Below are 60,948 nucleotides of genomic sequence, written 5' to 3'. Positions count from 1 at the left end.
GAGGTTAAAAACGGTTACACTGACTTTTTAAAACCGTTCCATTCATCCATCGATCCATCTTCTATCTATACAAAAACACACACTAAAATCTCATTGAGGTCTATTTAGTCCTAACAGTCCATGCAGTAAGAATTGTATATCATAAAAAAATGATTCCTTTACTTGGGGCTTTCCAATCAACCTCTTGGCAGATAATAATAGTTGTAATGTATTATTAAAACCTCAAGAGATGATGTCCTCTGGTTGCAACGAACTACGTTTCGCACAATTTTCACTAAAGCATTATGGGGAAAGGTGGTTAGAGTTTTGTCCTTGTGTGGTTTGAATAGACACTAATGGTCATAATAAGCATTTGTGCAAGTTGGTTGACTTGCCACTCATGGACCATTTTTCACAAACACTCTCAAATGAGAGGGCGAACCATACAAACAACAGAAATATTGTTCTGAAAATTGTGTCCGCTGTTAAAATAAACAACCGGACTGCCTATTTCAGAAGAATAACTTAATTAGTCCGGTTTGGGAGGACAATAGATAGAAACTCTCTATAGGCACTCGTGTTGGACTGATTGACAGAAGAGGGAAAATTGTAAGAATTCACAGAATACTTTTTCAGGGAATTATTGATGCTTACCGATCGATTCCTTATTTCGATCTTATGTTCAGGAAGAGGGCAACAAAAGATATTATATTATCAAGTACATCATTTTGTGATTTCTTTTATTTATTAAGTGGGTTGTTTATGTAGCTGTGGATTGATTTTTTGTCAAATCTTCATCCTCAGAGCAGATCTTGAATAAATTAAGTTAAAAACGAAACAATGGAAACAATTCTGTAAAGAAATAAGAAGAACTTTGTGCTTATACTGTAATGGTGTTTACTTAAAAGTCATGCAATATTCTCTGCGTCTACTGTAATTGGATTACAACGCTTCATCAGCCAACCTTGTTACTTACAGAGATGTGAGAAAGCAAGGTCTAACATGGTTTTTATTATATCCATTTCATTAATTTCTTCCTCCCCACTAAATTGAAATGCCTGGCAAAATAAAACATTTTACATTTTACTGTCGACCTATTCGTGAGACACAATGTATATATACACAAAAACACTTGTCTGTTTGTTTAACAGAAGCCTGTCAGAGGTTGAGCAGATAATAAAAGCATCTTTCTTACAATTAGCGTGTAACAATGTGGCCAAGAAGGGTGTGTACTTGTTTGTTCCTATTACTCATTGTTACACGGGTGACGTGTTATCGTAAACAAGTTTAATAATATAAATGTTGTCAATCTTTTAGTCCCATTGTTATGCAAACAATACAGAAATGATCAACAGAAGAACTGCATGTTCACGTTGTTTTACATGCATAGCGATATTGTATTCTGAGGTTGAATTCTGTAAACAACATATTAATGAAACCATATTTTACAAGATTGCATGTGTAGTTAGGCGAAAACTAATTTAAAGTGGCAGTACTAATTCGCTAGTACATCAGATGTCTTTGAAGCTCATTGGAGTCAGTGATTTTGGCTAAATCACAGCTGGTTGTTTTCCTTAAAAATGCAGTTGTTAATTACCAATACCTGAATAACTCCAGTGAATGCTCAAAAAGGAGAAAAATTTATGTCGAAAGCTCAAAAATATTGTCTTTTGTCTAAAATTTGAAATGCAGTTATCTTTCTCAAAACCATCAGATATAAAGTCCAAGCAAACACAGGTTGCTATCTTTTTAATATAAATTCTTTAAAACATGCCTTTATTTGCTTTTATTTTAACTTATACCATTTCAATAGTTAATATTTTATTCATGGTGTCTTTACTTCAAGGTTAAAAAAATGTCAGACATATATTTTTGCTTTAATTTGGATGATATCATATATATCAAAATTTTCTGTTAAAAAGAGAAAAACATATTTAAAACGTTTCTTTTGGGGGTCTTCCATTTAATGGCAATAAAGTAACTGGCTTGAATTACACATCAGTGATACAACATTGTCTGTTTTAACCATATGCTTCCATCTTTTTAGACTGGAGCAGATATATGATTTTATCATTTACTCTCCCTTTCTGTCTTTTCAAACTGGTATGACTTTCTTTCTTCTGCAGAACACAAAATAATAATAGATATTTAGCATAATGTCTGAAGACCCAAACACCATTGGACCTCATTGACTTTCATTTCATAGACAGAAAACCACTGAGACATATCTCAAAATATCAAATTTTGTGTTCTACATAAAAGTTTTAACCACAATGAGGGTAAATAAATGATGTTTTATATTCGTTTTTATTTTGGTTGAACTATCACTTCAAGTCTGTTGCATGAGCAGTGTTTACCTTCTTCTGCTGATATCCTTCAAGCGAAGACTTCTCCTTATTAGGGAATCCTTCCGTGTAACACGGCAGACGTGACCCTGAAATAAACCCTGTGAGACCGGCATGATCACATTATAAGATAATTTTGTAAGTTAATGTTATTTAGTGTCCTAACCACAGTATGTAGCCAACTATCCATCGCTTAGTTTGTCATTTCCCTTAAACATAGAAATGAAACCCAGAAAACCCAGTAACAGACGTGACAGTAAATTTATCGTCAAATTAAATAATATATATTTTAATGAAGATTTATCTGGACTGGTTAAAATCGCAAATGATTTATATAATGCTATAAAGCTTTTATACCTTTCCTAGTTGCAAACAATTCACACATAATTACAGATTGTAGCACAAAGCAACCAGATACTTAATAACTCCTTTTAAACATGTTCTTTATAATAAGAGCTTATTTCTGAATCCAGCTATTGCATTCTTTTAAAAGCACCTGGGTCTATGCAAAGCGTATAAAACCTGTCCCTGCACCCCTGTGCCCTTAGAGACCATAGGGCAAGATTGGGTCCTCCTCCAAGCCTGATTGTAATGCCACATCAAATGTGTCCCCTCTTTGTGCACATTCTATCAAGTTTTGATCTTCTTTTTTTCTAAGGCCATGTTGGGCTTCAAACGGCCTGCTTCTTCAAAAGCACGTGTCTTCAAAGTTGGGTGTACATTCATGACCATGCCATATGTGAACCCACCTATTTCTGTTGGTGTCATGCTGACTAAACAGCAAGAAAGATATATCCAGCGCTGAAATTAGGTGACAGAAGTGGGTGATTGAAAACGTGCATGTACTGCTATTCAGGGATTATGAAAGATGCCAGGTATTCTCACAGCCTTAATATCTTTAACACCAATCTGTAATTAGAAATATTTAGCATCATTTGTACAATGGATAATAACACTAATGGGTTGAAATGGTGCATTTGCATAATTAGGTTATGAAGTGTATTTTTGGACGGAAGACCACAAGCTACAAAACACTAATAAAACTTGCTTTGACTATTAACAGAACGTGACCAGAACTGAAAAATTTAAATTGAAAGCCAATCCGGGCCTTCCTCATACAAACAAAAGTGTATTGTCAGTGACCTAGAAAAAAGCAAATTCTGTTTGTAGAGATGACGTTCCCTCAAAAAGAGAAAAATACTTTCTAACTTCTGCATATGCACATAACCAGAAATAAAAAAACAACAACACAAGATATCGTCATTACAACAGAGGTTTTCAACACTACAGAACAGCCAAAATGTAAATGAACCAAATGGACATAATCATTCAATCTGTGCACTGGGAATGACAGGCGTTGATCCAAAGACAACGACAATCATTCAAATCCTACAAGATCCCAAACACTTGTTTGCATTTCAACAGGTCTAAATGACTCAAATCGTCGCGAGGAACACAAACACTAAAAAGCCCTAAAATAAAAGAAACGGAGGAAAAACAACATTGATATAAAGCTCGCGATTTGTTCCTTTCTGCTATAAAACACAACACACAGTTGTCCTTTAAAGAAATCAACAACGCAATAAAAATCTAAATAAATGGTATTCAAATGAATAAAAACTACCTGTTGCTTCGTCCAGTGATGTCTTTTGCACTCACTCCCACGCCAAACACACAGATGACATCGCGTCAACATGCTTAAAAAACGGAGAAAACGTGAACGCTATGCGCTAAGAGCGATGTCTTTTCTCCGCCGGTTTCATTTCAACGCGTTTTCTCCGCCGTAAGCAGCGCGTCTTCGGCGTTTTCTGAACGTCTCGGCGCGTTTCAGCACCATGTGCCGCGGACAGCTCCGCTTCTCATCCTGCACGAGCTTCTTAAAGGCGACGCTCACTCCGCCGACAGGTGGCCCGGCTGTTTCACGAGCGCGCCGATGACGTCACCACGACAGGGGAGTGGTGTGTAGATGACGTCAACGAAAAAGTAATATTAATTAAGAATGAGCTTCATAATGTGAAGTATATAAATCTGTAATTCATTTACAGTTGCACTCCCAATTTCGTTCACAATTTACGACTTCTGTCCATCTGTCCATAGGAAACTATTTAAATAAATAATACAATTCTATAACAAAAACTGAAGGATTTTTGGCCTTGATTTTTTGTGAAGGGAAGATCAGATAAAATGTCATATCATCCACTTACAATAGTCGACATGGGTGAGATTCCCTGCAGGGTCTCTACTCGGGGACTCTTTTAATATTTGTAATATATGCAGAAAATCTCGCTCTATTTGTCTATGAAATGTACATAGCATTTCCATGGATTAAAGATGAATTTCCACTACATTTTGAACTGAATCTCCATCCCCCTTGAAATTCACTCACTGGACTCCCTGGGTTTCCTGGATATATATCATATATAATGTCCACCTACACGTTATTTCCCTAAAATTGGCTGTTCGGTTGTATTCCAAGTTGTGTACAAAAGCCCTTACTTACAAACTCCTTCCTAGAGCACAAATTATACAATCAAGCGTTCATTATTTCCTGATCATTTTAATACTATTCATTTTAAAAGATGTGTTCAGTAAACTGGCTCAAGCCTTCTCGCTCTTTTAGCAGGGCCACTTTAATCTATCACTATAATCCACTAATTACATTCTTGCCCCCAATGGGTTTTCATTTATGTCCTCAATATTTTAATCAGAGTGTGGAGTATTTTTTACCCCTTCTTACAATTTAACAATCTGTAAACAGAAATAGATTGACGCACTGTTTTCTTTAATGCAATTCTAAGAAAACGTTATATTTAAGCAACTGAAGTAGAAAGAAGACCAGAACAGGAATGCCTGTTTTGAATGGTGCCTGGATGCGAAGTAAAACACTTCTGTAGCTTACGTCCTTTACTTCATTACATATATCCCAAACCCACTATGCCCTTTGTCCTGTTAACAGAATTTAACAAAACACAGGAAGCAGGGCCAGTCACCCACTTTCATTGGGTTTCCCCTCCTCCTCCTTATTCCCCCTTTTGTTTGGTGCCTGGAGGTAACCATGGCAACCAGCATCACAAAGCCACCAGTACTCGAGAAAGAAATGTTTGCGAGTATCAGGACAGTCCACGTATATGGATGCGACTTATGCCACACTCACAGAAATGAATCTGAAAACTGACCTCATAGGTTGTTGGAATGATATGCGGTGCCGTGTTTGCATTGAAAAGCACGGCGGTGAGCATCAAACCAATGGCGTGCAATAAACGTACGTAAACATACATGTTGGAGGATGGAACTAACAAGTGCTGTCACCACGAGTCTGCTTGGAGGAGATCAAGCGATGCAACAATTCGTGCAGTCTAGTCATGTTCCTAAGCAACAGAGATCTGTCATTTTGATGGCTAATCATCCAAGCAATCCCTCGTTGGACCTTTTGGAAAACCAAATGCTTCATGCAGAGAGTTTGTTTTGCTGCTGCCAATTCACACCGATTGCGCTGTTGTTTTCGGTCACATGGGGGAACTTAACACTCGGCAGACATTTTATTTGAGCATTAATTTAAACTTGTTCACCTTTAAAATTTAAGTTTTTGTCACAGTAAATTGATTTATATATTTTATCCAAAGAAAAATAAAAGCGTTTCCGCTCCTATGCCCCTAACTTCTCCAGAAAGTCATTAAACTAGTAAATTAGATTACATTCAGCCAAAGACGGTGTCCTGTAAAAGGCCAATAATAGGTGGACAAAAGACTAGCCATTAATATAATGTTTCAACAATTAAGTGCCTGTCCCCGGCTTGCATGGTATTCATAATATCTTTTAGGAAATGTATTTTGTCTCATAATGCTTTGTGTTACTATATGTTCTCTAAACCCCAGCGGCTCTACAATCTTGCCGGGCTCTTGGTCTGTAGAACAAAGATGCTATTCAGTGCAGCAGGACAGGTAAGAGCGCCCAAATGGAGCTCAAGTGGGCACTAGGCTTCTTGACTAAATAGCCAATGAGCATTCTAATCTTCCATTCTCTGCCTCCTATTCCATTTTGATAATGTACCATCGCCAGCAGCTGCTAAAAGCCTGAGCGGGGAGAGGGAGGGGTAATACGGGACATTTTTGGATGAAAACAAAAAGGCGGACAGCGGTCGTCTTGAAGATGTTTCTGCCGAGCCGGCTTCAACATTTTCTAAAGGCCAACACATTAAGACCGACTCCTGTGGTCCAAAAATGCCACAAAATCGACAAAAATTCAGTGGCGCGCATATCACAGTTCCTCTTAACATCTTTTTCTACTTTTATCCTTTTTCCCCCAATGTCCACATCCTGCCATTACAGAAAATTACAACTTATTTGTCTACATTCTTGGAAGCGGATAATTGGAAGCCCATTATCAAGCACTCAAGTTTTACATGGAGCTGGATTTCCTGCTTTTAATACCCTCACACGTACCTACTCGAATTTTTGCCTTTAAAAAGAAGGACTAGTGTAAAAAAGAAAATGTCAATTACGTCTCCATCAGCGGGAGTTCGTGGGTCATTTGACCCTTTTCATTTAGTTATTTCTTTGGAACTTATTGCATTACTCCCATTTTCACTTTCTAAAGAAAAATCCCCCGGATGTTTTACTGTTAGTTTAACGTCAGGAAAACAATGTCACAATGTCAACGATGTTAGTCGCATTGATTCTGTAATTAAAATAGAATTTCCATTTGACATACGGGACGTTTGATAAACGCATTAAAAGAAGTCGCAGGGGCCGCTGAGCCTATTTGCTAGAAACAATAAAAGCAAAGGTACAACATGCAGTACAGTGCGATATAAAAATGTATAATAGGGACAAATGCTGAATGGCTGTAGGTCCATTGTGGTCTGTAAAGCGCATAATGCTTTTGAAAGGACTGTAGAGCAGTAAAGTTTGTCCTGAGGTATTTGAGGAACAGAATTAGGGGTTTGGTCGGGGTGCATAGGAGGAGGTCCGCTTGAAAGGTTAGTTGGGTAGGTTGTCACACGGAGCTGTTGAGTGCTCTGACAGCTTGCGAGAAGTCTGGCAGTTAAATGAGGTATGAGACGTAATGGACTACTTGTGCCGAACTTCACGACATACTTCTGTTTTATAATAGTATGTCTCCTTATGTTTCTGGTTCTATGTGTTTATAATGTGGTTAGATTCCAGACATGAGAATTTGAATGCAAAGTCTATACAGATATCCTGCAGGGTCTCTCACAGCAGTGTAGGAAAGTGTGTGCTACTAATATGTGCAAATGGATGCCTGAGTAGCTCTCATTATATGGTTCCTAGGGTTACATGGGTGTAGGTCATGCATGCTTCCAAATGGTTCTTTAATATTTACAGCCGGTATAACCCTCGGCTCTGAAGAAATCGTAAGGCGGAGGCAAAATAGCATGGATCCGTTTCAAGAGAATGTCACATTGTAACAAACTGTTTTATTGCACATAAACATCATACCACCTTCTAATGGAATGTTTTGTAAAGATGTAAAATTTAAATATAAAGAAATTACAACATGCGTACAGCTGAATTTAAGATTTCCATGCAATCATTGCCACAGCAGGAAAACATTATGTCGTACTTCAATTAGGAGCAAAATGTATCTTGAAGACTAGTTGTGTAATAATGACATATTAAGAACTTTCACCTCTCTATGCTGTTTTCAAGAGCAATCGGTTGTACGCTTGAATCTGAAAATAAAGGTTGCTTTGAGAAAAAAGTTGTTTAAATGCAACACATGGTTAAAAGAACTAAATGCGATATTTATTGAACAACTTCAGCAAGTCCTCATCCCACAACACTTGTGCCACATACATGAATGATAAATTAAACGGTAAGGATTTCCAAGCAATCCCACTTGCGATTTTCACCATTATATAGCACGATATAAAATGTCATATCTAGAAAATAGGCATAGACATTTGGCGGCCCCACGGTTGCATATAAGCCACACAACAAAAAAACACGCACAGGATTTCAATCTATAGCCAAGCTGAAAAGGGGTATAATACCTTCAAGGCCAGGAATACTTTCTGATGCACGACTCACACGCATATAGTGAGCAAACCTTTTTACTCTTCATTCAATCAACTGTGTTGGCTCTAGTTTCTAATCACTGCCCACAAAAGCTCAGCAGGGAAACTATGGTTTCATGTCAGAGCCTCTATCGCATACACAGGCTATCTGAAATGCTTGGCCATCTGGGTTAAACGCTGGTAGGAGTCACGCTTTGCCGCTGATGAGACGTGTTTTCTGGTGTGAAAGGAGAGCAGGGAAAGGACAGATGATGAAGGATCATATGTGAGGGTTTTTTTGCGAGAAATGTACGGTTATTTGAATGTAACTGTAACTGTAGGAATAAAAAGCAATAGTGCAGGAAGCACTAATTATTTTACCTTTGGGTTAATAACTGAAATGCAAGCAATTTTTGATAAACCGTCTTTTTCATTTCCAGTCCTCAAGCTATAGCGTGCACTAAAGCTGGGCTAATATGAAAGCAGATGTGCGTTGCAGGCCTGACCTTGGTTGCTATGGGTACTAGGGACAGACTTATATTCAACCGCCTGCCTGAGTTCCTGCTAATTGCCGTTGTCATGGCAACGAAGCACCTGATGTAATGGTAGGAAAGGGCAATAATCTTACAAGGGTCCATTTATTTATAGGGAGCTATTCCACCCTGAAACTGACTCGGATTAAGTGCTTGCACATTAAACAATAATGTTTATTTTTAAAAGAAAATACATATATGTATATAACATAACATACCTTTCAGAGCACACGTTGAGGAATAATTTTGCTGCAATTTCCCGAAACAATCGCACAGCTTGTCACATTTTTCCCCAATGCCTGATTCATTAGAAAGTACTTAAAATGTATGCAGTCAGAGCTGAAATGCAGCTCAATAAGACAGCAAACAAGATACGGCGAGTCTTTAATTCGCTTTAATAATTATCAAAAATGTTAATCACATTTACAGTATATGTCATTAAAGATGTTATTGCAACTGCAAAAAAAAAAAAAGACACAGATCGCTATTAAAATCTGAACTGGGATGACCTGCATAATTCAGTCTCTCTATTCAGACTGGATCACCGATGAAGATGTGCAGAAAACGACAGTCAAGACATCTGGGTATACAGGGCTTGTTCCTCCTCAAATCCTTCGCGCTTTGCGAGGGCGACAGCCATTGTGTGGCACCGGGGTGTTGTCGGTGATGGAAACAACCTCCAGTCCTCCCATGGTTAACCCTTTAATGGCCGACTATACACAGAGGGAGCAAAATCAATGTAGGCCAAGTCAGCAACAAGATAGATACGATGGCAAAATGAGCATCTACAACTGCTAAACCTGTTCCATTTCTAAATGAGGGATTAGTTTAAAATGTTACATTTCTTTTAATAATAAGATTTTACTGGACAACTCTATGTTCTAAGACGGTTCCCTAACATTCCCATAAAAAAATCTAAATGTTTTTTCAATGTTCCACTAACAATGTAAAATAATATTTTATAACATTTTTAGAATGTTTAGTGAAGTCGATAAAACGCTCTTTTAACGTGACTTCAAAAATGCTTTTTGATAATTTTATAGAACTTTTAAAGAACAGAGAACAATCCCTGTTAGTAAGTTAACAGATGCTACGCTATGTTGCGAATATAAGCAAATGATATGCCTATAGTTACAATATAACCTGGCAACAGGTGCCTTATTACTCGTAAATCAGCCAGACATTATAAAAGACAAAGAATGCAAATTAATATCTGCCTGCAAAATAACAATTGAATTGTTGGCCCCTATGGGTGTTACGCAGTGTTATATATGCAGTAGTCAGATAAACACACTCCTTTACAGCAGTTGGCACCACAGTTCTTGCATTGATACATAAATGGAAACCACTATTCACTTAAATGCATCTTTAGTTTAAGATGCTTCTGAGGTGACTCAATAAACCCCGGTAGGTAAAAGAGTCATGCAAATCTTAAAGCCCCCCTGTTGCCTTCAGCTCTGGAGGGGTTCATTAGACCCTCACCCAGTCTAAATGTCCTTCCCTGGTTTAGCGTAAGAGCATGTGGACCACAGCTGAGCGAACCCATCGGTCAGTTTTGAGCATTGAAAAAACACTTTCAAACCTGTGCTTTCCCACTTGGGTGATATACACAGATTGATAAATACCGTGTTAAGCTACTGACAGGATAATGGAAATAACCAAACAAGTAAATAAACAATAATTCTTTCATCAGAGATGTATTATTTCTGTAGAAATATCATGATGTGTACAAAATCAACAAATATATATAAATATCAATATTTGTTGTGTGAAAATAAGAATTATTTTATAGTTTTCATAGTTTTGTTACTGAAAATCGTCAGCTAGGTTTTATTAAAATCAGCTTCTGGGATATAACCAGCTTATACCCTGGTGCATGGTTTGTTTGAATACTCGATTGTCAATGGCTGGAAGCTCCAGTCAGTTTGATCACATTTGAAATGAACAAAATACTGTCATTTGATCTAAAATGACACTTTAAACATCAATAACAGCTTTAACTTGGAAAATGACCATGGTATAAGCGGGATAATCCACAGCTAGCCGTGCGTTAAAAGATTTTAATGAACTTCGCCGCGGCAACCGGCCTGAGCTTCGCGTTTGTTTGGTTCTGGGCCTACATGTTGTGCATTAAAACCCTTTGCGTGGCTTAATGTGGATTGTCCCTTACATATCATAAAACATGAGCTGCATCCCAATTCGCATACTATCCATCCTAATTTGTATTCGAAAATAAAATTGGCATGTCCCAAATCACAGTATGCTGAAATGAGTATTCTCTAAGAACCCGGATGGTCTAATGTTTCCAGTTAAAATCCATGGACACTTAACAGGTGACAATTACCAAGATCTCACCGTGAGTGGGCGGAGTTTAGTAATGCCACACTGCATTATTAAAATTAAATAAAAGATGATTCTTTAAATATATAATTGTAAGTATACAGTAAACATTACATACGAAATAATGAATGAATACATACTTAAATGCAAAGGAGAGCTGTATTTTGATGTTTGTGACAGTTAAGGATCACAGTGATGTCTAGGCAATAACGGCCACAACTGTTTCGCGTTATTAAGTCCCAGTGCGCGCATACAGTTTTGATATGTCCTAAAATGTATATACAGTTCATACTTTAAGGGCAAAGTAGGCAAATTGGGGCGCAGCAATGAGGTCTTTTGAGATAGTAATCAAATCACCTAGCAATAGCCCATAATACCCTAGCAACTGCATAACAATACACTAAAGTCCACTTAGTAACACCTTAGCAATTGGATAGCAAGACCCTGGCAAATGTGTACTGCATGTGACAAATAAAATCTTGAATGTTCCACCTTAATATTATTACTTCATTTTCCTTTCTTCTATCCACTTTTACTGCTAGAGTTCATGAAATAGCGTAATGAAAGTATTTTATATTCATTCATTACACTATGTTATATTATAAAGTAATAACTGCATTTCAAGACATCCCATTTGCATTCCAAACACATACGAATGAAAGTCATATTACAATCAAATAAAATATTTATAAATGGCAACAAATAAACTGCACCTTAATTCAGGAAGAAGCGATACTGCCCCCTTCTTTCAGATAACTCAGCTGTTAATGAAACCAAAAGCTACTCACCAAGCGCCCTGGACCGAGTCCTTTCACCAGCACGCGGACGTACGTGACCCCCTTCGCCTTCGCCTTCTGCCCAAGACAAACACGCATAAATTCAGAACATTTAGCATAATGAGAAACTAATAAATCGCAGAGGAAAACAAAATTGCCAGGGCTTTGAGTCTGAGGTCTGTCCGAAACCACTCATTTATATCATAACGCTTGTGTCCATACAGCAAATGAATGGTTATCAGCGAGAAGTCATATACTGATTAAACAGACTGCTGTGAGTCAGACTTCTCATTAGATTCTTCAGGGTGGAAACTGATGAAATTACAAAAAACTGCATGAAAATAGCCCAGGGGGGTGTACAAACATGAAACGGAAGTTCTGGATGTTATTTCAATCCATGGCTGGTCTAATTGTCAGTATTGAAACAGTTGATCGCATACTGCTGACCCAGATAATCTTCAACACAGAACGAGAAAAAAACCTTAGGACATACACATTAGCACTATAAAGGTGCGACCATTAACATATATGTATTTGCAAACAGTTTTTTTCTTTATCTAAGCTTTTGGGTTTGACGTGATCAAATAGAAATCATTTAAAATGAAGATGAAACTTATTTTCATACTTTCTGTCTGTTAAATGCAACAACTCTATAGTAAATCTGTTGAAAGAAACCTGTGGACATTTTGCTTAGACCCCTGTGTGTCGTTGAGGGTGTCCAACTTCTTATAGATGGTTTCATCGGATGCACACGCCTGGACAGAAGATAACTTCTGATCGGTGTTTGTTTATCGGCCTGATTCATATCAAATTCAACTTAATTTATTTTGTATAAATAATAACTTTTTTATTGTATAATAATTGTATTAAATAAACGATTTGTTAGATTTTCTTGTATGTTAGTTTTTACAAAGTAAACAATTTAATTGTTAAATGGGTCCTATAGTTTGGTTGCATTTAAAGTATTGACCTTGGTATCGCAGTCTAAATTAAAAATATTGGAGGGGCAAGTTTAGCCAAGTAAGGGTTCACGGTTTCTTTGGCTTGTTATGAAAAATAACTCACAGGCACTCTATTGTTTGCGGATTTGTACCGAAAGTTATGTTCTGTCCACAAATTCATGTATGCACAGTGACGTTTGTTGTTGCTTTGAAATGGTCTAAATGCAATAAAAATGGCATTTAGCTCTGAGGGTGATTAACATTATCTGTTTGCTGGTGCCACTTGATTTGATACTTCATTATGAATACCAATTAAATTCATAGATGTGAAGTCATTTAAAACGCATATATCTCTTTGCTCTCATTATGTTCTTGACTGGCCATATTGCTAACATTAAAATGCATCTGTTTGGATTGGCATCATGTCTTAAAGGAATTGTTCACTTTCAAAATAAATTTTCATGATAATTTACATACCCCGTTGTCATCCAATATGTTTATGTATTTTTCTTTAATCGAAAGGAAATTAAGGTTTTTGATGAAAACATTCTAGGATTATTCTCCATATAGTTGATTCTCCAAATGGTTGAAGGTCAAAATTACAGTTTCAGTGCAGCTTCAAAGGGCTTTAAACGATACCAGACAATGAATAAGGGTTTTATCTAGCGCAACGTTCTGTAATTTTCAAAAGAAAATGTATATGCTTTATATAAACAAATGCTTGCCTTGCTTTGTTCTGCAAAGCACGCTCAGAACTTCACGTAATATGTAATTACATTGAAAAGGTCTGTGTTTATAAAGCATATACATTTTATTTAGAAAATGACCGATCCTTTCGCAGGATAAGCCCCTTATTCGTCGTCTGGTTTCGTTTAACGCTTTTTGAAGCAGCACTGAAACTGTAATTTTGACCTTCAACCATTTGGAGTCCATTGAAGTTCACTATATGGAGTGTAATCCTGGAATGTTTTCATCAATTTTATTTTAGACTAAAATAAAAAAATACATAAACATCTTGGATGATAACAGGGGTGAGTAAATTATCATGAAAATGTATGTTGAAAGTGAACAATTCCTTTAAAATGTTAAAATAACGCAGAAAAAATAAATCCAACAGACCACAAGCAGACCTCACAATCAGGGTCTAATGAATAACTAGAAAGAAATGCGCTGCCATCCAGTGGACGACATCCAAATGAAAGACTTGATCTTGTGAACAACAGAATACATGACAGCACTGAATTGAATGAATTGCTCCGAAACAAATGTGTAGTGTATTGCAATCTATTTTAATACACAAAGTCTATTTCTAATAAGACAGAAGATCTTTCTCAATCTTTAATTTCACATGCAGCTCAATAAACTAACTCCAAGAGTGCTGTGTGATAAATATTTATTTATGTGCGTCTTACCGCGGCAGCAGAAATCCCAGCAGTCTGTGCTGCAACAGGGGTGGATTTCTTCACATTCTTGAAGCCTTCTGAGCCGCATGAGGTTCGGATCATGTACTGGCCTGCGCTGTCTGTCACCTGAATGTGTGTGCTGGTTGTAAATGAAATTCAGAAGACAGTGAGCGACATGTGTTATTTTGCAAACACAATCTCACACTAGTGGACTGTCACATTCGGTTTGAATCTTTATTTATTTAGTTTGGATTCCCCTTATGCCTCTATAACCAGCAGAAACATGCATCTGACTTAAAAGAAAGGTAACAATTAGATGTCTGTTTAATTTGAACTGCGTCAGGCAACTTACTTGTTGTATGTGGCTTTTATGTGTGCGATCGGTAATTCTTCATATTTTATGCTGTCCCATGTCAGGGAGCTCTCCTGACCAGGGAATGGAGGAAAGAGACTAAACAAAAAAAACAACACACAAAAGAAATATAAAACACACAAAATAAATTATATCTATAATTATAAATCTGCAAAAATTATATTCTCATACATCTATTTTAGGTTCACAATAATAAATATGATAGTATCACCCTATTTTGAAAATAAAAAAGGAACTAAAATACTAATTAATGTGAAAAACATTAGCGACTTTCAATAACATTTTTGTTGTGCACAAAACTTGTTGAAGAATCAACAACATTCAAGGTTACGTAGAATTTTTTGTACGACATTAAAAAAAAACTGAAAAGGTCTAACATTGACAAAAGGTAACGTTAAAATTAGGTCTCACATGTTGGTAGCTTAACCAACAGGACTAAACAGACATCATATCATAAAAATATCTGCATAGATCTACAACACATATCATATTTGTTTGGGTCACAATATCAATATCTACCCCACACCAAGGTTACCAGAGCGGGCAGGACGCAGTCCATGCACAGACCTGACAAATGCGGTGATGATAGAGCTAAACAAAGGACGTGGCGATTCTACAAAATAATTAATGATAATCTTAAATCTAATTATTTGTTATTTTGCCTTGTTGTGCGCTCACTGTCGAGCTTGTGCAGAGGCTGCAGCTTTTGCCAGAGGAGAACTGGAATCCCCTGGTTAGGCCTGGTTTCCCTCTGAGGTTTTCTTTCTCCTCCAATAGAGTTTTGGGTTCCTCGCCACCGTTTGAATACTGTTTTGCACTGTTTGCCTGGCCGGGGCGCTGCTAGAATTTTATAGTTTTATTCAATTAACAGTGCATATAGGAATTTATAGTCTGTCTGATATTTGAACTGTGTTTTGACTTGCATAACCTTATATGTTTTGCTTATAGTCTATGTTTTCTTGTACAGCTGCTTTGCAACAATGAAGATTGTCAAAAGCGCCATATAAATAAAGCGGACTTGACATCAGAGAACTATTCACATTTTCACTTAAAATAAATAATTTAATTGCTTAACTGGAGAAAGTTTGGAAACCAGTGGGTTAAAAGGTGTGTATGTGCACCAATGACCATCTGTGTTTGAAATCAAGACATACTCCTTTGATCTTTTGATGGGTGCTGACAGGCTCTTGGTTTCCGCGGGTTTGACATCAGCTTCTTGTAATCGGACGGCACTGCACGACAGCAGACGGACCACCACATTTCCTCCACTGCAAGAAACAAGAAGAAATGAGACCCCCTCTATACAAAAACATGATGTGATCTTGTGGTATCATCGGTGTGGTGGAGAATTAAACTACCAAGAGACAATTCCTAAACTGACGGTCATATTCCTAGAATATGAAAATATCATAAAACTATATGTATTTTAACGTTGGCAGCACTAAAACACTTAAGAGCATAATATCTAAAATCATGCAAAGGACATTTATGGAATCAGATGTTAATATATTACAATATTACATATCTTGTAGTGATACGGTGTCATTAAACCCCACTGTGAGATGTGGAAAATATATGTATTAAAATATATGAAGAGTGAACTATTTCACAGTTTGATATTGAAAATGTGTTTTTATTAAACTCACGTGCATGTAAAACTGTCCATCGAATATAAGGTAACGTTACTCTGTCATTACCACATTCATGACCCCCCGATATTTCTTTAATGTGGTTTTACCGCGGTACAATAATCACGACAAAATAGCGTGAAAGACAACACTCATATCACAGTAATGCAAAAACGACGATGTTAAGTTCACTGGAACTGCTATTACAACCACATAAACAACTTACATCAGTCCTCCCGTTGAATTCAGGGGCTCAAAAAGCGTCTGAAACGACCCTTTAAAGAGACCGTATAACCCACGATACATTGCGCGTGTTTATTTCACGCACTTTATCAAAATATACACACTAGCATGACTTTACGCTGCTCTGCGGACATTGAGGGTCATGTGTTAACGGAATACTACACGGCCCTTTCTCCGAGGGGAGCATCGCTTCTGTGACATTCCGTCAACGCAGAAAATCTGACAGAAAATCTGATGTTGAATGTTTAGTTATGTGTTTACAAATGAATTTGCTATTATTGTGTATAATATTTATTTCGTTTGTCGGTTAATATAGTGAAAACAACGCCTTCTATTTCCTACTTCCAAATAGTAGCGTCCATTTCTCCAGACCAGCAAAGCATTGTGGGAGCGCACGTGCGGTCAACATGGCGGCGCCCTTTAGGAGCGTTTATCGGCCACTGTGGAGAATAATAACAGGATCGGGAAGGTTAACAGTAGGAATGAGAACATTTTCTTTTACGGAGAATCACTTTAGCGCGAAAAATCACAAAACTGCGAGTGTTGGGTCTCCGTGGACGCTACATGGTGCAGTTTGCCTGCAGAGGCTGCCGGTGATCTCTCAAGACAGAAACCCCATAGAAGAGGAGTTCAGTGGGTTGATGCAGCAGGTAAATATACCAGCCTGACTGTTTTACTTTGCTTCAGTGAGCATTTATAAGAATGATCTCTCCGAGAAGATTTTTGTTTGTAGGCTCTTGACAGTTTTGTATTAAACGTTACCAGTCAGACACGACGCGGCTGATTCAACATATGACCTTTTATGACAACATGCCCCTATTGAAGTTTAGGTTGTAAGAATGGAGCCTGTCATTGAGTAGATTGTAGGTTCAGTGGGAAAGCAAACGGCAATAAATAAAATTAAGAAATGTAAATCTTTATTTCTGCAATATTTAATAATAATAATTGTTGTATAAACATTTGATTTATGGAGAGTGTTATTCGGAAGGACAATTCACAAACAATTTAAGACGGTTTAAAACATGCAAAACCACCTACAGATAAATACATAGATTTATGCCCGGTTTCTCAGATAAGGCTTAAGTCTAGTCCCAGACGAAATTTATAATTAGAGCTATTTTAGCTGAGAATAAATTGCCCTGACATATCTTGAAATATGTCATCGCCATTATTTTGTCTAAAGATGCACAGCGACGATGAGGCATTTTATTAAAAGCGACATAAATATCCTAATTTAACTAAGGCAATGTTCTGGCTTAAGCTAAGCTTTTTCTGTGAGACCGGGCCTTCGTCCTGCTCACTCATATGCAGTCATGGGACACATGTCAACTTAAGCTGTTGTCTCATCTTTGTTATTTCAGATGGAGTTAGAGAGAAGTCTGCTTTCAGACCATGAGTTGAGGCTCCTGGAGGACGCTGCGCGTATCAGTCGGAAACAGGAGGAAGACTATGATTCAGATGAAGAGGAGGATTATGGAGACAATGAAATCGTTACTGCACAAGATCTGGAGGATGCATGGGAACAGAAACTCAAACAGTTTCATCCTGCTCAGAGGTCTAATGGTGAGATGTCAATACAAGTGCTTATTTCTTCATATGGACATTTAGAATAGTAGATTGTCAGATATCAACTGAATTCGACAAATCTGTACACAGGGGACAAGCTGGACGTGAGTTCATCAGAGCGTTGTTTAGCAGACAGTCTGGTCTTACTGATCAAACAAGATGTTGGCAGTCAAAAGGTATGGCTCCTGCCTCAGATACAATGGAAGGCTGAGGAGACTCTTCGACAAACAGCTGAACGGGCCCTTGCAAATCTACCAGGTGATACTTTTTTGCAACAACATGAACATTTTAGCCAATAGTGATAACAAATAATTCTTTACAATTGGATGTCAATAACTGATATTTAATATTTATAGCCACCGATATGGAGGTGATATATTGTGCCTTAATTGCATTTTTGGTTAGCAGTTGTTCTTTGTGCTGTGTAGGTTCAGATCTGAAGGCTACTTTCCTTGGCAATGCACCTTGTGGATTTTACAAATACAAATACCCAAAAGACATTCAGAAAGAAGGCAGCGTTGGAGCCAAAGTGTTTTTCTTCAAAGCTGTGACGTGTAGCCCCAAGCACTTACCCCTGGAGAAGAATTCATTTGCCTGGGTTAAAAAGGATGAACTTAAGGACTTTCTGATGCCAGAGTACCTGAAACAAGTTAATCGCTTCATTATGAGTCTGTAATAATGTTCAAAATGGATTTGAATAAATGTTGGAATGTGGACCACAGGTTCCGTCAGAGAACACATATTATGTTATGAGTGTTTTTTCATCATCAGTGCTTGCTTTGGTAATTGCATGCACGTATTTACACGTTTCTTGATGTTATAAATGAAAGCAAATTACCCTGGCTGTTTAAGTAACATTAAAAGTGCCACTGTTTAACTTGAATATGAAAGTGAGTGTGATTTTTTATATTCATTTTATAATTTTCCCCCAAAATGTATATTAAATAATTTGTTCACCCTCATTTCATTAAAAACCTGAACACAAAAGAAGATATTTTGAGAAATGTCTCGGTGGATTTGTGTCAATACAAAGGAAGTCATTTGGGTTCATTGTCGTTTGGTTGCCCACATTCTTTAAAATATATTTTGTGTTCTGCAGAATAAGGATCAAAGTCAAACATGTATGAAATTACCCACGTGTAAATAAATTATGAATAAATTTAGATTTTTGGTGAAATACCCCTTTAAATCTTTTATTTCTGCATGAATAAAAGCTATGGCTTCTTCAAAATATTACACCAAATAATCTCGACTATTCTAACAGTAAAAAAATGGTGCAATTTCAGAATATTGCCACTTGAGGGCAGTAGTTGGACAAAGAATGAAGTAGACCATTTTGTACATAAGACCACCTTCACCCCCTTACATTTTTTTATATATGATTGTACATAATATTTCTGTCTTGTCTACTGTAAATGCCTTGTACTGTGGTTTCTCTTGTGTACTCATTTCTCCCTCTCTCGCTCAGCTGTCAAACAGTCATCGACTTTTGTGCTGTGTTAGTGGAAATGGGGATTAGTAATACTATGAATTATTTAGGCACCTTGATTATGTAGCTCTGTAAAATTGACTGGACTCGGAGTCACTTTTGTCAGTATTTTGGGATTTGGAGAAATTACTTTATGGTTTAATTCCTCATAAATAGTGCAGCTGTAGGAGCTGCAGTTATACGATGGGTGACTTCTTTCAAGCGCGAATAAACCTAAATAGGCCTTTGTCAGTTTTTGAAGGATATAGCCTATGCAGAATGTACAATAAATAGACTTCAAAAAGCACAATACAGTTAAAAAATTTAAAAGAAAGCGTATTAAGGGACAGTTGTTGACTTATTAATTGTACTTTTTATCCCAAAAAATCATAATGTTAACATAGATAATACTGTGTGAAACAAATCTGTGTTCTATTTTAATTTGTTCCACGTATACATAATGTGCACTTAAGCATAACAACAGTACTAAAAAGAACATTAAGCATGTTTGCTGTAGAGATGTTTCGACCCAAATCCCAATTCAAATTAAATTGTCCACATTTAGCTCATAAACACGCTATAGCTCAACAGCTTAATTTATAATTGGGGGTTAAAACGGGTGCTCAGAGGTCTTAAGAGCCCTTCAAATGGAGCCCGGAAAGCAATAAATGGGGTGTAAATATGAACCTTTCCTCCCTTTAAAGAGCACAAGAGCTGAGCTCAGCGGTTTAAGAACAGGTGAGGTTATTGAGAGGATGAAGCACAATTAGCTGATCAGCATCTTTTCCCCTTTCAGACCTTCTTCATGGTGCTTTGTCATGTCTAAAAGGATTACACAGCCGCTGACAATATTACCATTGATATTTCCACCGATTTTCTGGAAACACTCTCTTGTCGACAGACGGACCCAAGCGTCCCATTCCAAATTACGTTTTAAACAGATGAGCAACCGCCCCCCTAAAACGAAGCCCAGAATCAATTCACTGGCGAAAATGCAGAATTCACAAAGCTAAATATTCAACCTCAGTTTACCTTACACTATCTCTTAACTAGCTTTCTTTTCAAATCCACTAAATCCGTTTTAATTAACACATCAAAATAGCTATTGGCATATGGGAGCAAACAAATTATAGTATGTTTAGTCCTTGGGGCACGGTTCAGAGGATTTTACATGTTTCTTCGCTTCAAAGGAAGTGTTTTACTTGTATACTGAGCGAGCTTCATAGTCAAATAAATATCTGCTAGTCAAAGCTGTGGTTTATTGATCGGGAACAAACATAACATTTGCTTGTGGTACAAAGTAGATGCTTTTTTATCTAAAGTGACTCACTAAATGCAACAAAAGACCAACGGAAGGAAACAGGCTCGAATGCTTAGAAGAAACTCTGATGGGGGACCAAATGCATTATAAAAGCATTACTAGGAATACACTATATAGTTTTAACTGCCATTATAAACACATTCGGCAGTCATACAATAAAGATTTGACATCTTCTGCTTTAGCTTATTGGTTGAAAATATCAAGTTTAGATGTTTAAGCCACAGATAAATATTTTTGCATAAATAAATATACTTGCAGCAGATGGTTTGGCCCCTCGCAGAGCCCTGATCTCAACATCATTGAGTCAGTCTGGGATTCCATAAAACTGAACAAACTTTGGCAAGTCTTTAGATGACAGAACAACCTTCTGTCTACTACCTTAAGAAACTGCAGGTCTCAATGTTATTTCAAGTCAACTTTATTTATATAGCGTGTTTTACAATTTTCATTGTTACAAATCAGCTGTACATGAAACATATTGACTATTAGCAAAACTTGAAAGTCAAACAAAGGAAAGGGAACACACATAGAATACAATTCCATAAGCACAGAGCAGTAATGCCAAGAACTGTTTGAATGGCAAAGTGAGGCCACTCCGAGCATCTAAGAATTTCGCACAATATGACCATTGATATGTAATTTAGTGACTGTTGTCCTTAAAGAGACAGTTCACCCAAAAATGTCATCATTTACTCCCCCTGAAGTTGGTCCAAATCTGTATAAATGTCTTTGTTCTGTTGGACACAAAGGAAGATATTTGAAGGAATGTTAGCAATTTTCAGTTCAGGGACATCATTCACTACCACATAGGAATAACGATAACGGTAAAGGTGCACCAGAACTCATGCTTTCCTAAATTCTTCAAAATAGGGCATTTTGTGTTCAACATATCAAAAAAGAAATACAATCATTGTTTAAACTATGGTAGTGAATGATCCTGGTTTTCCAGCAACTATTCCAAACCCCTTGGCAAGATATTATTCCAAACACATAGTAACAGCCTGGCACCATGTTGTTCTCTGATCTTCTTTGTTAATTAAACAAATGTTTAGACCTATTCACTGCTTTAACGTAACCTAAATGTCAGCACCTCAGAGAACAATATGATGCCGGACATCCCCCACTGAAACTGCATAAATGTACCACTGAATATGGGTTCCTTGAGTGCAAAATGAGTCATTAGATGCACTTTACCAGTCATAGTCAATCATTTGTCGGTTTAGCCTGCCTGGACTTAGGCCTGCTCTCAAACACACGCTCCTTTGAAAACCCATTACATTTGTGAGAAAGCAGGATGGGTATGACCCCCTTGACAAAAAAAGCTGCTAGAAATGGCTCCATCCATCATAATTACACCTGTTGGACAGATCTGTGGCAGACAGGGGAGTGAACCCCCTTATCCCCTTCTCTGTCCTCTCACAAAATAATGGAAGACTAAAATGGGAAATATATACTAGGCATTAGAATGTTTGAAGATGTCGTTTACAGCATAAGAACTATTAAAGACCTCAGTATATGTTATCTGGATTTTAACAATCTATCTCCATCGCAGCCATCCTAGTATTTTCATCATCCTTGCTAGGCGCTTAAAGTAGTTCTTCACAGCAATGATTGGTTCCCAAACAACCTTTGACATCATTCTTACCTTTTTATGGGCTGAATAACTCTTGTCCTCAACAATGAAAAAAAAGTCAAAAAGTTTTATACAAGGGTTATTTAAGGAACCAAAGAACAAACTTTTAAGGAACCTTCATTTGAAATAGTGTTGTTTTGCCATCCTGACACCACACGCGGGCTTTATCCCCTCCAATCGAGCCTCTCACTAGACAATCTAAGCATAATGTGTTAAAAGCTCAAGCTATTTTCAGAAAGTGTTTCTTACAAATGTTTTCACACATCAAAGGCATCTGAAATAGCTGCAAAAGCATTGCGGAACTGCAGAAATTAACCTTGGTAGCTGTAGATCACTCACTACTAAACCTTATGTTTATATTGTTCTGGGAGATTTTTTGGCCGAACAAAAAATCCATCCCTGGTGCGCAATGTATATTTTCTTTTCAAAACAATGTTATGGGTAATTACATGTTTTATACAAATTTAAATATTTATGCTCAGTGTGAATCAGCGCAGGCAAAAAACATGTTGCCAGAAGTCGGCCAGCAAGTAATTACCGTTTGTTATGTTCAAGTGAAGCCATAGAAGCCAGTAGAAGACAATGCGGGTCATCAATGTGTTGTCACAGAACAAATTCACATAATATACAGTAAGTAAGCATATTTTTTTTGTTAAGTGTATATGTGAATATTGTATTTCACGTTTGACGCAGCAGGCAACAGTTGTTCTAGTAATTTAGTCCTAGTTCATTGCATGCACATTTTTGAGTGATTAAATTGACTTATATAATAAAAGATATGTTGATATAATGTAATTTACATATTAAATAAACATAAATAATAATATATTTTTTATTAAACCCAAGGAAAAGTTGGGAGGTATAGCTCCCCCTAGACCCGCTCTTTGACCCAACAGACTTTTACTTAAACTTGATGCAATATTTTTCTGTCTCAAAGAATTCTTTGGCTTTTTTTTGTGGCATCCTTTCATGTAGAAACTCCGGAAACAGTTGATTTGATGTAAAGTTCACTCAGCCACATCAATCACTTTGGCACAAAGAGTGTGCAGCCTCTTCGGAGCTGTAAATATAGTAGATATTGAAACATGCCAAAACATATTCATATTCAGTCTAAATGAAAATTGCTTCTTTATATAATTGTATTCTTTGTTTCAAATGATAAATGTTCAAAAGTGGTGATTCGGGTGATTGTATCATTTCTTCACTTGGATTATCCACAAGGAGTCCTTGAGAAATCCACTTTCAGAAGAAGGAGATGGTAATTGGATCTGTCCCCGAAGCAGTCATGATAAGGGTGGCTCTAGGTTTTAAAACCATGTGCACATAATCACTTATTGCTCTCATTGCTGCCTTTTTATATGGCTGGCTTTCTTTTGTGGGCTTGTTTTCCGCCTTTCCCCATATGGTTGAATCGATTGGGTGGCTGCTGTGGATCAATAGATTGTTGTAGATTTGAACGATTGCTTTTTAGGTCTCTTACCTCCCATTTCATAATGTAGCCGGAAAATGCTGGCTCTGGTTTCTACAGATGAATATGCATGACGAGTTTGAATGAGATCTTTGTTTTTCAAAGCATATACTGTGCATGTTTCAATTTGTCTTTGTGCAAAAAAGCCAACATTGCTGGCACTTTGAAAATATGTGCAGCATGTTATCATGGATATAAATCATGCATATAAACTATCCCGGGGCCAGGTACTTTAATTATATTTGCCAGCTCTGATCTCTGCAGACATATTCAGAATATAGTCATAACCTCTCTGGAAGACTGTCATTTGGAATCTCTGGACTGGCATTCCACCGTTTTGTCTCAGCGTTTTCCTCAGGCCTATGATCCAATTATCTGTCAGTCTCGATTTTGACATGTTTCCACACCTTCAAGATCTGCCAATCACTTGATTATTATTGCTCATGGCTTTTAAATACAATCCAGTTTTGTTCTTAACACTAACCTGAATTGTTAAAATTCAGCGTAAATCTAATTGTGCAGATTTATTTTTTACTTTTCCTCACAAAATGGATGGAAGAAACCATGGGCGAAGCTAGACCCTTTTTTAGGGGTGCTTCAGCACCCCTAAAAAGGAGCTCAGCACCCCTAAAACTTGGAGTAAGGAATGTTGTTATTCTAAAAAAAATCGTCTTTTAGAAGGTTAAATAATTTCCAAAACATACTCCGTAGTTTTTGGATTAAAATGTATGTGTTAAGGATGAAAATGAAACATCCCCGCTTAGCAAATGGTGTCATCCTCTTCTCTTCCTCTGTACCTGCACTGCTCAGCGCGACCGTCATCCAGCGCGAGACACACGCGGAGTGAGAACCCGTTATGTAGTGTTGTGAATCAACTAAGTTGCTCCAAAGCTGTCTCACACTTCTTTCCTTTTACATAGAGTTGTTCCGATTGCGAAACCATATCGGTGAGTACTGGAGTCAGTATCCTGAATCACCATGGTACACCTATAACAAGTGTTTATTTTCGGACTATTTTAGTCAAGCGGGTCGCCGCCGCTGTGGAGTAGCACCGGTAAATATGTTCTTCCGCAAGACGCATTCAGTTCTGTTTATTAACTGCTAGAGCGTGAAACAAAAACAACTAAACTGCGGACCTTTGTCTCTGTTGTTAAAGTTTATCGTTCATTTGATACTCATTTTAACAGTCTGGAGTCACGTAAACATGACGTCACGTGCGTCTTTGCTGGTCAGTCGTCATGGAAACGTGATCGCCCTGGCGTTTGGACCAGAGTGTCAGAAGAAGTGATTCTTTCTGAAGCGCAAGAGTTTCGTGTTCCCTTCACTGAAAGTCTTTTAGTGCCTTGTGTCGGCTCCATACATGGGTCAGGAGGCCCACAGGCCAAAGCAGACTCCAGCTCCTAGCTGTGATGTCTATTGAGAAGGAGTTGCTTGAAATAATTGAACCCCAAAGGGTCATTGACAGGTTTGCCAGCCTCAAAGTGCGGCGACATAGATTAACTCTCCCAAAGTAGAGCCAAAATGGGGATTCAGGGGAAGTACTTTTAAGATTTCCCTCTATATCTTTTTTTATATCTTTACTTTCTTAGTATTTTCAAGACCTCTGTAAATTATCTGGATATTTTGGACTTTACCTTCTTTTCTTAATTTTTTTGATTTATTGACTTATATTGGTTTATGAAAGTTCAGACTGGTGTGCGACCAGATATAGATGGCCATTTGTAAATAATTTACAGAAAGGTGAATTACATTTTGTTGTCCAAGTACCTGTTACATTGTTCAATGACAATAAAGATCTAATCTAACCAATCTGATGACTGTTGATACAGAAGGAGGAATATGGAGTTAAGGGTCAGGAAAAGCTGTGTGAAGAAGGTTTTGTGTTTGTTACAGGGGGCTGTCTGTGTGAACTCTCACAATTAAATTGGTGTCCTGAAAAGGTCTCAAACCTTGTTTGTATGTGTTAGCGACCACTCATTCAGTATTTTAGGTTTAGTTAGTTAAAACTGCTCCGTTCTATCGTTCTTACTTTAAAGGGATTGCCATGCAAGGAGTTCTGTTCTGCAAAAAAAGGTGTTAAAAAAAATCTGGATTTTGGAGTTAGTTGAATCAATGTTAAAATGATTAAGTTATTTTTCAATGGACACATTTTTTGTTTTTGTGTGAAAAGAGGGGGGTTGGGGGGTTGCAGTGGGGCTCATTGGGTGCTCAGCACCCCTAAAGCTCTGACTCTAAAATCGCTCCTGGAAGAAACACATTTAAATGAATGCAATCGAAAAAGGATCATGTTTTCAATGCTTTAAAAATATTTAATAATGGGATAATGTAGAATATCCATGGAATAGCCATGCACTGTCACAGAGAGATTTGGGAACAATTTATGAAGACATTACAGAAATCATGGCCAGCTAAAGCACCTTAACTTGATATGGAACCAACATAAGCCTAATGGTTAGAGCGTTGGGCTTGTGATCAGAAGGTTGCCGGTTCTAATCTAAGTGCCAGCAGGTCATGACTGAAGGGCCCTTGAGCAAGGCACCTTACCCCTGATTGCTCTGCAGTAATGAGCCACTGTATAAAGTTACTTGTAAGTCGCTTTGGATAAAAGCGTCTGCCAAATCAATAAATGTAAATGTACTATTTGCAATCAGTTTTATTTCTTTTTCTGGCCCCAACCCTACAGTATGACCAAATCTGGGCATGTTCCGCCCGTTCCTATGACTACAATCTACATACAGCAAGGCCACAGTTTTACAACAGTTAAAGACGAGAGAAAGAGGTGAGGAAGGGGAAATAGGTCATGATGACCATGACAGAAAGGTGATAGATAAGAGAAGGATTGTTTAATACAATAAGGTGACATCATGACTAAAACCTGATTGGTGAAAAATGATGTAAATTCCTTGCAAGATTTGAATAAATATTGGAGTCAGATGTGCGTTTGTCAAACGACCCTCTGGGTGTCTGACTACTTTGTTGGCTCGAGAAATTAAGTTTTTAATCTCTTTGACACCTTGACATTTTTTGAACTGCAAGATCAACTTTCCACTTAAAAAAACTGAAAAAGTTTTAGTTAAAGGATGGTTTAGACTTATTTGGAGATGACATATTCTCCTGTTTACAAAAGGGCCTTAAAAGGGGGTAAAACTCTAAGATCAACATCAAGGAACATGAACAAATGCATCCAGGAAAATGACTCCGGGAGAAGTGTTGTTCTCGGGGATTGCACTGATTGCTGGGTCTGCTAACATCACTTTCTGTGACGCATGCAGTGTGGAGATTCATATGAAACACATTGGGCACATACTAAGATTGGCATCCTGTCACACCTACTGAAACCTGAAACTTCTCCAGCGAGAAATTTAATCTTTGTGGCGTTGGATGGTTAAAACTTATTTGGGGATTACATTTTGTCCTGTTTAGAAAAGGGCCAAAGCCTCGATGTACTGAAGCTTCTCACAAGTTTCATACAAGCTGCAACAACCATTTGCAAAGACCACTGGTGTGGCGAAAACTGTTGAAATGGTCATTTAAAAACTGCGGCCCCGGCTGGACTCGGACCTGCAATCTTCTGATTCGAAGTCAGACACCTTTTCCATTAGGCCAGGAGGCCTACAAATGTGTAAAAATGTCCTCTGGTTTTGCACCAAAGGACTGTATTAAGTTTCTATAACTGCGGCAGGACGTCTCAGCTTTGTAGCATTCTCAACGCAGAAACTGAAAAAAATTTGTTAAAGGACGGTTAAGAAAAGGACCTAAGCCTGGATGTACTGAAGCTTCTCACGAGTTTCATACAAGCTGCAACAACCATTTGCAAAGACCACTGGTGTGGTGTAAACTGTTGAAATGGTCATTTAAAACTTCGAACCCACCAGGACTCGAACCTGAAATGTTCTGATCCGAAGTCAGACGCCTTATCGATTAGGCCACGATGCCTTCAAATGTGTAAAATTTCCCCTTTTCAAAATTTCCTACTTTGAAAAGGCCAATGAAATTGGCGAATGAAATTTGCATGCCGGGCTCCGCCCCCGGATATCCGGGTATAAAAGGGGAGCCGGTGTGCTCATTCATTCACCTTTTGTGCTGAGGAGCCTGAGAGCATCTCACGATCGCTGCAGCGGACGGCTAATGTTGTGGCATGAGGGACACAACGTCTCGTTCCCTCCATCAGGGAACAGAGGTTACATACGTAACCGAGACGTTCCTTTTCTGTCGGTCTCTCAACGTTGTGTCGAACCAACAGATAGGGTTCCTATTGAAAACGCCACAGCACTAAGCCGCATCACAATCTCTAGCGAAGCAACGTTGACCGGCCTGGGCGAGCCACACGTGAGCGCTATCGCGAAATTTGTAACCTTCCAGTGGGCAGGCAGGGGCTCCCAGAGCTTTTGGCAAAGATGAGTAGCCCCTGCCCTCGGCCACCATAGACGGAGGCCTTGTTCTCTAAACGAGAGCCGTCCGGTACCGTAGGGCTACTGGGTAAGCGTTGTTCCCTCAATGTGGACGTGCGCTACGGAGACCACTTCCCACCATAGGGGGGAATACAGTGGAGACACCAACATGGTCTCACCAAATAGGGGAGAACTCATGGGAGGTATGTGCGGAATGCCGCAAGGTGGATGTCCACCTGGGGGAGGTCATGGGTTGCCACGCGGGGAACCATCTCATGACGACATCTCAGACGGAACCACCCTAGTGGGGGGTTACTACGTGTGGGGCACTAGGTCCGGTTAGAGCTATATGTAATAACTCAGCTTGATACCCGGCCATAGGCGGCAGGGCTGCTCTGCCAAGCCCGCCGCCCTGAGTGCTTATTGATGGATGGACGGACTGCCTATTCTTAACCCTTGGGGAAAGAAGGGAGGCAGCCCATAGCGCACTGATCCACCTAAGAAGGGGAATGGCTCTATGCGCAGGCGTACGCCCTACGACCGTTGGTCTCACCTGTTGGTAAGACTCGAGCTGCCGGTTCCCCACGGAGGTTGCAAGCCTCTGCGAGGTATAGCGTAGCCCAACCCGCAACTCTACATATGTCTGCCAGAGAGGCGCACTGAGCCGATGCCCACGAGGAGACCACACCCCGAGCGGAGTGTACCGTCACTCAAATGGGCACGGGCTAGGATCGGCACGCCGAAGTGACGGCGTGTGCGATCCAGCGCGACAACTCTCCTCGGAGACAGCACTCCCGTTGCTGACCTCCATAACAGACAAGAGCTGCTCAGGGCCTTGAAGCCCTCCGTGTGGTTCGAGTAGAGGCGCAATGCGCTTACTGGACACCCCACGTAAAGGTTGGGTCTTTCTCCCGGTGTGGGAGCGCCTGCAAGTTCACCACCTAGTTCCCAAAGGGGGCGGCGGAACTTTGGGCACGTAAGTCGGCCGGGGTCTCAGGATCACGTGAGAGTCACCGGGCCTGAATTTTGGCAATCGGTGGACACGGAATGCTTGCAGGTGCCTCACCCTCTGGATGGACTCAAGCCCCAGCAGGAGAGCCAACCCCCCTCGCAGAACGAACCACTAATCAGCCGACCTTGCGAGAGGGGAGTCTGGAAAGTGGCCTTTCTCGACATCGCCCCCCTGCGCAAGATTGGGTCCGAGGCGTCTTTCCGGGCCACTGATGTGGACATCGTCCGACCCAGCCTGCGCTGCCACCGTGGTTCCCGGAGGGCCAGTCGGCGGCGGCACTACTTGGGTCGGTCTTACCCCGTGGGGCTCTCTTTAGCGCCCTGGCCTGCAGGATGGCCATGGCGTAAGAGTGGAGACAGCTTGGTCCACGGCACTGCCAGCCTCAACACCAGAGATGTCGAGACCTTACATGCCCTGGACGGTGAGTCTAGGTCAAGCTCCCCAGGTGGCCGCCGTCTGCGGATACTCACGACTGCATGCTCCACCCAGGGTGCATTGACATAGTCCCTAGCTGCCTCCCCGCCCCGAGGGAAGAGAGGGCGATAGAGTCAGCTAGACGGAAGCGCGCCGAAGGGGGCGCTCCAGGTCTTACTGAACTCCTTATGCAGCTCGGTAAAACTTGGCACTTGAGCCGGGCACGGCTTGGAGTCGCGCCCGGGCCCAATGTGCGAAGTACCCAGCCGCGAGCACCAGGGCTGTGGCGCACCGCAAACCGACGCTCACGGCAGTCCGACCGAGCATGGCTGACATCTTGACGTCTGCTCTCACCTGTGCTCGACCTCCCGAGGGAGGGAGCTTCAGGGAATCGCCAGAGTCTGATGCCAGCAGGTCGCGCTTCGATGTTGCAAGAGACACCTCATCTCCACGGCTCGTGTCCGAGCGCGTGGCTGAGGAATAAAATTGCTTAGGACCATCCTTGGGGAACTGCTAAACAAGCGAGACGGGGCGCGAGCGGTCCGTGAGCCGGCCGGCTGAAGGATTAACGCTCACGATAATCCCCACATCACCCTCGCTGCTCGCCGCCGCTGACGGCAGGGCCGTAGCCGCTGCGGTCACAGAACGGGAAGCAAACGAGGTGGTGTCTTGATCTTGACAGAACATAGCCACCGTGACGCAACGTCTGAAGAGCCATCCGCCCGCAGTGCGTGCAGGACGAATCCACGAGGCTGCCACAGTGGTCGGACCCCCGAACACCTGCGGCAACCACCCTGTCCGTCCCCGTCCTCGATGAGTGTACTGCACCCAAGAGATCAGCGGGCAATGCCACGCTGAGGAAATTGCTCTTTTAGAAAAATACCTCAGGAACTGCCAGGACGCCCAGGGGAATCTCCGCTGCACCGTGTCGTAGAATTCGGCAATTCGAAGAATGTCATCAGATGCGAAGGCTCCGAAGAACAAAAGGTGAATGAATGAGCACACCGGCTCCCCTTTTATACCCGGATATCCGGGGGCGGAGCCCGGCATGCAAATTTCATTCGCCAATTTCATTGGCCTTTTCAAAGTAGTCAGAAGATGATAGGTTCTCAGGGGCGAACCCCATCTGTCGGTTCGACACAACGTCGAGAGACCGACAGAAAGGGAACTGTATTTAACGTGGGTTGAGGTACTTTTGGGGCAGTTTTTTTTCACCTAACTGTCCCATTTCCACCCCCTCAAAGTAATGCATGGATGCATATAGCCAAAAACAATTCGTTTGATGCATGCACAGAAGCAACACTGTATGTCTCAACAAGCATTTATTCATAATAACATGGACATGTAAAAGTTTCAAGGCCACACTACATATTATACATGACATGACATATGATAGCTGCAAATAAACCTCAGATTTACAAATACGGTAGAACAATAACTTCAACTACTAAAGACTCGTTTCTCTATATTCTGCCTAAATTATCTAAATTCTCTCGCATTTCAGATAACCTAGAACATCTTGATATTTCTTTTGGGCCACACGTTCTAATCCACAATGAATATCTTCTGTTGAGATGCTGCGTGAAAAGAATATTTTAGAGTGTCTTATCCAGCCCCTACAGGCATCTTCTGTGATGTCATCACAAGCTTCATCCATGGCAGCTAGAAGGGTCATCTGTGTATGCGGCTGGCGACCTTATACGTTCCACCTTCATGCTGAGAAAAAAATCCTCAATGGGGTTAAGGAATGGAGAGTAGGGTGAGAGGAACTCCATCAACATCCTGTTGTGGTCCGCAAACCATTGCCTGATGATGTTGGAGCGATGGAAAGTGACATTGTCCCAAACTATCACGTACTTTGGCATGCCATCTCCAATTTGACCCCTCTCTTGTTCAGGGATGAGATCCCTGTAGAGAGTGTGATGGAAATTTTCATGACGTGGGTTTCTTCATGCTAATCTCTGTAAAAATTGATTCAAGACTGTCTATCTTGTTGTTCTTAAATTCTTGAGAAATGTTTTGCTACGTGGCAGACCACTCAGCTCCTTTGCCCTTGAGCAAAGACCAAGAGGTTCTGGTAAAGATAATGGATGGCGACACATTTGTGTTACCAAAGATACGTTCTTGCTCAAGGGAGGGGAGAAGAAGGGGTGTCATGTTTGGATCATATAAAAGCCCCTGTAAATGAGCAGGGAGGCACCTTCACTCTGCATATGTCTTTTGATGCAGACTGAATGTCAATAAAACTACTTTGCAAAGTACCTGATGTCTCTGTGTGTTGCGTTTGTCAAAATTGACTCACCTTGATTAAGGAATAAGAAAATTCCACAACAATTTGGCGACGAGGATGGGATCACAAGGCTAACGGAGAACGGACTAGAGTTGACTGATCATCCTGGACATAGCAAATCCAGCTCTAACCCCATACAGGGATGAGAGAACTTTACTCCGGACTCCAAGCTGACGTGATCCCAAAAGAACTCAGTGCAAGGCACAAAAAGGAAAAGTGGTGAGTCAGGTAGATTTCTGAACAGTCTGGAACGAAAGGGGAGACTACTTAGCGCTAAACAGTCTGGGGGACTGCTTAAAACAGTCTGGTTAAAGAGGGGAGACTACTCAGAATCGAAAGATTCTAACCAGTCTGGGGGACTGCTTAAAACAGTCTGGTTAAAGAGGGGAGACTACTCAGAATCGAGAGAGATTCTAAACAGTCTGGGGGACTACTAAGAAATGATATGGATAAACCAACATACAGAGAAATGAGGAAAATTGGGGAACGGGAAGTTTACAAGGTGTACCCTATTTAAAAGAAAAAGGTAACTTTCCAGAAAACGAAAAGAACACAAAAGAAAGGGAAAAATATGATGAAGCGTGTAAATGTTTAGAGTTATGGGAGAGGGTAGCTAATAGACGTGACTATGTTTTTAAAGAAATGGCATTGGAAGAACTGCCACCACCGAAAACTCCATTGTACCCTGTTTTGCCTGAATATAATGATTTAACCCCTCTGTCTTCTTTACCCCATCTATGACTTGTTACAAACACCAACCGGAGGATGATTGTGTCCCTCCTCACCAACATCTGAACCCGAAAGAGGCAGCTCCAGTGCCCCCACCAGTGTCTCCACCAGCACCAGTGCCGTCTCTACCACAGCCCACGGTGCATCAAAAGAAAGAAAGAGCGCGTCCAGCACCGACAGACGAAGAACTTTTGACATTTTGCAAAGAATTCTCACCCTCAATGAAAGAATTAGAGAGACTACTGAAAGTCAAACTGAAACCATCTGACCTAAGAAAGTTACAGGGTAAATGGCCTGTGGAGGACTATAGAAGGGAACATGTCAACTGGTCGCATGCAGACAATGCAGAGTACAGGAGATTTCTGGAAGAATTCTTAGAAGGACTAATAACTACGTTTCACAAATCTCTGAACCTGGACAAGATTGCTGCTTGTGTGCAAAAGACTGATGAAAGAGTGGAGGATTTCTTGGCCAGACTGGAGGAAGTATTTAAAGAACATTCTGCACTTCAACCTGATTCAGACGGACCGGACATTGGTCCGTTCGAAGGACATCTCAGATCCACTTTTCTGCGAAACCTAAGGGGAGAGCTGAGACGAGAAGTGGAAAAATCATGCATCGAGCCAGATCGCGCGAGAATGAGCGAGATCGTCCGTCACGCTATGCACGCCGAAAGACAAACAGACAAGAAACAGTTTCAGAAGAAAAACACCCAAGATAAAGAACTCCACATGGCTCTAATGAATATCGGAGTAGAGCATGGAGGAAGAGGAAACGGGAGGAGAGGAGGTCAGTGGCGTGGACATGGAAGAGGGAGAGGAGGGTTTAAACCCTCTGGCATGTATGGAGAGAAGTGTTTCAATTGTGGAAGAACGGGGCACTGGCACAAGGATTGTCCTGAGCTTCGGAGATCGCGGAGGTCAAGAGAAAAGGTAGATGGAAGTGAGGAGGTGAGGCATCATTCCGAGGGTGGTGAGTATGATTTCCCTTAGCATATGCAATGAAGAAATGCTTTTTCCTACTGTATGCAATGAAGATCTGCTTAGCTCATATTCCATGATGAATGAAACTGCTTTCCGAACTTTGCTAAAATGCACAATGCTTGTGTGCAACAAACCGCTTGAATTTTTGATAGATTCAGGGGCAACAAATGATGTTTAATTCAATCCAGCTCAGGATCGGATATATCGAGCGATTCTCCGGCTTCATCACGAGGCCGCCCGCTCCGCCGTTCTACACCTCGGAAGGCTAAGTCCAGAGGTTGCACATCGTCTCCTGGCTCTAAGAGACGTCCACCTGCTTCCCCGGCTTCTTCCTACACTTCCGCTCACAACGCGATCCCCGCCATACAGAAATGGACCGTCCAGGGCTTACGACTAGCTCTGTCCAACGCGGACGTCCACTTCCACAGGCGGATGAACAAGGCGGAGCTTTACGGCCTCTACGTCTCTTCCCTGGCGGACACCGCCTCACCGAAGGGCGCTACGGGGGGTTCCGCCACCAAGCCGGGCACGGCTCGCGGTTCTCCGTATTCCCGACCCGGGCAATCCACCTCCGCAGCTAGTCGCGGCCGCCCGCGGCGAAGCCGGAACAGCAGGGCATCCGCGAGCGCAGGTATCGCCACGGACCCACCGGTCCCTCTCGCCGTTGGCCAGCTTCGGCCACCTGCAAACACCCCGCCAGCAGTAGCGGGCCGCCCTCGAAGCATTGGCTCACCAGCACCTGGAGCTCCGGTGCTTTACCACCCATTTCCTGCCCCTGGCTCTTGGCCCACGGCGCCTGCGTCGACCACTAGCGCGAGGCTGCCTCAGCTAGCGATGCAGGCGCCGGTCCCTAGCCATTTCCCAGCCACCCTGGTAACCGCTGCTAGCGCGAGCATGACTCCGCTAGCCGCTCAGGCGGCCGCCATTCCCCCCCTTCTCTCTCTTCCGCAGGCTCGATCGAGCTTCTCATTGGCCTCGGCGACAGCTATGCCAGTGCCAATCAACGCACCAGCTGGCGCCCGAAGCAGACCCCTTGCCAACACCGATACCTCCCTATTCGGAGCTGATATTCCTGTAAACCACCCACTAAAAACCCTCCTCGATGCATCTCGAAACTCCATCATCCAAGCCGTCTCCCTTAGGACCCTCCAATCTTATCTCACTGCATGGAAAAGCTTCAAGGCGTTTCACCACGCGTTCAACATTCCCTTTCCCTCATTTTCCGTAATCTCCATCACCTCCTTCATCTCCTTCCTAAACTCGTCAAAAAACCTCCAAGCAAGCTCAATTAAAGGTTACATGAGTGGGGTCCAGTTCTTCCACAAGCTCATATTCAACTCTCCATCCGCAGCCATAGCCAGCTCCCAAACATCTATGCTCATCAAGGGCATTCAAAGAACCCAGCCTGCTCGCCCAGACGCCAGGCAACCTATAACCCTGGATATACTGACCAGATGCATTTCCACCCTCCGTAAAGGATATCACTCCAAGCACGTCGATCGCACGCTCGACTCCATGTTTATCCTAGCCTTTTTCGGCTTTCTAAGATGTTCTGAAATTTCCACCACGTCCATCTTCAACCCCGTAATACATCCAACGTTATCTGACCTATCAGTACTCTATTCAGAGTCGATCTCATTTTTAATTAAACAAAGCAAGACGGACCAAACCAGGAGGGGACATTTCATCTACATCTTCAACCTCCAGTCACCGATTCAGCCTTATCAGACCCTTCTAGCCTACCTTCACTTCAGGAAATCTCAGACCAAAACCACATCAGACCCTCTCTTCGTGGACGAATCTAACCGCCCAGCCACACGCTTCTGGTTCCAAAAACACCTCAAAGCCGCATTGCTCTTGTCTGGCATTCCCGCAGACCACTTTTCCGGCCACTCCTTCCGCATAGGCGCAGCAACTACAGCCGCCCAAAAAGGCCTATTGCAGTCTCAAATCCAAGCACTAGGGCGCTGGACATCGGAAGCTTTTAAGAGCTACATCAGGTCAGATCTCTCAATCATCAGGGAAGCCCATCGAACCCTCATTTCCCGAATCATCTAAGAATCCATCCTTCACCCACATGGGCTCGAACCTCCACTATTCAGCCTTCATCTCCCTAGCGGGAGATCTCACTGCCACTGCAACCGCCTCAGCAATCACCAGGGATTCAGACCCCGCCTGCAGGGGCCATCGCCCAAGTCACGGGCTCTGCCACAGCAGACTCTTCAGCAGAAGCCTCCATCCAAGACGTCGAAGCCAGCATCGCCGCAGCGATCGCCTCCGCAGAGGCCAGCGCTTCCATCCAAGACGTCGAAGCCAGCGTCGCCGCAGCGATCTCCTCCACAGAGGCCAGTGCTTCCGTCTAAGATGTCGAAGCCAGCGTCGCCGCAGCGATCGCCTCCGCAGAGGCCAGTGCTTCCATCTAAGACGTCGAAGCCTGTGTCGCCGCAGCGATCGCCTCCGCAGAGGCCAGTGCTTCCATCCAAGTCGTCAAAGCCAGCGTCGCCGCAGCGATCGCCTCCGCAGAGGCCAGTGCTTCCATCCAAGTCGTCAAAGCCAGCGTCGCCGCAGCGATCGCCTCCGCAAGAGGCCAGTGCTTCCATCCAAATCATCGAAGCCAGCGTCGCCGCAGCGATCGCCTCCGCAGAGGCCAGTGCTTCCATCCAAGTCATCGAAGCCAGCGTCGCCGCAGCGATCGCCTCCGCAGAGGCCAGTGCTTCCATCCAAGTCATCGAAGCCAGCGTCACCGCAGCGATCGCCTCCGCAGAGGCCAGTGCTTCCATCCAAGTCATCGAAGCCAGCGTCGCCGCAGCGATCGCCTCCGCAGAGGCCAGTGCTTCCATCCAAATCATCGAAGCCAGCGTCGCCGCAGCGATCGCCTCCGCATAGGCCAGTGCTTCCATCCAAATCATCGAAGCCAGCGTCGCCGCAGCGATCGCCTCCGCAGATGCCAGTTCTTCCATCCAAGTCATCGAAGCCAGCGTCGCCGCAGCGATCGCCTCCGCAGAGGCCAGTGCTTCCATCCAAGACGTCGAAGCCAGCGTCGCCGCAGCGATCGCCTCCGCAGAGGCCAGTGCTTCCATCCAAGACGTCGAAGCCAGCGTCGCCGCAGCGATCTCCTCCACAGAGGCCAGTGCTTCCGTCTAAGATGACGAAGCCAGCGTCGCCGCAGCGATCGCCTCCGCAGAGGCCAGTGCTCCCATCTAAGACGTCGAAGCCAGCGTCGCCGCAGCGATCGCCTCCGCAGAGGCCAGTGCTTCCATCTAAGACGTCGAAGCCTGCGTCGCCGCAGCGATCGCCTCCGCAGAGGCCAGTGCTACCATCTAAGACGTCGAAGCCAGCGTCGCCGCAGCGATCGCCTCCGCAGAGGCCAGTGCTTCCATCCAAGCCATCGAAGCCAGCGTCGCCGCAGCGATCGCCTCCGCAGAGGCCAGTGCTTCCATATCGTGTTCTGCCATCTACAACTTTCTAAGGATCAAGCACAACAGCAGCTCTCTCCCCAGCAGGAACCTCCATCAGGTGCTCTACTTCAGCTGGATCCCTCCTTCAGTAGCCCCCTCCCAGTATCAGTCCTCATCCAGGGACACCCACGAAGACGGGTTAATTTTAGATAATCTCTGAATTCCTAGATTTACACCCTCTACGGGCACTAAACCTACTTCCAGCCGCTCATGGGTTTCAACTTCTCATCACTCCAGCAGGCATCCTCGCTCCATATCAGTCTCAACCATCCTTGGAGAAACCCCTGCCCCAGTCTTGCCTCATCTCAAACCACACCTTCTAAGGAGCCACCATCCTCTTGTCCTTACCCGAACGCAGTCCACGCCTCCATACTGTCCAGCACCGCGTTTTGGGGGGGTATGCGTACTCCGGCGGCTGTCCAACTTCTTGCTTTATGGGGGGTGTGCTCTGGGCTCAAACCGGTTCCGAGCTCGGCGCACTCACCCTGACCAAGGTGTAGTGTTTCGGGTTCGGATAGATCTGGCGACCTCGGAGCCCGCTTCCCGGACAGCACGCCAAATACGCATAACCTTCATAACCAAGCTCTTGCTTTATTATCCCTATCAACATCGCTGTTATCTGCGGAGGTGAACTCGTGAAATGATGTTTAATTAACAAAGTTCGGGAGGAGCCGTAGCATATAATCAGCCGGCTGGTCCACAATCAGCAATCACTGCACATACACAATTAGCCATAGCGAGCTGTGGGTGTTTTGCTGACAAATATGCGCACGCCATAGAATGGGTTAAAAGGGATGACGTGCAATATTCAAATTTGTTGCACGCCCATCGTGAGAATCATGCCTGTCTGTCAGCAACAAGGGGACTTCAAGTGTTTTCACACACAAAAAGATTAATGAAGAAATTTTGGGAAAGGTGCCCTTTCAACTGTTGATAACAGGAAAATATTATGTTGGGTTGATTAGGAACTGTGAGCCTGTTGTGATAAAGCCCAAGGGTAATTTTTGTCCACGCAAACAGCAATTCCCCCTCAAAACAGAAGCCTCAAACCATAAGGCCAATATTTAATGAGTTTAAAAAGATTAAAAAAATAAAAGCATAGTTGTGCCATGCCCAAATTCACCTGTGCGCACACCTTTTGTTTCCAGTTAAAAAGATCAGAGAAAAGGGAGCACCCGTTGAATGGCGGTTCGTACAAGATTTGCAAGCAGTTAATGCCGCAGTACAGCCACGAGCACCAAACGTACCCAACCCGTATACCATTCTCAGCCAAATTCCGCCTGAGACGAAATGGTATACGGTGATTGATTTGTCAAACGCGTTTTTCAGTGTGCCAGTACACCCAGACTCACAATACTGGTTCGCCTTTTTATTTGATGGCAAGCCATATACATTCACACGTCTATGCCAAGGGTACTGCGAATCACCGACCATTTACAACGAGGCACTGCGACAATCACTGGAGCCATTCCATCTCCCGAAGGGGGTCGCATTGCTTCAGTATGTGGATGACATTCTTTTATGTGCACCCACCAAAGCGCAATGTGAAGAACACGGTACGACTGCTCACTCATTTGGCACACGAAGGACACAAAGTGAATATCTCCAAAGTCCAGCTGGCAAAACAAGTTGTTCGTTTTTTTGGGTCACGAAATTACTGACCGTGGCAGACAGCTGTCCGCAAAGCGTGTCTGCAATTACAGACATCGCAAGTCCAAAAGCAAAGAAGCAATTGATATTATTTTTAGGGACCATTTCTCTGCTCAGACAGCAGAGCTCATTGCACTCACACGCGCATGCGGATTAGCAAAGAATAAAAATGTAGACATTCACACAGATAGTAGATATGCATTTGGTGTAACTCATGATTTTGGCACACTCTGGAAACACAGAAACTTTTTAAAAGCTGATGGTAAAAACATTCTTAATCACACACAGGTTGCTGATATGCTATCTGCCATTCTTCTCCCATCAGCCATTGTTGTGTGTGACTATGCCACACACACTTTTGTATCTGAAACTATTTTTTGCAGGAAGCCGACAAGCTGACCTTGGAGCAAAGCAAGCATTTTGCAGAACCAGCTGAGCGTGCATTTTGGAAGAAGTGCTCATGTAAATACACAGACAATGTGCTTCACCTGTTTGCCAAAACATTTTTTCCCTGCTTTTGCGATTTTGACGCATGGCCTAGACCACGCGTCAAAAGGGGGGGATGTTACAAGCAATGTGTTTTTGTGTTTTTGCTCTCAAAATGTTTGTGCAGGTCAAAAGAGCAGGAGCAAATGGAGCTGACAAATCATTACACAGCTTCCAGGAAGTCGTAGGAAAGACATGCCTCCCACTGCAAAAAAGGTGTCCAAGGAGTGGCAACTCCAACCGTAGGCCATCACAATGGCATCCACATGGCTCTTCGCAAGGGTCGTGCTGACTCAAGCGACAGGAGGAGCGACGCTGCTGGAGCTCACAAAGGGAATCCACAGTTCGAGTCGGGACACATCGAACCCCGAGAAATTAGAGATTATAGAATTTTGTTTCTGTGCAACACTATATTTCAAGTTTGATAAAATGGTATGGGGAGGGACAGTGTTACCCTAATTCTGCTAGGTACTGGGGAACAAATATGTATTTGTGTAGAGGTACGTGTACCTCAGGTGATGTTGTGGATAAGGCAACAAAATTTGAAAATGTGGGCCATTAGGTCCCCTGGGACGGCCAAATAAAAAGTTTTAGACTAGCTCTAACTCAGAAAATTTTAATTATGAGCGAACGGGAGCAATTCCACAAATGAGAGTAAGAATATGGAAAGTGACGAAGGTTGAGCAGGTGATGAAGGTTTAAGCAGGTCAGTATTGGTGGATGTGGTGGACGAAGGGGAAAGACACAGGTCAGAAGGTTCAGATATCAGTAAAGCCATGGAATTTTCAGGCCGGAGCAGGCAGGAAAAAGTCACGAGAAGCAGAGCTAGAAGGTAGATACGAGAATGGCAATATATCAATGCAAAGGCAATAAGGCATGTACATTGGCACTGATAGAAAAGAAAGAGGTTGGAGTGAATGACAGTTGTTGGTGGTGTATGCGACTCGAGCAGGCATGGAAGGTCAGTCCTCTGAGATTAGAGGACCGGAAAAGGCTAAAGGGTCACCCTGCAAAGTCACAACCCTGTTGACAGTTGCAAACAGCACCAACAAGGCCGAAGAAAAAACAAAGGGCAGAGTGTCTTATCTAAGTGTCTTATCCAGCCCCTACAGGCATCTTCTGTGATTTCATCACAAGCTGCATCCATGGCAGCTAGAAGGGTCATCTGTGTATGCGTCTGGCGACCTTATACGTTCCATCTTCATGCTGAGAAAGATTCCTCAATGGGGTTAAGGAATGGAGAGTAGGGTGAGAGGAACTCCATTAACATCCTGTTGTGGTCCGCAAACCATTGCCTGCTGATGTTGGAGCCATGGAAAGTGACATTGTCCCAAACTATCACATACTTTGGCATGTTATCTCCAATCTGCCCCCTCTCTTGTTCGGGGATGAGATCCCTGTAGAGAGTGTCTAGAAGGTGACAATAAGTTCTGTATTGTATGGCCCTAAAAATGGGAATATGCGTTAGCACACCATTCTCAGAGATAACAGCACCCATGGTTATGTTCCCGGCCCTCCTGTTAAGGTGTGAAAGGGGCCTTCTGCCACCCTGTGAAATTGTCTTGCAGTCCTATGTGGAAAAAATATAGAAATGGAAACTACTTAATTGAGTTATATTAAATGTCACTACTTACGTAAAGTATAATTACTGGTCTTTTTAAACTAATGCCTAAATTTCGTGGGGGATGATACTATTCAACAGAGACCCATTATAATACATTTTGATCAACATGACAGAAGCAATTGATAATGTAGGAAACAGCCGAGAATTGTACATAATCATTTGCATTGATGAACCAAAGCATTTGCAACTTGTTCAAAGAAATGAGATACTGCTTTTTTTATGTGCACAAGTGACATCATGATGTGAGGATTGAACAGGTAGTTTTGAGAATTTCAATTATGATCTGAGAAATGTACCAAAGCGACTTAGAAAAACGTCTCGGTTACGTCTGTAAACTCCGTTCCCTGATGGAGGGAACGAGACGTTGTGAGAGACTGACTGGGGTTTGATCTTGAGAACCTACCTTCTCCGAGATAATTAATTATAAAACGCCAATGGGCTTGGCGAATGGCACGCGCACGCCAGTCTCCGCCCCGTGCATACGGGTATAAAGGAAGATGGCGGCGGTCATTCACTCACCCTTTGTACTGAGGAACCTGAGAGGGCACTCCCGTTCACTGCAGTGATTCGGTGCAGCGTTGTGGCATGAAGTCACAACGTCTCGTTCCCTTCATCAGGGAACGGAGGTTACAGACATAACCGAGACGTTCCCCTTCAGTCGGTCTCTCGACGTTGTGAGAGACTGACTGGAGATCTATCTTAAACGCCACAGAGCTTGCACCGACATCACAACCTCTAGCGGAGGGACCCTGACTGGGCTAGCGAGTCACGAGAGTGCTACCGTGAGACGTAATCTTCCAGCCACATAGTATTGGTCATACTGAGAAACCTGTACTGACGGCCTCACGGACAGTGGCGTACGCCTGTAGTAGCGAGGAGCTGTTCAGAGCCGAACACTGGGGAAACACTGCTCTCCTCTTAGAAGAGTGTGTTACGGAGGCCACATCCTACCCGGAGGGGAGGTTACATGTGGAGATACTAACATGGTCTCCCCGGCGGGGAGAACAACATGCGGAAAGGTGTTAGCCCGAATAGGGGGACAATCCAGCTGGGATTACCACCGGCGGGGAGGTCACAGATTCACCAATCGGGAAATCCTGAGTGAGGAATTCAACACACGGGACGACCCAGAGGGGAGTCACTACGTATGGGGCACTAGTCCTAGTTAAGGGGGCTGCCTGAGCAGGGATGACTCTACCTATAACGGACCTGGTTCTAACAGACGGCTCCGCTCAGTCTGTTACCAAGTGCAATGCTTAGTGATGGATGGAATGCCTATACTTCGCCCGAGAGGGGAAAGTAGGGAGGCTACAATAGCGCACTAGTCTCACCTGGTGAGGGGAGAAGGCGCTTTCGCAGGCGTACGCCCAAAACAGGAGTCCGTCCTACACGCCGGGGGCGTTGAGGACATGGGCTGCAACTGGTTCCACGCGAAGATTGTAAAACCTTGCGAAGGTACTGGGCGTAGCCCAACCCGCAGCACTGCAGATGTCTGCCAGAGAGGCGCCTTGTGCCAGTGCCCACGAGGAGGCCACACTCCGAGTGGAGTGGGCCCTCACTGAAAAAAGCGGGCACGGGCGATCTTGGGACTGGTATGCCACCGTGATGGCATCCACAATCCAGTGTGCAATCTCTGTTTGGAGAAAGCCCCCCCCGGGTGCTGTCCTCCGTAACAGACAAAGAGCTGCTCGGAGCTTCTTAGGCTCCGTGTGCGGTCCAGATAGAGGCGCAGCGCGCGTACTGGACACAACACATTAGAGGTTGGGTCTTCCTCCCCTGAGGGGAGCGCCTGCAGGTTCACCACCTGGTCCCGGAAGGGAGTGGTGGGAACCTTGGGCACGTAACGTGAGAATCGCCAGGCCCGAACTCTAGGCACCCTTGGGACACGGAAAATGCCTGTAGGTCCCCCACCGTCTTGATGGAGGCGAGCGCCGTCAGGAGTGCAGCTTTCATCGACAGATGAGGGAGACTGGCAACTCCGAGGGGCTCAAACGGGGCCGTACCAAGGCCCAGTAGGACCACGTTAAGGTCCCAAGAGGGTACAGAGCGCGGTCGAGGTGGATTCACCCTTCTCGCACCCTTGAGGAACCTGGTGACCAAGTCATGCTGACCGAGAGAGTTACCCTCCACGAGATCGTGATGTGCGGCAATGGCAGCAACATACACTCTCAGAGTGGAAGGGGAGAGATTACTCTCAAGTCTCTGCTGTAAAAAGGCCAGCACCGACCCGATCGGTCAATTCCGTGGGTTCTCCTCCCGGGGAGAACACAAGGACGAGAAGAGGCACCACTTATAAGCGTACAACCGCCTAGTGGCAGGGGCTCTAGCCTGCAGAACAGTCTCCCGGACCGCTACCGACAAGCCCCTTAGGGTCTCTTCGTCCCGTCCAGGGGCCAGGCATGGAGATTCCAGAAGCCCGGGTTGGGGTGCCAAACCGTGCCCTTCCCCTGCGACAACAGGTCCTTCATCAGGGGAATGGGCCAGGGGGGGCCGTCGTCAGATCTACCAGATCCGAGAGCCAGGTCTGGTTGGGCCAGTATGGCCCCACTACCAGAACCTGATGCCCCTCTTCCATGACCTTGCACAGGACCTGTGCAAGGACGCTCACTGGGGGGAAGGCGTACTTCCGCTTGTCCCGCAGCCAGCTGTGTGCTAGGGCATCCGTGCAGAGGGGACCCTCAGTCAGGGAGTACCAGAGCGGGCAATGGGTGGAGTATGGGCAGGCAAACAGGTCCACCGGTGCTTGACCGAACCGCTCCCATATGAGCTGGACTGCGCGGGGATGGAGCCGCCACTCTCCGCAGGGAGTGCCTTGACGAGAGAGCGCATCGGCTGTCTGGTTCAGGTAGCCCGGGAGAAACGTGGCCCGCAGGGACTTGGTCACCTGCTGACTCCAGAGGAGGAGGCGTCGGGCTAGTTGCGACAACTGCCTTGAGCGTATGCCGCCCTGGTGATTGATGTACGCCACGGCAGTCGTGCTGTCTGACCGGACTAGCACGTGTTTGTCCTGCACGAGGGGCTGGAGCCTCCTCCGTGCCAGATGGACTGCTAGCAACTCTAGGCAGTTGATATGCCACCGCAGTCGGGGACCCGTCCAGTGACCCGATACTGCGTGCCCGTTGCACACCGCACCCCACCCTTGCAGGAAGGCGTCTGTCGTTACCACGACAAGCCTCGAAAACCTGTCCGAGCGGAACCCCCGCTCGGAGAAAGGTCAAGTCTGACCAGGGTAAGAGAGTGCGACGGCACTGAGGCGTTACCGTAATCCGCCTGGTGCCGGTGTGCCACGCCGTCCAGAAAACCCGACTCTGTAGCCAGTGCTGAAGCGGCCGCATGTGCATCAACCCGAGAAGGATTACTATTCTTAGGAGGTATACTGTGCTAGGCTGTAATGGACTGGATTTAATGCACTTATGCATTTTGTTGCCTATATTGTTATAATTGCTTCCAACGTTTCCTAATCTGTAAGTCGCTTTGGATAAAAGAGTCTGCTAAATGACTAAATGTAAATTTAATGAAATGTGTAATGTCATGTGTAATGTGTAGTGTGTGTGTGTGGCCTTGAAATTTTAGCATGTCTACGTAATAATGAATAAATGCTTCTTGAGACACACAGTGTTACTTCTTTGCATGCATCAAACGAATTGTTTCTGGCTATATGCATCCATGCATCAGTTTGAGAGGGGTGGAAATGGGACACTTGGGTGAAACAAAACTGCCCCAAAAATAAAAATGCATTATAATGGGTATCTGTTGAATAGTGTAATCCCCCACGACATTTAAGCACTAGTTTTACAATATACAGTAAGTATACTTTAAGTAAACAGTGGCATTTTATTTTACTCAATTTAGTGTTTTGCATTGCTATATTCTTTCCACATAGGACTGCAAGACAACTTCACTGGGTTGCAGACGGCCCCTTTTCACACCTAAACAGTCTTTTGACACTCTCTACAGGGATCTCATCCCTGAACAAGAGAGGAAGCAGATTGGAGATGACCTGCCAAAGTACGTGTTATTTTGGGACAATGTCAGTTTCCATCGCTCCAACATCATCAGGCAATGGTTTGCGGCCCACAACAGGATGCTGGTGGAGTTCCTCTCACCCTACTCAACCCCGTTGAGGAATTTTTCTCAGCATGAAGATTAAAAGTATATGATCGCCAGCCGCATACACAGATGACCCTTCTGGCTTCCATGGATGTAACGTGTAATGACATCACAGCTGATGCCTGCAGAGGCTGGATTAGACACTCTGAAAGATGATTTTCACGCTGTATCGCAAGAGAAGATATTTGTTGTGATGTGGATGAGAATCCGTTGCCCAAAAGACAGGAACGTCAGGAGGTGTAGGAAGACTGCACTGTAATTCCACTGCACTGCATGTACAGTTTTCCCTAAGGAGATTGTCTTATGTTCAGATTTCTACATTTGTTTGTGCTATGCAGTGCTGTCTTTTCCTGTCTGCATCGCAATGACACTGTCTGTCAATAAATGATTGTACAAACAGTAAAAGCGTTAACGTGAATCATGTGCTGTCTCTTGCAATCAAACAATCAAAACCAGAAATGCACTTACTGTTTTGCAAATGTCAAGGATGATTCGAGAAATGCTCCACTCATCACTCCGCTGCACACGTCTGATCACTTCTTTGTCACCCCCGACCTCACCGCTCCAGACAACGCAGATGTCTTACCGCTGGTCACTTTCCGACGCTACCTACGGTCCCTCCCTCCTGCTTTTCCTCTGCTGTCTTGTCTGCACTCCCCCCTCTGAGGAGCTCTCTCTTTTGAACACCAACAGTGCCACAGACACTCTGTGTTCCACATACATCCTGCTTGGACAACCTATGCCCTCTTACATCTGGACCAGCCCGTGCATCCCTGTCTGCCCCCTGGTTATCGGATGTACCACGTGAGCATCGCACCAGCCTCCGGTCAGCTGAGAGAAAATGGCACAAGTCAAAAGACCAAACTGACCTTTCTCTCTACCAGTCTCTTCTCTCTACTTTCTCCGTTGACGTCACCTCTGCAAAAACTGATTATAACCACTCGAAGATCAGCAACTCTCCTGACTCTCGCACACTCTTAAAAACCTTCTCTGCTCTCCTCTGTCCGCCTGCTCCCACACCTTCATCGGAGTTAAGATACGATTTGAAATTCTCAAAACTTCTTGTTCAATCCTTACATCCTTGTGTCACTTGTGCACATCAAACAAGCATTTTCTCATTTCTTTGAACAAGTTGCAAATGCTTTGTTACATCCATGCAAATGATTATGACACAATTATGTGCAGATTCCTACATTATCAATTGCTTATGTCATGTTGATCAAAATGCATTATAATGGGTCTCTGTTGAATAGTATAATCCCCCACGACATTTAAGCACTAGTTTTACAATATACAGTAAGTATACTTAAAGTAAACAGTGGCATTTTATTTTACTCAATTTAGTGTTTTGCATTACTATATTCTTTCCACATAGGACTGCAAGTGTTGAACAATTCTTCAATGTTCTGCGTGTTCAGAATTGGAGAGAGGCCAGTCAAAGTAAAATCTTGAAGTTTATTGATCAGAAGATTCAAAAATACAACAGCTGCTGGGTGAGTTGCCTCAGACTCAGTCTTTCAAGAGAACTGATATCTCACAAAGGACTCACCCCGAAGCACAATATTTCATCGTATTTATAATCCTTTTTGGTGTCCCTTTTTAGCTCGAGAAGCTCATGTCCTTTTGCGGATGTGAAATCCTGGGAACACGTCCAATCCGCTGCCTCTCCTTTGTTCCTCAGTTCACGCTGCTTGTCCCGACTATTTGTGGAGACCCCATAATCCACCAAATTTCGATGAGCTCTGCGTAATCTGATCTTTACACACACACACATTTTATTTTGGTACAGAAAGTCCACTCCAAATAAGTCCTTTGGTTAACTCACACACTTGTTATATTTTTAACATATTATGCATAGTTAATGATCAATAATGAAATCATAAAGCATTTTTAATGTAAAAGCACGTTTAAACCATAATAAAAATCACAATAAAAGTCCTTCAGTCCCTCTCTTGACCACTGAAAGTGGTCATATCATCACAATCATCGTTATCATCCTCATCTAGGAAGTGGTCGCCAGACAATAGAGGCATGATATATTTGGGAGGGGTTACGTCTGTTTTTTCTATTGCCGCTAATATTAATCGGTTACATAGTGATCTGATACAGGGAATACAACAGCATCCACATGAGACCAAAATACCTACAAATACAGCTATTGATACCACAATCGACATTAATACTGATATCCATTTGCCTAGTGCCTTGTCTAGCCAATCTCCAATAGGATTATTTACTCCTGAATGTTCCTTCATTTCGATAGACAAAGTTTTCAATCCTTCCAATGCCCTCGTCACTGATCCATCTGGGGCAGTATTATTGGGAATGTACGTACAACAAAGATCTCCAAACATTACACATACTCCTCCCTTTTCTGCCAACAACATGTCCAGAGCCATACGGTTCTGGATGGCCATCAATGAGGTTGGTGCAAGTTGCTCCGCTAAACCATCTACGGCATCTCTTGTCATATTTGCTTGTCTCATCACATTATAATGCACATAATTAATCCTATCAACATTCTTGTTCGGGGTGACTGGAAAAAGAGCAGCTATTATTGGTATATTCTCAAAACCTGCTGCCACTTGGTTCGCTAGCTTATATTCATCTGGTACACCTCGTGGAATTCCTATCGCATCGATATACGTGGGACTATTTAATGTCAAATCTACACTTGAACCTATTGCTCTCCTTTTAATAATGTGTCTCCTACGTCTTCTAGTCAATGTTGCTGAATTCACGGTTTCTGTTCTGACTGCTCTATCTCCTATCAGGGTTATTGGAGCTCCCAGTCTTACCAAAGCACACACTCCCTTTGCCTTCTCAGGTATCCTAGTAAACAATCTTCGATCTCCACAATAATAATACAAACCTGCCCTAGCCCACGTACCTATTTTAGTTCCATTATCTACTATTATCTGATCACACCACTCCTTTGTTTATCTCCCCCAGGTTGCTAGTTGGTGATTGACGTTCAATATCATAGCAAGTATAATTTGCTTTCTTTGGTGTAAACGGACCTGCCCGTGAAAGATTGGTTATTGGTGGAAATATTGCTGCCAGTGTGGTACAATTTGCTGGACTGGCCATCCGTGTCAATGCCAACATACACTCATAGCCCCACGTATCGTTTTGATACAACAGGGCTGGTTCAATATATAAATGGGGTCTTGCATTAGCACATCCTACACAATCATCTAAGCTCTGTTCTCTGGCTGTGGTAATTATCCATTCCAGCCACAAATTATTTTCATCATATCCTGTGGCTCTTTCTATCATATCTTCTGGTTTTAACATGGTGTAATCTATTTCTACTACCCCATTCTTCTGTTCTACCGATAATGGCTCAGCTACTGTCCCATTTCTTTCCTCCTCAGGTGAACTGTCCACAACAAATTTTATTACTGCTTTTCTATCTGTTCCTTGCATGTGCACCCCCATTATAAGGAAAAACTCCCCTGAATAATTGGCTGATCCTGTTCTGGTGGATATTGAAAGGGTGAGTGGATTTTGGCTTGCACTGTAATCTCTTTGCATTTTAAAATCAAATTTTGCCGAGGTACGGGTCCAAAGGCTGGGTTCTTTCGGGGTCCAACCACCGGTATATGCTATTACCTTCTTCCATGACGGACACCATTCACCCCTATGGGTTTGCGTGGACTGCTACGCCTTACAAACACTGTCCATATTCCCGTCCATACATACATATACCTCGTACCCCCTCCATGAGCTATTTTTTCCCTCGCAATTAATGACAGCGCATAGGTCGAAAGTAAATGATGTGGTCTTACCCCAAACATAGTTAATTATGAGTTGTTCACACGGTAACCTTGTATCGGCTATGGCTCTTTTGTGTCTCAGTTTCGATATGGTGTTATTGCTTTCCTGACCCTCAGTTAGGCTAAAAATTATTCCTACTACAACTCCTAAAATTAATAGAATCCCCAACAGCTTACAGTTTTCCCACAGCTTCATCTTGTTACCCTCTCTTGGACTTTAAAGGAACAATAAACACACTCTTGAAAATTTAAATGGTTAAACACACAGTATACTTAATGGGAATATGCGATTAAGGCAATAATGTATAGTTAAAATCACACAAACTTTACCTAATTGTAAGGAATTAATGGTTATACGTTAATGAATATGGCAGTATGCAAATCACAATAGCAATAATGAATATGAAAAATAAAGAATTAGAAAGAAAATTAAGATATAGAGATTGTCTAATTTGTCCAAACCACATCCTTTTTTGCACTAAATTTTTAATGCCACTGTTGTTGATGCTCGTGTCCCACTTTCTGCTCCACTTTCTGCTCCAGAGATACCCTCCCTCTCTTGGACCTGAGCCCTCAGGTCCACAGCAGTCTCTGACAGTGACCTGTTTGGTGGATCACAGTTAACACAAGAAGACAAGTGATACCAGGTGTCGCCCTTGCCAGATAGTCGGACACAATGTGACGTCCTTGCCGTCACTTTCAGAGGCTCCGTCCAGCATGGCTCATTCCACTTCCTTCGAAACTTCTTCAGGCGAACCCACTGTGAACGGGGCTCGACAGGTTCTCCAGCAATGTCAGAGGGAGTCTGCTGAGAGAAATGTTGAATCATAGCAGTCAGTTTGTCAAAATATACACAATGTGAAAGTGGTACACAGGTGTCCGGCTGCAGCGGCGTCGACGGTCCTGGAAAAGGTCTACCTGTAAGCAATTCAAAAGGTGTAAAGCCAGTGATTCTGTTAACAGAGGAACGTACAGACATTAGAGCCAACGGAAGAGCTGATAGCCATGATAATTTGGTCTGTGCACAGATTTTAGCCAATTTAAGTTTCAGCGTTAGGTTCATCCGTTCGACCTTACCTTGCGATTCAGGATGATAGACGGCCCCAAACGCATGCGTTAGGCCCAGCGATTTCTCTACGATTTTTAAATGCTAATTTTTGAAATGCGATCCATTATCCGACCGGATATGCCGGGGAAAACCGTAATGTGGGATGTAATAATTTATGAGACATTTAATGACTGCAGTGCTGTCTTCTTTTCCACAAGGAAAAGCCTCAGGCCAACCTGTGAATTGGTCAACTATCACCAACAAATACCGTTTCCCTTGCACCCTCTCTACCATGTCTGTAAAGTCAATCACGATTTCCTCTCCTGGGCCTCGCAATGGCAAAAATGTGCCCTTCAACTGTTTTAAGGTTGGTTTGATGTTATGTTTTTGACAAATGCCGCATGAAAGTACAAAGTTGGACACCATAGCTGTCAAAAAAGGATGCCACCAATATTGCAATGTTTTCATCATCTGTTTTGAACTCACGTGCGACACAGTGTGTGCTTGGATCATGATAGAGCGTGACAGGCTCAACTGCAATGCCGGTCTGCCATCTGGTGCTTGCCACAGACCATCTGGTGCACACAGGGCCCCATACTCTGTCCACGTTGACAGTTCTTCTGGTGTGCATTTGCCATGTTCGGCCACAAGTGTTTCTCTGCTGAAAGATGGTAACAATTTCACATATGAACAGTCAGTCTGTACCATCATGGTTACCTGATAGCCTGCAGCTGTTTTGGCAGCCAAGTCAGCAGCCTCATTTCCCCGTGCTACCGCACTGTCTGTTTTACAATGGCCCTGACATTTTATGACAGCAACAGCTGCTGGGATTTTCAATGCATCCAACAGTGCATGTACTTCTGCGTCATGTGCTATAGGCCTACCAGACGTAGGGACGAACCCACTTCTTTGCCAAACTGCGAGTTCGACATGGACGCAACCTCTTTGTCATAGCTCCTAACGCTCGAGCTTCATGGCCTGGATGCAGTGCCATAGAAATGTGAGGTTCAGCTGTGTCTGCCATTTCATACCATATCTGTTGTTCTGGTGTAAGTGTAACAGGGACTACTACACCCTCTTGTCCTACATATAGGCCATCCCCTGTGAGTGTCCACATTTGGCCTTCAATGTCATGGAACATTTCCTGATATGTGACAGTGTCATTTCGGTCATAAAATAGTGTACAATGCAGGGGGTCGATGGGAGGCAAATAAACAGCTAAGTCTTTAATCCAGGGCCACTGATTCTTATACAGTGCCCTGGCCCCTGATTGAGAATCATCTAGTTCCACCCAATATATGTCTGCCATTTCCTGCAAGGGTCCTCCCAACAAAACCTGCTGGTGGCCCTCTCTACTGTGTGCCTGTGAACAGTCGACTTTAGCGCCGTCCGGGAACGTGACTGTGACACCCTCTGGTGAGCATAAAATATTTGCACCCAATTTAATCAACAGATCTCTGCCCAATAAGGGAACAGGTGCTTTTGTGGAGTACAGAAATGAGTGTGACAGGGACTGATTTGCCACTTTCGTGGTAAGAGGAACAGTAAGATGCCAATGTTCTAACCCTCCAGAGAATCCCATAACTCCAACAGTTTTATCACTTAGGTCTTTGTCAGTGATTGTGCCCCTCGTTACTGTTGAGTATGTTGCTCCGGTATCTACCAAAGCTGTTAGTGGCCTGTTGTTAACCACTAAAATCATGTAAGGCTCAGCCAAACCTCGCATGATTGTTCTCTGTTGGCCTCTTCAACAATCCGCACCTACCCCCTGGCCACATGTTGGGTGCATGTGCGCCTGAATCGAGTGGGGAGGTGGGTGTTGTTGCTCCGGGTATTTTGGAGTTTGTGGTCCTCTGCCACGACCACAGGGCCCACCTCTATGAGGATCCCATCCCCCCGCAGGTGGTCCCATATACTGGTTGTCCCCTGCCATGGGACAATTTCTCCTCCAATGATCAGTCCCCCCACACTGATAACATGTACCCCTTGGGTGCACCCCTCCCCCATTCGGCTTCCCCCTAGCCCATCTGCTATTGCCCCGTGGCCTATACCCTCCCCATTGTTTTATTAATTGGAAATTAGGGACATGTCCTCCCTGAGCATAGCCAAAAGTTTCAGGTGTGACTATGGGAAAAGGTGGGGTCTTTACCCCGGGCTGTTCGTCAAAGCCGCTGCTCACAGGACGTTGTGGCATTTGATTTGGTTTTTTACTGTCTGGCTTAGCCATTTCTAATTGCAGTTTTAACAATTGTTGCTTTGTCTTTTCTAATTCCTCCTGTTCTTTATCCTGTTTATCGACTGATCTATCAATATGGAACACCAGATGTCTTTCCCACATTTCGTTGCTGGCAACTGGAGTGTCAGGATTACATTCCATTGCCTGCTTGACACCGTTGGGGGCCCCTGTCATTACGGCAGTTCTAAATATATCACGCGTAATTGGATTACTTAGACTGTTTTCTTCTACCATCTGCTCCCATTCAGCTGCGCATCTAAAATAATAACTTGCTCCAGTCTCACCAGGCTTAATGCGGAATTTAATGTTTTGGTATACGGTTGGGGGTGTTGGAAATTTTTCTCTGAGGGCCCTGGCGATCGCTGTACTGACAGTGGTATACCGTACGTCATTGGGTTCGTCTTCAAGGTTTGCATCCTTCTCAAACTCTGCCATCTGAGAAACAGTTTTGGCCCAAAAGGCATCTTATGTCTCCCACCGCCAAGGTGGTGCCGTGGCACAATGCCATCAACTTTGTAAGCCATCTGCCTCCACCAGATGTAATGGGGGGCAATTTTGCCAGCACAGCCGTCATGTCACTATGGGTGCAGGGCTGGTACTTTAGTACCCCTCCGTTGCCCTGTATCAGAGGCATATTAGTTGCCCCTCCTGACATTAGTTGGGCGTTTGGCACATTTACATTTCTTTCATCATACTCACTGCCTGGGCGACACATAATGTCCCACTGTCTCTCTTGAGGGGGAGTGAATTGACAGGCTGGAGTGGATTGACAGGCTCTGGTACGACTTCTAGTACCCTGTGACACTGGGGTAGACATCATAGTTCCTTTAATGACTACGTCCCTACATACCTGCAGTGGCCCTCCATCCTCACTGTTGTTACATGCTCCCTGTCCCTTCATGTCTTTGTCTTTCTCCTCATTGTGCACTACTCGTGCTCTTTCGCTTGTTATACTATCCTTTCTTTGTAACGTAATTTGTCCATAATCGTAATTCTTCTCTTAGTTTCTCTTCCTCCTTTTCATGCTTATTCTTCTCTAACCACTTCACATATTTTCCTCTTTCTACATGTTTGTTTAAACTTGCATGCGCTTTTTCCTCCATTTCCCTGATTTTTGGTGTTATCTTAATTAATACATTTTCCGATTCCTTCCACACATTTTCCATACAAATCTGACTCCATTTACTTTCCCAAATCTTTCTTTCCTTTTTATGATTTTTCGGCTGTGACTGGGCCATTAGCATATCAACTATTTTTCCGACTTCATAGCTACCGGAGAACAACCATAAATCACACACTTCCTCTCAAATTCAGACATTTTACACATCAATATTACAGTATACAATACACAATATACACAGTTTAATCGGCTTTTAGCGTATCTTTATAAATAAAATCGTGACGCGGCCTCTCACCTCGTCTTGTTAAATAAAATCGTGACGAGGCCTTTCACCTGTCTTGTTAATATAAATAAAATCGTGACGGGCCTTTCACCGCGTCTTGTTAATATAAATAAAATCGTGACGGGTCTTTCACCGCGTCTTGTTAATATAAATAAAATCGTGACGGCCTTTCACCGCGTCTTGTTAATATAAATAAAATCGTGACGGGCGTTTCACCGCGTCTTGTTAATATAAATAAAATCGTGACGGGCGTTTCACCGCGTCTTGTTAATATAAATAAAATCGTGACGGGCCTTTCACCGCGTCTTGTTAATATAAATAAAATCGTGACGGGCCTTTCAGCGCGTCTTGTTAATATAAATAAAATCGTGACGGGCCTTTCACCGCGTCTTGTTAATATAAATAAAATCGTGACGGGCCTTTCACCGCGTCTTGTTAATATAAATAAAAGCGTGACGGGCCTTTCACCGCGTCTTGTTAATATAAATAAAATCGTGACGGGCCTTTCACCGCGTCTTTTTAATATAAATAAAATCGTGACGGGCCTTTCACCGCGTCTTGTTAATATAAATAAAATCATGACGGGCCTTTCACCGCGTCTTGTTAATATAAATAAAATCGTGACGGGCCTTTCACCGCGTCTTGTTAATATAAATTATAAAAATTAAATAAAAATATCCTTTTATTCTGATCAACAAATATCACCAATTTCTAATTTGTAATCAATGGTACGGATATACTTCAAACTCAACACATAAATTTGGAATATTCAATCTGCAGAAGTTTGTTTAAACAGGTCTCTGCTTACCTTATCTTATTCTGTCGACAGTGTGTTGAAGTTTAAAGTTGTCACGTCTCGTTTTTCGGTCAATCCCCGAGTTTTACAATTCTCTTTAAATGCCCCTTTTCTCCAATCACGTCGGATGTCACCATCTGTTGAACAATTCTTCAATGTTCTGCGTGTTCAGAATTGGAGAGAGGCCAGTCAAAGTAAAATCTTGAAGTTTATTGATCAGAAGATTCAAAAATACAACAGCTGCTGGGTGAGTTGCCTCAGACTCAGTCTTACAAGAGAACTGATATCTCACAAAGGACTCACCCCGAAGCACAATATTTCATCGTATTTATAATCCTTTTTGGTGTCCCTTTTTAGCTCGAGAAGATAATGTCCTTTTGCGGATGTGAAATCCTGGGAACACGTCCAATCCGCTGCCTCTCCTTTGTTCCTCAGTTCACGCTGCTTGTCCCGACTATTTGCGGAGACCCCATACTCCACCAAATTTCGATGAGCTTTGCGTAATCTGATCTTTACACACACACACATTTTATTTTGGTACAGAAAGTCCACTCAAAATAAGTCCTTTGGTTAACTCACACACTTGTTATATTTTTAACATATTATGCATAGTTAATGATCAATAATGAAATCATAAAGCATTTTAAATGTAAAAGCACTTTTAAACCATAATAAAAATCACAATAAAAGTCCTTCACAAGACAACTTCACTGGGTTGCAGACAGCCCCTTTTCACACCTAAACAGTCTTTTGACACTCTCTACAGGGATCTCATCCCTGAACAAGAGAGGGGGCAGATTGGAGATGACCTGCCAAAGTACGTGTTAGTTTGGGACAATGTCAGTTTCCATCGCTCCAACATCATCAGGCAATAATTTGCGGCCCACAACAGGATGCTGGTGGAGTTCCTCTCACCCTACTCAACCCCGTTGAGGAAGTTTTCTCAGCATGAAGATTAAAAGTATATGATCGCCAGCCGCATACACAGATGACCCTTCTGGCTGCCATGGATGTAACGTTTGATGACATCGCAGCTGATGCCTGCAGAGGCTGGATTAGACACTCTGAAAGATGATTTTCACACTGTATCGCAAGAGAAGATATTTGTTGTGATGTGGATGAGAATACGTTGCCCAAAAGACAGGAACGTCAGGAGGTGTAGGAATACTGCACTGTAATTCCACTGCACTGCATGTACAGTTTTCCCTAAGGAGATTGTCATATGTTCAGATTTCTACATTTGTTTGTGCTATGCAGTGCTGTCTTTTCCTGTCTGCATCGCAATGACACTGTCTGTAAATAAATCATTGTACAAACAGTAAAAGCGTTAACGTGAATCATGTGCCGTCTCTTGCAATCAAACAATCAAAACCATAAATGCACTTACTGTTTTGCAATTGTAAAGGATGATTCGAGAAATGCTCCACTCATCACTCTCAGGTCACTCCGCTGCACACGTCTGATCACTTCTTTTTCACCCCCAACCTCACCGCTCCAGACATCGCAGATGTCTTACCTCTGGTCACTTTCCAGCGCTACCTACGGTCCCTCCCTCCTGCTTTTCCTCTGCTGTCTTGTCTGCACTCCCCCCCTCTGTGGAGCTCTCTCTTTTGAATACCAACAGTGCCACAGACACTCTTACATCCTGCTTGGACAACCTATGCCCTCTTACATCTGGACCAGCCCTTGCATCCCTGTCTGCCCCCTGGTTATCGGATGTACCATGTGAGCATCGCACCAGCCTCCGGTCAGCTGAGAGAAAATGGCACAAGTCAAAAGACCATACTGACCTCTCTCTCTACCAGTCTCTTCTCTCTACTTTCTCTGTTGACGTCACCTCTGCAAAAACTGATTATAACCACTCGAAGATCAGCAACTCTCCTGACTCTCGCACACTCTTAAAAACCTTCTCTGCTCTCCTCTGTCCGCCTGCTCCCACACCTTCATCGGAGTTAACGGCTGATGATTTTGCATCGTTCTTCGTAAAGAAAACGTCTCGGTTACGTATGTAACCTCTGTTCCCTGATGGAGGGAACAAGACGTTGTGTCGAAGCCGACAGATGGGGTTCGCCCTTGAGAACCAATCATCTCTGACTATTTTGAAAAGGCCAATGAAATTGGCGAATGAAATTTGCATGCCGGGCTCCGCCCCCGGATATCCGGGTATAAAAGGGGAGCCGGCGTGCTCATTCATTCACCTTTTGTGCTGAGCAGCCTGAGAGCATCTTTATCAGGCGTAATGACGATACGCCTACTGCCAGTGCGCCACGCTCTCCAGGGAACTCATCTCTGTAGTCAGTGCTGTCGCGGTCCCATGTGCGTCAACCCGAGGGGGACAGGCCACCCCCGAGGACACCATGCCCAGGAGCCTCTGAAACTGATTTCAGGGGACCGCTGGCTGCTGCCTGAAAGTTCAAGCAGCTCAGCACTGACTGTGCGTGCTCGTGAGCGAGCACGCCGTCATGGAGACAGTGTTGAGTTCTCTACCAGGAAAAAGGGGAGCTCCGCGCCAGGGAGAGCTGCTCTCTTTTTCCCGGCTGACCCGTTACTGACATGCCAGCCCCTCGACAGTGCCGAGGGAAACTGTACATGAGAGTATGCGGTCAGTTGTCATGAACCACTCCTGGCGTCTGACAGACACCAGGACGCGCTTCTGCGCCTCCCGAACGGCACCCTTGCAAGGTGCTGCTCAAGGTATGCAGCGACCCCTGGTTTTGGGGATGATGAAGTGCGGCTGTCGAAGCCACTGGACATCTCGGCCGAGGGGACGGTTCGATCGCCTTCGCCAGAGGGGTGGCAGCCCCGGCCTGGAGCACAGGAACATCCCTGCCTCTGCTGAGGTAAGAGGATGCCCGAAGTCCGGCGGAGGTCTGGCGAGCTGGATCGAATGCCGAGACGGACCACACTCCCAGCCACCATGATGGTTTGAAATGCTAACCAAGCACTCAGGGACCTCAAAGGGGGGGCTGGGATCTACTTCATCAACCCGCGGGGGTTGGTTCAATGACTAGCAGTGCTGTTCCCCCCGGGGGGAACGGCTCCGCTAAATCACCTGCCAGGCGATGGCGCAGCTCGACGCACCGTCGAAGCGAGAGTGCTGAGGGCTGCTTTATACTCGTCATTGCGTGCCGCCACGACGCAACGTCGAGTTGCCGAACACCATCTTTCAGAGGGTGAGAGCGGCTGCAAGTGGGACCCAGAGAGAGACCTCTCCTTGTGAGAAGGCGGGCACTAGGCCCCCGAAGTGGCCCAGAAGGTGTTTGGGACACGGCAGGGACCGCCCCATTCCGACCATCCAGCAACCAAGGCTGGGTCGGGCCCGATGGTTCAATCTCTCTAGGTGGTCCTTCTCTCGATTGGTGGCACCGGAACCGGAGTCGACGCTGGAGAAGGCCAGGGCTGCTGGGGGCAGACCACGTGCGAGACCTCGACGGCCGAAAGGCGGCCGGGTCACAGCAGGCCGGTCTGTTTCTACACTGTCAAAAGGCTGCTGGAGCAGTCCTTGACAGCGCCACCAATCAGCCGACCTTGCGAGAGGGGAGTCGGGAAAGTGGCCTTTCTCGAGCTCGCCCCCCTGCGCAAGATTGGGTCCGAGGCATCTTTCCGGGCCACTGGTGGGGCTCTCTTTAGCGCCCTGGCCTGCAGGATGGCCATGGCGTAAGAGTGGAGGCAGCTTGGTCCACGGCACTGCCAGCCTCAACACCAGAGATGTCGAGACCTTACATGCCCTGGACGGTGAGCCTAGGTCAAGCTCCCCAGGTGGCCGCCGTCTGCGGATACCCGCGCCTGCATGCTCCACCCAGGGTGCATTGACATAGTCCCTAGCTGCCTCCCCGCCCCAAGGGAAGAGAGGGCGATAGAGTCAGCTAGACGGAAGCGCGCTGAAGGGGGCGCTCCAGGTCCTACTGAACTCCTTATGCAGCTCGGTAAAACTTGGCACTTGAGCCGGGCCCAATGTGCGAGTACCCAGCTGCGAGCACCAGGGCTGCACCGCAACCCGACGCTCACGGCGGTCCGAGCGAGCATGGCTGACATCTTGACGTCTGCTCTCACCTGTACTCGACCTCCCGAGGGAGGGAGCTTCAGGGAATCGCCAGAGTCTGATGCCAGCAGGTCGCGCTCCGATGTTGCAAGAGACACCTCATCTCCACGGCTCGTGTCCGAGCGCATGGCTGAGGAATAAGATGGCTTAGGACCATCCTTGGGGAGCTGCTAAACAAGCCAGACGGGGCGCGAGTGGTCCGCGAGCCGACCGGCTGACGGATTAACGCTCAGGCTAATCCCCACATCACCCTCGCTGCTCGTCGCCGCTGACGGCAGGGCCGTAGCCGCTGCGGTCACAGAACGGGAAGCAAACGAGGTGGTGGCTTGCTCTTGACAGAACATAGCCAACGTGACTCAACGTCTGAATAGCCGTCCACCCGCAGTGACGCAATGTCTGATTAGCCATCCGCGCGCAGTGACGCAACGTCTGAAGAGCCATCCGCGCGCCGTGCGGGCAGGACGAATCCACGAGGCTGCCACAGTGGTCGGACCCCCGAACACTTGCGGCAACCACCGTGTCCGTCCCCGTCCTCGATGAGTGTACTGCACCCAAGAGATCAGCGGGCAATGCCACGCTGAGGAAATTGCTCTTTTAGAAAAATACCTCAGGAACTGCCAGGACGCCCAGGGGAATCTCCACTGCACCGCGTCGTAGAAATCGGCAATTCGAAGAATGTCATCAGATGCGAAGGCTCCGAAGAACAAAAGGTGAATGAATGAGCACGCCGGCTCCCCTTTTATACCCGGATATCCGGGGGCGGAGCCCGGCATGCAAATTTCATTCGCCAATTTCATTGGCCTTTTCAAAATAGTCAGAGATGATTGGTTCTCAAGGGCAAACCCCATCTGTCGGCTTCGACACAACGTCGAGAGACCGACAGAAAGGGAACTACCGCCATCAACAGCCAATTTTCTACACCACCATCACCCGCCTTTTCTCCTCTGTCTGAAGATTATGTTTCCAAGGTCATTGGTTCCGACCACCCTATGACCTGCCCACTGGATCCCATCCCCACCCATCTCCTCCACACCATCTCTCCAGCAGTTGTGCCTGGTCTGACCCACATCATCAACTCTTTGCTCACCACTGGGACATTTCCCACTGCGTTCAAAGAGGCCTGCATCACACCGCTACTGAAGAAACCCACTCTCAGCCTTACACTGCTAGAACACTACAGACAGGTGTAGTGTGTGAAAACGCATATCTTCCGTCAAAATGTAGATGACTGATTTTAACCTCTAATTATTTTCTGTCTTCTTAAAAAAAAAACATTTTTACTTACCTCCCTATTCTTAGCTTTGTATACTGTGCTAGGCTTTAATGGACTGGATTTAATAAACTTATGCATTTTGTTGCCTATATTGTTATAATTGCTTCCAATGTTTCCTCGTCTGTAAGTCGCTTTGGATAAAAACGTCTGCTAAATGACTAAATGTAAATTTTATGAAATGTGTAATGTTATGTGTAATGTGTAGTGTGTGGCCTTGAAATTTTAGCATGTCTACATAATCACGAATAAATGCTTCTTGAGACACACAGTGTTGCTTCTTTGCATGCATCAAACGAATTGTTTCTGGCTATATGCATCCATGCATCAGTTTGAGAGGGGTGGAAATGGGCCCCCCCTTTAAATACAGTTTTTTCTATGTCAATTTGGTACATTTCTCAGATCCGATTTGAAATTCTCAAAACTTCTTGTTCAAACCTTACATTCTTGTTTCACTTGTGCACATCAAACAAGCGTTTTTTCATTTCTTTGAACAAGTTGCAAATGCTTTGGTATATCCATGCAAATGATTATGACACAATTCTGTGCAGATTCCTACATTATCAATTGCTTATGTCATGTTGATCAAAATGCATTATAATGGGTCTCTGTTGAATAGTATAATCCCCCACGACATTTAAGCATTGGTTTTACAATATAAAGTAAGTATACTTCAAGTAAACAGTGGCATTTTATTTTACTCAATTTAGTGTTTTGCATTACTATATTCTTTCCACTAAGGAGATTGTCTTATGTTCAGATTTCTACATTTGTTTGTGCTATGCAGTGCTGTCTATTCCTGTCTGCATCGCAATGACACTGTCTGTCAATAAATTATTGTAAAAACAGTAAAAGCGTTAACGTGAATCATGTGCCGTCTCTTGCAATCAAACAATCAAAACCAGAAATGCACTTACTGTTTTGCAAATGTTTAGATTAGATTAGATTCAACTTTATTGTCATTACACATATACAAGTACAGTGTAACGAAATGTAGTTTAGGTCTAACCAGAAGTGCAATTAGCAAGTGCAGGATATACAGTTAGAATAAATACAGAATACAATATTGAAAAAATATTATACAGTTATGAAAATATTTTACAGTAGGTATGTACTATGAACAATACATAGAGATGACTATATACTATGAACATTAACACTATGAACATTAATGTACAGGTGGATATGAGCAGA

The 60,948-nt window shown here is 43.7% G+C and overlaps 2 protein-coding genes across 2 annotated transcripts; one reads left to right on the top strand and one right to left on the bottom strand.

Annotated features, from left to right (window-relative positions):
- Positions 1-9,249: 9,249 nt before the first annotated feature.
- Positions 9,250-16,973, bottom strand: mrps11 (mitochondrial ribosomal protein S11). The gene is made up of 6 exons (XM_079459091.1): positions 16,561-16,973; positions 15,861-15,974; positions 14,686-14,784; positions 14,343-14,472; positions 12,002-12,067; positions 9,250-9,586 (listed from the first exon to the last, which is right to left on the bottom strand). Exons 1-6 carry the CDS (start codon positions 16,638-16,640, stop codon positions 9,479-9,481), a joined length of 597 nt encoding a protein of 198 aa, XP_079315217.1. The 5' UTR covers positions 16,641-16,973; the 3' UTR covers positions 9,250-9,478.
- On the top strand, positions 16,696-19,383 carry mrpl46 (mitochondrial ribosomal protein L46). The gene is made up of 4 exons (XM_079459075.1): positions 16,696-17,227; positions 17,939-18,140; positions 18,234-18,401; positions 18,572-19,383. Exons 1-4 carry the CDS (start codon positions 16,985-16,987, stop codon positions 18,817-18,819), a joined length of 861 nt encoding a protein of 286 aa, XP_079315201.1. The 5' UTR covers positions 16,696-16,984; the 3' UTR covers positions 18,820-19,383.
- The last annotated feature ends 41,565 nt before the right edge of the window (positions 19,384-60,948 follow it).

This window comes from Barbatula barbatula, assembly GCF_947034865.1.
Source record: "Barbatula barbatula genome assembly, chromosome: 1".
In the NCBI taxonomy this organism is placed as follows: domain Eukaryota; kingdom Metazoa; phylum Chordata; class Actinopteri; order Cypriniformes; family Nemacheilidae; genus Barbatula; species Barbatula barbatula.
This window is presented reverse-complemented; position numbering and strand designations above follow the sequence as displayed.

Coding starts and splice junctions, on each gene's coding strand:
- mrps11 (XM_079459091.1), bottom strand. CDS start 16,640: ATGTATCGTGGGTTATACGGTCTCTTTAAAGGGTCGTTTCAGACGCTT. Junction 15,975..16,560: donor AATTCAACGGGAGGACTGAT/GTAAGTTGTTTA, acceptor TGTTTCTTGCAG/TGGAGGAAATGTGGTGGTCC. Junction 12,068..14,342: donor CTGGGATTTCTGCTGCCGCG/GTAAGACGCACA, acceptor TGTCTTGGGCAG/AAGGCGAAGGCGAAGGGGGT.
- mrpl46 (XM_079459075.1), top strand. CDS start 16,985: ATGGCGGCGCCCTTTAGGAGCGTTTATCGGCCACTGTGGAGAATAATA. Junction 17,228..17,938: donor TCAGTGGGTTGATGCAGCAG/GTAAATATACCA, acceptor TTGTTATTTCAG/ATGGAGTTAGAGAGAAGTCT. Junction 18,402..18,571: donor GGCCCTTGCAAATCTACCAG/GTGATACTTTTT, acceptor TGTGCTGTGTAG/GTTCAGATCTGAAGGCTACT.